The following is a 72,089-nucleotide window of genomic DNA, read 5'->3' on the forward strand; positions in this document are numbered from 1 at the left end:
CGAATAGACCAAGTTATGTTTGAAATTGCACAAAAAAGTGAAAAGCTCGTCCATGGAGAGAGTTGAGCAATTCGAAAGCATCAATGTGGACCGTTGTACTCTATTTAGTGTTCTTTGAAGTCTAACCTGCTAGTTTAACCATCGTGCAACGTTTCGTAAGGTAAAGATGCGAATAGACCAAGTTATTTTTGAAATTCCACAAAAACGTGAAAAGCTCGTCTCTGGAGAGAGTTGACTAATTCCAAAGCATCAATGTGGACCTTTGTACTCTATTTAGTGTTCTTAGAAGTCTAACTTGCTAGTTTAGCCTTCGTGCAACGTTTCGTAAGGTGAAGATGCGAATAGACCAAGTTATGTTTGAAATTGCACAAAAACGTGAAAAGCTCATATATGGTGAGAGTTGAGCAATTCCAAATCATCAATGTGGAACGTTGTACTCCATTTACTGTTCTTAGAAGTCTAACTTGCTAGTTTAGCCGTCGTGCAAGGTTTCATTATTTGAAGATGCGAATAGACCAAGATATGTTTGAAATACGTCTAAAACGTGAAAAGCTTGTCTGTGGAGAACGTTGAGCAATTCCAAAGCATCAATGTGGACCGTTGTACTCTATTTAGTGTTCTTTGAAGTCTAACCTACTAGTTTAGCCATCGTGTAACGTTTCGTAAGGTAAAGATGCGAATAGACCAAGTTATGTTTGAAATTCCTCAAAAACGTGAAAAGCTCATCTATGGAGAGAGTTGAGCAATTCCAAAGCATCAATGTGGACCATTGTACTCTATTTATTGTTTTTAGAAGTCTAACTTACTAGTTTAGCCTTTGTGCAACGTTTCGTGAGGTAAAGATACGAATAGACCAAGTTATGTTTGAAATTACACAAAAAGTAAAAAGCTCGTCTATTGAGAAAGAGTTGAGCAATTCCAAAGCGTCAATGTGGACTGTTGTACTCTATTTAGTATTGTTAGAAGTCTAACTTGCTAGTTTAGCCTTCGTGCAACATTTCGTAAGGTAAAGATGCCAATAGACCAACTTATGTTTGAAATTCCACAAAAACGTGAAAAGCTCGTCCATGGAGAGAGTTGAGCAATTCCAAAGCATCAATGTGGACCATTGTACTCTATTTATTGTTCTTAGAAGTCTCACTTACTAGTTTAGCCTTTGTGCAACGTTTCGTGAGGTAAAGATACGAATAGACCAAGTTATGTTTGAAATTACACAAAAACGTAAAAAGCTCGTCTATAGAGAAAGAGTTGAGCAATTCCAAAGCGTCAATGTGGACTGTTGTACTCTATTTAGAATTCTTAGAAGTCTAACTTGCTAGTTTAGCCTTCGTGCAACATTTCGTAAGGTAAAGATGCCAATAGACCAACTTATGTTTGAAATTCCACAAAAACGTGAAAAGCTCGTCCATGGAGAGAGTTGAGCAATTCGAAAGCATCAATGTGGACCATTGTACTCTATTTAGTGTTCTTAGAAGTCTCACTTACTAGTTTAGCCTTCGCGCAACGTTTCGTAAGGTAAAGATGCGAATAGACCAAGTTATGTTTGAAATTGCACAAAAAAGTGAAAAGCTCGTCCATGGAGAGAGTTGAGCTATTCGAAAGCATCAATGTGGACCGTTGTACTCTATTTATTGTTCTTAGAAGTCTAACTTACTAGTTTAGCCTTTGTGCAACGTTTCATGAGGTAAAGATACGAATAGAGCAAGTTATGTTTGAAATTACACAAAAAGTAAAAAGCTCGTCTATTGAGAAAGAGTTGAGCAATTCCAAAGCGTCAATGTGGACTGTTGTACTCTATTTAGTATTGTTAGAAGTCTAACTTGCTAGTTTAGCCTTCGTGCAACATTTCGTAAGGTAAAGATGCCAATAGACCAACTTATGTTTGAAATTCCACAAAAACGTGAAAAGCTCGTCCATGGAGAGAGTTGAGCAATTCCAAAGCATCAATGTGGACCATTGTACTCTATTTATTTTTCTTAGAAGTCTCACTTACTAGTTTAGCCTTTGTGCAACGTTTCGTGAGGTAAAGATACGAATAGACCAAGTTATGTTTGAAATTACACAAAAACGTAAAAAGCTCGTCTATAGAGAAAGAGTTGAGCAATTCCAAAGCGTCAATGTGGACTGTTGTACTCTATTTAGAATTCTTAGAAGTCTAACTTGCTAGTTTAGCCTTCGTGCAACATTTCGTAAGGTAAAGATGCCAATAGACCAACTTATGTTTGAAATTCCACAAAAACGTGAAAAGCTCGTCCATGGAGAGAGTTGAGCAATTCGAAAGCATCAATGTGGACCATTGTACTCTATTTAGTGTTCTTAGAAGTCTCACTTACTAGTTTAGCCTTCGCGCAACGTTTCGTAAGGTAAAGATGCGAATAGACCAAGTTATGTTTGAAATTGCACAAAAAAGTGAAAAGCTCGTCCATGGAGAGAGTTGAGCAATTCGAAAGCATCAATGTGGACCGTTGTACTCTATTTATTGTTCTTAGAAGTCTAACTTACTAGTTTAGCCTTTGTGCAACGTTTCATGAGGTAAAGATACGAATAGAGCAAGTTATGTTTGAAATTGCGCAAAAACGTGAAAAGCTCGTATATGGAGAGTGTTGAGCAATTCTAAAGAATCAATGTGGACCGTTGTACTCTATTTAGAATTCTTAGAAGTCTAACTTGCTAGTTTAGCCTTCATGCAACGTTTCGTAAGGTAAAGATGCCAATAGACCAAGTTATGTTTGAAATTCCACAAAAACGTGAAAAGCTCGTCCATGGAGAGAGTTGAGAAATTCCAAAGCATAAATGTGGACCATTGTACTCTATTTATTGTTCTTAGAAGTCTAACTTCCTAGTTTAGCCTTTGTGCAACGTTTCGTGAGGTAAGGATACGAATAGACCTAGTTATGTTTGAAATTACACAAAAACGTAAAAAGCTCGTTTGTAGAGAGAGTTGAGCAATTCCAAAGCGTCAACGTGAACCGTTGTACTCTATTTAGTATTGTTAGAAGTCTAACTCGCTAGTTTAGCCTTCGTGCAAGGTTTCATAAATTAAAGATGCGAATAGACCCATGTTTTGTTTGAAATTGCACTAAAACGTGAAAAGCTTGTTTTTGGAGAGAGTTGAGCAATTCCAAGGCATCAATGTGGACCATTGTACTCTATTTAGTGTTCTTTGAAGTCTAACCTGCTAGTTTAGCCATCGTGCAATGTTTCGTAAGGTAAAGATGCGAATAGACCAACTTATGTTTGAAATTCCACAAAAAGTGAAAAGCTCGTCTCTGGAGAGAGTTGAGTAATTCCAAAGCATCAATGTGGACCATTGTACTCTATTTATTGTTCTTAGAAGTCTAAGTTGCTTGTTTAGCCTTCCTGCAAGGTTTCATAAGTTAAAGATGCGAATAGACCATGTTTTGTTTGAAATTACACTAAAACGTGAAAAGCTTGTTTTTGGAGAGAGTTGAGCAATTCCAAAGCATCAATGTGGACCATTGTACTCTATTTAGTGTTCTTTGAAGTCTAACCAGCTAGTTTAGCCATCGTGCAATGTTTCGTAAGGTAAAGATGCGAATACACCGAGTTATGTTTGAAATTCCACAAAAACGTGAAAAGCTCGTCTCTGGAGAGAGTTGAGTAATTCCAAAGCATCAATGTGGACCATTGTACCCTATTTATTGTTCTTAGAAGTCTAACTTACTAGTTTAGCCTTTGTGCAACATTTCGTGAGGTAAAGATACGAATAGACCAAGTTATGTTTAAAATTACAGAAAAACGTAAAAAGCTCGTCTCTGGAGAGAGTTGAGCAATTCCAAAGCATCAATGTGGACCGTTGTACTCTATTTATTGTTTTTAGAAGTCTCACTTGCTAGTTTAGCCTTCGAGCAACGTTTCGTAAGGTAAAGATGCCAATAGACCAGGTTATTTTTGAAATTCCGTAAAAACATGAAAAGCTCGTCCATAGAGAGAGTTGAGCAATTCCAAAGCATCAATGTGGACCATTGTACTCTATTTATTGTTCTTAGAAGTCTAACTTACTAGTTTAGCCTTTGTGCAACGTTTCGTGAGGTAAAGATACGAATAGACCAAGTTATGTTTGGAATTACACAAAAACGTAAAAAGCTCGTTTGTAGAGGGAGTTGAGCAATTGCAAAGCGTCAATGTGAACCGTTGTACTCTATTTAGTATTGTTAGAAGTCTAAATCGCTAGTTTAGCCTTCGTGCAAGGTTTCATTTATTAAAGATGCGAATAGACCATGTTTTGTTTGAAATTGCACAAAAACGTGAAAAGCTTGTTTTTGGAGAGAGTTGAGCAATTCCAAAGCATCAATGTGGACCGTTGTACTCTATTTAGTGTTCTTAGATGTCTAACTTGCTAGTTTAGCCTTCGCACATCGTTTCCTAAGGTAAAGATGCGAATAGACCAAGTTATGTTTCATATTGCATTAAAACGTGACAAGCTCATCTATGGAGAGAGTTCAGCAATTCCAAAGCATCAATGTGGACCGTTGTACTCTATTTAGTGTTCTTTGAAGTCTAACCTGCTAGTTTAGCCATCGTGCAACATTTCGCAAGGTAAAGATGCGAGTAGACCAAATTATGTTTGAAATTCCACAAAAACGTGAAAAGCTCATCTATGGAGAGAGTTGAGCAATTCCAAAGCATCAATGTGGACCATTGTACTCTATTTATTGTTCTTAGAAGTCTAACTAACTAGTTTAGCCTTTGCGCAACATTTCGTGAGGTAAAGATATGAATAGACCAAGTTACGTTTGAAATTCCACAAAAAGGTCCAAAGCTCGTCTATGGAGAGACTTGAGCAATTTCAAAGCATCAATGTGGACCGTTGTACTCTATTTACTGTTGTTAGAAGTCTAACTTAGCAGTTTAGCCTTTCTGTAACGTTTCGTACGGTAAAGATACGAATAGACCAAGTTATGTTTGAAATTCCACAAAAACTTCCAAAGCTCGTCTATGGAGAGAGTTGAGCAATTCCAAAGCATCAATGTGGACCGTTGTACTCTATTTAGTGTTCTTAGATGTCTAACTTGCTAGTTTAGCCTTCGCACATCGTTTCCTAAGGTAAAGATGCGAATAGACCAAGTTATGTTTCATATTGCATTAAAACGTGACAAGCTCATCTATGGAGAGAGTTCAGCAATTCCAAAGCATCAATGTGGACCGTTGTACTCTATTTAGTGTTCTTTGAAGTCTAACCTGCTAGTTTAGCCATCGTGCAACATTTCGCAAGGTAAAGATGCGAGTAGACCAAATTATGTTTGAAATTCCACAAAAACGTGAAAAGCTCATCTATGGAGAGAGTTGAGCAATTCCAAAGCATCAATGTGGACCATTGTACTCTATTTATTGTTCTTAGAAGTCTAACTAACTAGTTTAGCCTTTGCGCAACATTTCGTGAGGTAAAGATATGAATAGACCAAGTTACGTTTGAAATTCCACAAAAAGGTCCAAAGCTCGTCTATGGAGAGACTTGAGCAATTTCAAAGCATCAATGTGGACCGTTGTACTCTATTTACTGTTGTTAGAAGTCTAACTTAGCAGTTTAGCCTTTCTGTAACGTTTCGTACGGTAAAGATACGAATAGACCAAGTTATGTTTGAAATTCCACAAAAACTTCCAAAGCTCGTCTATGGAGAGACTTGAGCAATTCCAAAGCATCAATGTGGACCGTTGTACTTTATTTATTGTTGTTAGAAGTCTAACTTACTAGTTTAGCCTTTCTGTAACGTTTCGAGCGGTAAAGATACGAATAGACCAAGTTCAGTTTGAAATTGCACAAAAACGTAAAACGCTCATTTGTAGAGAGACTTGAGCAATTCCAAAGCATCAATGTGTACCGTTGTACTCTATTTTGTATTCTTAGAAGTCTAACTTGCTAGTTTAGCCTTCGCGCAACGTTTCGTAAGGTAAAGATGCGAATAGACCAAGTTATGTTTGAAATTGCACAAAAAAGTGAAAAGCTCGTCCATGGAGAGAGTTGAGCAATTCGAAAGCATCAATGTGGACCGTTGTACTCTATTTAGTGTTCTTTGAAGTCTAACCTGCTAGTTTAACCATCGTGCAACGTTTCGTAAGGTAAAGATGCGAATAGACCAAGTTATTTTTGAAATTCCACAAAAACGTGAAAAGCTCGTCTCTGGAGAGAGTTGACTAATTCCAAAGCATCAATGTGGACCTTTGTACTCTATTTAGTGTTCTTAGAAGTCTAACTTGCTAGTTTAGCCTTCGTGCAACGTTTCGTAAGGTGAAGATGCGAATAGACCAAGTTATGTTTGAAATTGCACAAAAACGTGAAAAGCTCATATATGGTGAGAGTTGAGCAATTCCAAATCATCAATGTGGAACGTTGTACTCCATTTACTGTTCTTAGAAGTCTAACTTGCTAGTTTAGCCGTCGTGCAAGGTTTCATTATTTGAAGATGCGAATAGACCAAGATATGTTTGAAATACGTCTAAAACGTGAAAAGCTTGTCTGTGGAGAACGTTGAGCAATTCCAAAGCATCAATGTGGACCGTTGTACTCTATTTAGTGTTCTTTGAAGTCTAACCTACTAGTTTAGCCATCGTGTAACGTTTCGTAAGGTAAAGATGCGAATAGACCAAGTTATGTTTGAAATTCCTCAAAAACGTGAAAAGCTCATCTATGGAGAGAGTTGAGCAATTCCAAAGCATCAATGTGGACCATTGTACTCTATTTATTGTTTTTAGAAGTCTAACTTACTAGTTTAGCCTTTGTGCAACGTTTCGTGAGGTAAAGATACGAATAGACCAAGTTATGTTTGAAATTACACAAAAAGTAAAAAGCTCGTCTATTGAGAAAGAGTTGAGCAATTCCAAAGCGTCAATGTGGACTGTTGTACTCTATTTAGTATTGTTAGAAGTCTAACTTGCTAGTTTAGCCTTCGTGCAACATTTCGTAAGGTAAAGATGCCAATAGACCAACTTATGTTTGAAATTCCACAAAAACGTGAAAAGCTCGTCCATGGAGAGAGTTGAGCAATTCCAAAGCATCAATGTGGACCATTGTACTCTATTTATTGTTCTTAGAAGTCTCACTTACTAGTTTAGCCTTTGTGCAACGTTTCGTGAGGTAAAGATACGAATAGACCAAGTTATGTTTGAAATTACACAAAAACGTAAAAAGCTCGTCTATAGAGAAAGAGTTGAGCAATTCCAAAGCGTCAATGTGGACTGTTGTACTCTATTTAGAATTCTTAGAAGTCTAACTTGCTAGTTTAGCCTTCGTGCAACATTTCGTAAGGTAAAGATGCCAATAGACCAACTTATGTTTGAAATTCCACAAAAACGTGAAAAGCTCGTCCATGGAGAGAGTTGAGCAATTCGAAAGCATCAATGTGGACCATTGTACTCTATTTAGTGTTCTTAGAAGTCTCACTTACTAGTTTAGCCTTCGCGCAACGTTTCGTAAGGTAAAGATGCGAATAGACCAAGTTATGTTTGAAATTGCACAAAAAAGTGAAAAGCTCGTCCATGGAGAGAGTTGAGCTATTCGAAAGCATCAATGTGGACCGTTGTACTCTATTTATTGTTCTTAGAAGTCTAACTTACTAGTTTAGCCTTTGTGCAACGTTTCATGAGGTAAAGATACGAATAGAGCAAGTTATGTTTGAAATTGCGCAAAAACGTGAAAAGCTCGTATATGGAGAGTGTTGAGCAATTCTAAAGAATCAATGTGGACCGTTGTACTCTATTTAGAATTCTTAGAAGTCTAACTTGCTAGTTTAGCCTTCATGCAACGTTTCGTAAGGTAAAGATGCCAATAGACCAAGTTATGTTTGAAATTCCACAAAAACGTGAAAAGCTCGTCCATGGAGAGAGTTGAGAAATTCCAAAGCATAAATGTGGACCATTGTACTCTATTTATTGTTCTTAGAAGTCTAACTTCCTAGTTTAGCCTTTGTGCAACGTTTCGTGAGGTAAGGATACGAATAGACCTAGTTATGTTTGAAATTACACAAAAACGTAAAAAGCTCGTTTGTAGAGAGAGTTGAGCAATTCCAAAGCGTCAACGTGAACCGTTGTACTCTATTTAGTATTGTTAGAAGTCTAACTCGCTAGTTTAGCCTTCGTGCAAGGTTTCATAAATTAAAGATGCGAATAGACCCATGTTTTGTTTGAAATTGCACTAAAACGTGAAAAGCTTGTTTTTGGAGAGAGTTGAGCAATTCCAAGGCATCAATGTGGACCATTGTACTCTATTTAGTGTTCTTTGAAGTCTAACCTGCTAGTTTAGCCATCGTGCAATGTTTCGTAAGGTAAAGATGCGAATAGACCAACTTATGTTTGAAATTCCACAAAAAGTGAAAAGCTCGTCTCTGGAGAGAGTTGAGTAATTCCAAAGCATCAATGTGGACCATTGTACTCTATTTATTGTTCTTAGAAGTCTAAGTTGCTTGTTTAGCCTTCCTGCAAGGTTTCATAAGTTAAAGATGCGAATAGACCATGTTTTGTTTGAAATTACACTAAAACGTGAAAAGCTTGTTTTTGGAGAGAGTTGAGCAATTCCAAAGCATCAATGTGGACCATTGTACTCTATTTAGTGTTCTTTGAAGTCTAACCAGCTAGTTTAGCCATCGTGCAATGTTTCGTAAGGTAAAGATGCGAATACACCGAGTTATGTTTGAAATTCCACAAAAACGTGAAAAGCTCGTCTCTGGAGAGAGTTGAGTAATTCCAAAGCATCAATGTGGACCATTGTACCCTATTTATTGTTCTTAGAAGTCTAACTTACTAGTTTAGCCTTTGTGCAACATTTCGTGAGGTAAAGATACGAATAGACCAAGTTATGTTTAAAATTACAGAAAAACGTAAAAAGCTCGTCTCTGGAGAGAGTTGAGCAATTCCAAAGCATCAATGTGGACCGTTGTACTCTATTTATTGTTTTTAGAAGTCTCACTTGCTAGTTTAGCCTTCGAGCAACGTTTCGTAAGGTAAAGATGCCAATAGACCAGGTTATTTTTGAAATTCCGTAAAAACATGAAAAGCTCGTCCATAGAGAGAGTTGAGCAATTCCAAAGCATCAATGTGGACCATTGTACTCTATTTATTGTTCTTAGAAGTCTAACTTACTAGTTTAGCCTTTGTGCAACGTTTCGTGAGGTAAAGATACGAATAGACCAAGTTATGTTTGGAATTACACAAAAACGTAAAAAGCTCGTTTGTAGAGGGAGTTGAGCAATTGCAAAGCGTCAATGTGAACCGTTGTACTCTATTTAGTATTGTTAGAAGTCTAAATCGCTAGTTTAGCCTTCGTGCAAGGTTTCATTTATTAAAGATGCGAATAGACCATGTTTTGTTTGAAATTGCACAAAAACGTGAAAAGCTTGTTTTTGGAGAGAGTTGAGCAATTCCAAAGCATCAATGTGGACCGTTGTACTCTATTTAGTGTTCTTAGATGTCTAACTTGCTAGTTTAGCCTTCGCACATCGTTTCCTAAGGTAAAGATGCGAATAGACCAAGTTATGTTTCATATTGCATTAAAACGTGACAAGCTCATCTATGGAGAGAGTTCAGCAATTCCAAAGCATCAATGTGGACCGTTGTACTCTATTTAGTGTTCTTTGAAGTCTAACCTGCTAGTTTAGCCATCGTGCAACATTTCGCAAGGTAAAGATGCGAGTAGACCAAATTATGTTTGAAATTCCACAAAAACGTGAAAAGCTCATCTATGGAGAGAGTTGAGCAATTCCAAAGCATCAATGTGGACCATTGTACTCTATTTATTGTTCTTAGAAGTCTAACTAACTAGTTTAGCCTTTGCGCAACATTTCGTGAGGTAAAGATATGAATAGACCAAGTTACGTTTGAAATTCCACAAAAAGGTCCAAAGCTCGTCTATGGAGAGACTTGAGCAATTTCAAAGCATCAATGTGGACCGTTGTACTCTATTTACTGTTGTTAGAAGTCTAACTTAGCAGTTTAGCCTTTCTGTAACGTTTCGTACGGTAAAGATACGAATAGACCAAGTTATGTTTGAAATTCCACAAAAACTTCCAAAGCTCGTCTATGGAGAGACTTGAGCAATTCCAAAGCATCAATGTGGACCGTTGTACTTTATTTATTGTTGTTAGAAGTCTAACTTACTAGTTTAGCCTTTCTGTAACGTTTCGAGCGGTAAAGATACGAATAGACCAAGTTCAGTTTGAAATTGCACAAAAACGTAAAACGCTCATTTGTAGAGAGACTTGAGCAATTCCAAAGCATCAATGTGTACCGTTGTACTCTATTTTGTATTCTTAGAAGTCTAACTTGCTAGTTTAGCCTTCGCGCAACGTTTCGTAAGGTAAAGATGCGAATAGACCAAGTTATGTTTGAAATTGCACAAAAAAGTGAAAAGCTCGTCCATGGAGAGAGTTGAGCAATTCGAAAGCATCAATGTGGACCGTTGTACTCTATTTAGTGTTCTTTGAAGTCTAACCTGCTAGTTTAACCATCGTGCAACGTTTCGTAAGGTAAAGATGCGAATAGACCAAGTTATTTTTGAAATTCCACAAAAACGTGAAAAGCTCGTCTCTGGAGAGAGTTGACTAATTCCAAAGCATCAATGTGGACCTTTGTACTCTATTTAGTGTTCTTAGAAGTCTAACTTGCTAGTTTAGCCTTCGTGCAACGTTTCGTAAGGTGAAGATGCGAATAGACCAAGTTATGTTTGAAATTGCACAAAAACGTGAAAAGCTCATATATGGTGAGAGTTGAGCAATTCCAAATCATCAATGTGGAACGTTGTACTCCATTTACTGTTCTTAGAAGTCTAACTTGCTAGTTTAGCCGTCGTGCAAGGTTTCATTATTTGAAGATGCGAATAGACCAAGATATGTTTGAAATACGTCTAAAACGTGAAAAGCTTGTCTGTGGAGAACGTTGAGCAATTCCAAAGCATCAATGTGGACCGTTGTACTCTATTTAGTGTTCTTTGAAGTCTAACCTACTAGTTTAGCCATCGTGTAACGTTTCGTAAGGTAAAGATGCGAATAGACCAAGTTATGTTTGAAATTCCTCAAAAACGTGAAAAGCTCATCTATGGAGAGAGTTGAGCAATTCCAAAGCATCAATGTGGACCATTGTACTCTATTTATTGTTTTTAGAAGTCTAACTTACTAGTTTAGCCTTTGTGCAACGTTTCGTGAGGTAAAGATACGAATAGACCAAGTTATGTTTGAAATTACACAAAAAGTAAAAAGCTCGTCTATTGAGAAAGAGTTGAGCAATTCCAAAGCGTCAATGTGGACTGTTGTACTCTATTTAGTATTGTTAGAAGTCTAACTTGCTAGTTTAGCCTTCGTGCAACATTTCGTAAGGTAAAGATGCCAATAGACCAACTTATGTTTGAAATTCCACAAAAACGTGAAAAGCTCGTCCATGGAGAGAGTTGAGCAATTCCAAAGCATCAATGTGGACCATTGTACTCTATTTATTGTTCTTAGAAGTCTCACTTACTAGTTTAGCCTTTGTGCAACGTTTCGTGAGGTAAAGATACGAATAGACCAAGTTATGTTTGAAATTACACAAAAACGTAAAAAGCTCGTCTATAGAGAAAGAGTTGAGCAATTCCAAAGCGTCAATGTGGACTGTTGTACTCTATTTAGAATTCTTAGAAGTCTAACTTGCTAGTTTAGCCTTCGTGCAACATTTCGTAAGGTAAAGATGCCAATAGACCAACTTATGTTTGAAATTCCACAAAAACGTGAAAAGCTCGTCCATGGAGAGAGTTGAGCAATTCCAAAGCATCAATGTGGACCATTGTACTCTATTTAGTGTTCTTAGAAGTCTCACTTACTAGTTTAGCCTTCGCGCAACGTTTCGTAAGGTAAAGATGCGAATAGACCAAGTTATGTTTGAAATTGCACAAAAAAGTGAAAAGCTCGTCCATGGAGAGAGTTGAGCAATTCGAAAGCATCAATGTGGACCGTTGTACTCTATTTATTGTTCTTAGAAGTCTAACTTACTAGTTTAGCCTTTGTGCAACGTTTCATGAGGTAAAGATACGAATAGAGCAAGTTATGTTTGAAATTGCGCAAAAACGTGAAAAGCTCGTATATGGAGAGTGTTGAGCAATTCTAAAGAATCAATGTGGACCGTTGTACTCTATTTAGAATTCTTAGAAGTCTAACTTGCTAGTTTAGCCTTCATGCAACGTTTCGTAAGGTAAAGATGCCAATAGACCAAGTTATGTTTGAAATTCCACAAAAACGTGAAAAGCTCGTCCATGGAGAGAGTTGAGAAATTCCAAAGCATAAATGTGGACCATTGTACTCTATTTATTGTTCTTAGAAGTCTAACTTCCTAGTTTAGCCTTTGTGCAACGTTTCGTGAGGTAAGGATACGAATAGACCTAGTTATGTTTGAAATTACACAAAAACGTAAAAAGCTCGTTTGTAGAGAGAGTTGAGCAATTCCAAAGCGTCAACGTGAACCGTTGTACTCTATTTAGTATTGTTAGAAGTCTAACTCGCTAGTTTAGCCTTCGTGCAAGGTTTCATAAATTAAAGATGCGAATAGACCCATGTTTTGTTTGAAATTGCACTAAAACGTGAAAAGCTTGTTTTTGGAGAGAGTTGAGCAATTCCAAGGCATCAATGTGGACCATTGTACTCTATTTAGTGTTCTTTGAAGTCTAACCTGCTAGTTTAGCCATCGTGCAATGTTTCGTAAGGTAAAGATGCGAATAGACCAACTTATGTTTGAAATTCCACAAAAAGTGAAAAGCTCGTCTCTGGAGAGAGTTGAGTAATTCCAAAGCATCAATGTGGACCATTGTACTCTATTTATTGTTCTTAGAAGTCTAAGTTGCTTGTTTAGCCTTCCTGCAAGGTTTCATAAGTTAAAGATGCGAATAGACCATGTTTTGTTTGAAATTACACTAAAACGTGAAAAGCTTGTTTTTGGAGAGAGTTGAGCAATTCCAAAGCATCAATGTGGACCATTGTACTCTATTTAGTGTTCTTTGAAGTCTAACCAGCTAGTTTAGCCATCGTGCAATGTTTCGTAAGGTAAAGATGCGAATACACCGAGTTATGTTTGAAATTCCACAAAAACGTGAAAAGCTCGTCTCTGGAGAGAGTTGAGTAATTCCAAAGCATCAATGTGGACCATTGTACCCTATTTATTGTTCTTAGAAGTCTAACTTACTAGTTTAGCCTTTGTGCAACATTTCGTGAGGTAAAGATACGAATAGACCAAGTTATGTTTAAAATTACAGAAAAACGTAAAAAGCTCGTCTCTGGAGAGAGTTGAGCAATTCCAAAGCATCAATGTGGACCGTTGTACTCTATTTATTGTTTTTAGAAGTCTCACTTGCTAGTTTAGCCTTCGAGCAACGTTTCGTAAGGTAAAGATGCCAATAGACCAGGTTATTTTTGAAATTCCGTAAAAACATGAAAAGCTCGTCCATAGAGAGAGTTGAGCAATTCCAAAGCATCAATGTGGACCATTGTACTCTATTTATTGTTCTTAGAAGTCTAACTTACTAGTTTAGCCTTTGTGCAACGTTTCGTGAGGTAAAGATACGAATAGACCAAGTTATGTTTGGAATTACACAAAAACGTAAAAAGCTCGTTTGTAGAGGGAGTTGAGCAATTGCAAAGCGTCAATGTGAACCGTTGTACTCTATTTAGTATTGTTAGAAGTCTAAATCGCTAGTTTAGCCTTCGTGCAAGGTTTCATTTATTAAAGATGCGAATAGACCATGTTTTGTTTGAAATTGCACAAAAACGTGAAAAGCTTGTTTTTGGAGAGAGTTGAGCAATTCCAAAGCATCAATGTGGACCGTTGTACTCTATTTAGTGTTCTTAGATGTCTAACTTGCTAGTTTAGCCTTCGCACATCGTTTCCTAAGGTAAAGATGCGAATAGACCAAGTTATGTTTCATATTGCATTAAAACGTGACAAGCTCATCTATGGAGAGAGTTCAGCAATTCCAAAGCATCAATGTGGACCGTTGTACTCTATTTAGTGTTCTTTGAAGTCTAACCTGCTAGTTTAGCCATCGTGCAACATTTCGCAAGGTAAAGATGCGAGTAGACCAAATTATGTTTGAAATTCCACAAAAACGTGAAAAGCTCATCTATGGAGAGAGTTGAGCAAATGCAAAGCATCAATGTGGACCATTGTACTCTATTTATTGTTCTTAGAAGTCTAACTAACTAGTTTAGCCTTTGCGCAACATTTCGTGAGGTAAAGATATGAATAGACCAAGTTACGTTTGAAATTCCACAAAAAGGTCCAAAGCTCGTCTATGGAGAGACTTGAGCAATTTCAAAGCATCAATGTGGACCGTTGTACTCTATTTACTGTTGTTAGAAGTCTAACTTAGCAGTTTAGCCTTTCTGTAACGTTTCGTACGGTAAAGATACGAATAGACCAAGTTATGTTTGAAATTCCACAAAAACTTCCAAAGCTCGTCTATGGAGAGACTTGAGCAATTCCAAAGCATCAATGTGGACCGTTGTACTTTATTTATTGTTGTTAGAAGTCTAACTTACTAGTTTAGCCTTTCTGTAACGTTTCGAGCGGTAAAGATACGAATAGACCAAGTTCAGTTTGAAATTGCACAAAAACGTAAAACGCTCATTTGTAGAGAGACTTGAGCAATTCCAAAGCATCAATGTGTACCGTTGTACTCTATTTTGTATTCTTAGAAGTCTAACTTGCTAGTTTAGCCTTCGCGCAACGTTTCGTAAGGTAAAGATGCGAATAGACCAAGTTATGTTTGAAATTGCACAAAAAAGTGAAAAGCTCGTCCATGGAGAGAGTTGAGCAATTCGAAAGCATCAATGTGGACCGTTGTACTCTATTTAGTGTTCTTTGAAGTCTAACCTGCTAGTTTAACCATCGTGCAACGTTTCGTAAGGTAAAGATGCGAATAGACCAAGTTATTTTTGAAATTCCACAAAAACGTGAAAAGCTCGTCTCTGGAGAGAGTTGACTAATTCCAAAGCATCAATGTGGACCTTTGTACTCTATTTAGTGTTCTTAGAAGTCTAACTTGCTAGTTTAGCCTTCGTGCAACGTTTCGTAAGGTGAAGATGCGAATAGACCAAGTTATGTTTGAAATTGCACAAAAACGTGAAAAGCTCATATATGGTGAGAGTTGAGCAATTCCAAATCATCAATGTGGAACGTTGTACTCCATTTACTGTTCTTAGAAGTCTAACTTGCTAGTTTAGCCGTCGTGCAAGGTTTCATTATTTGAAGATGCGAATAGACCAAGATATGTTTGAAATACGTCTAAAACGTGAAAAGCTTGTCTGTGGAGAACGTTGAGCAATTCCAAAGCATCAATGTGGACCGTTGTACTCTATTTAGTGTTCTTTGAAGTCTAACCTACTAGTTTAGCCATCGTGTAACGTTTCGTAAGGTAAAGATGCGAATAGACCAAGTTATGTTTGAAATTCCTCAAAAACGTGAAAAGCTCATCTATGGAGAGAGTTGAGCAATTCCAAAGCATCAATGTGGACCATTGTACTCTATTTATTGTTTTTAGAAGTCTAACTTACTAGTTTAGCCTTTGTGCAACGTTTCGTGAGGTAAAGATACGAATAGACCAAGTTATGTTTGGAATTACACAAAAACGTAAAAGGCTCGTTTGTAGAGGGAGTTGAGCAATTGCAAAGCGTCAATGTGAACCGTTGTACTCTATTTAGTATTGTTAGAAGTCTAAATCGCTAGTTTAGCCTTCGTACAAGGTTTCATTTATTAAAGATGCGAATAAACCATGTTTTGTTTGAAATTGCACAAAAACGTGAAAAGCTTGTTTTTGGAGAGAGTTGAGCAATTCCAAAGCATCAATGTGGACAAATGTGGACCGTTGTACTCTATTTAGTGTTCTTAGATGTCTAACTTGCTAGTTTAGCCTTCGCACATCGTTTCCTAAGGTAAAGATGCGAATAGACCAAGTTATGTTTCATATTGCACTAAAACGTGACATGCTCATCTATGGAGAGAGTTCAGCAATTCCAAAGCATCAATGTGGACCGTTGTACTCTATTTAGTGTTCTTAGAAGTCTAACCTGCTCCTTTAGCCTTCGCGCAACGTTTCGTATGGTAAAGATGCGAATAGACCAAGTTATGTTTGAAATTGCACTAAAACGTGACATGCTCATCTATGGAGAGAGTTGAGCAATTCCAAAGCATCAATGTGGACCGTTGTACTCTGTTTAGAGTTCTTTGAAGTCTAACCTGCTAGTTTAGCCATCGTGCAACGTTTCGCAAGGTAAAGATGCGAATAGACAAAATTATGTTTGAAAATCCAAATAAAAGTGAAAAGCTCATCTATGGAGAGAGTTGAGCAATTCCAAAGCATCAATGTGGACCATTGTACTCTATTTATTGTTCTTAGAAGTCTAACTTACTAGTTTAGCCTTTCTGCAACGTTTCGTGAGGTAAAGATACGAATAGAGCAAGTTATGTTTGAAATTGCACAAAAACGTGAAAAGCTCGTATATGGAGAGTGTTGAGCAATTCCAAAGAATCAATGTGCACCGTTGTACTCTATTTAGAATTCTTAGAAGTCTAACTTGCTAGTTTAGCCTTCGTGCAACGTTTCGTAAGGTAAAGATGCCAATAGACCAAGTTATGTTTGAAATTCCTCAAAAACGTGAAAAGCTCGTCGATGATGAGAGTTGAGCAATTTCAAAGCATCAATGTGGACCATTGTACTCTATTTATTGTTCTTAGAAGTCTAACTTACTAGTTTAGCCTTTGTGCAACGTTTCGTGAGGTAAAGATACGAATAGACCAAGTTATGTTTGAAATTACACAAAAACGTAAAAAGCTCGTCTGTAGAGAGAGAGTTGAGCAATTCCAAAGCATCAATGTGGACTGTTGTACTCTATTTAGTATTGTTAGAAGTCTAACTTGCTAGTTTAGCCTTCGTGCAACGTTTCGTAAGGTAAAGATGCCAATAGACCAACTTATGTTTAAAATTCCACGAAAACGTGAAAAGCTCGTCCATGGAGAGAGTTGAGCAATTCCAAAGCATCAATGTGGACCATTGTACTCTATTTATTGTTCTTGGAAGTCTCACTTACTAGTTTAGCCTCTGTGCAACATTTCGTGAGGTAAAGATACGAATAGACCAAGTTATGTTTGAAATTACACAAAAACGTAAAAAGCTCGACTGTAGAGAGAGTTGAGCAATTCCAAAGCGTCAATGTGGACTGTTGTACTCTATTTAGTATTGTTAGAAGTCTAACTTGCTAGTTTAGCCTTCGTGCAAGGTTTCATAAGTTAAAGATGCGCATAGACCATGTTTTGTTTGAAATTGCACTAAAACGTGAAAAGCTTGTTTTTGGAGAGAGTTGAGCAATTCCAAGGCATCAATGTGGACCATTGTACTCTATTTAGTGTTCTTTGAAGTCTAACCTGCTAGTTTAGCCATCGTGCAACGTGTCTTAAAGTAAAGATGCGAATAGACCAACTTATGTTTGAAATTCCACAAAAACGTGAAAACTCCGTCTCTGGAGAGAGTTGAGTAATTCCAAAGCATCAATGTGGACCATTGTACTCTATTTATTGTACTTAGAAGTCTAACTTACTAGTTTAGCCTTTGTGCAACGTTTCATGAGGTAAAGATAGGAATAGAGCAAGTTATGTTTGAAATTGCGCAAAAACGTGAAAAGCTCGTATATGGAGAGTGTTGAGCAATTCTAAAGAATCAATGTGGACCGTTGTACTTTATTTAGAATTCTTAGAAGTCTAACTTGCTAGTTTAGCCTTCATGCAACGTTTCGTAAGGTAAAGATGCCAATAGACCAAGTTATGTTTGAAATTCCACAAAAACGTGAAAAGCTCGTCCATGGAGAGAGTTGAGAAATTCCAAAGCATCAATGTGGACCATTGTACTCTATTTATTGTTCTTAGAAGTCTAACTTACTAGTTTAGCCTTTGTGCAACGTTTCGTGAGGTAAAGATACGAATAGACCTAGTAATCTTTGAAATTACACAAAAAAGTAAAAAGCTCGTTTGTAGAGAGAGTTGAGCAATTCCGAAGCGTCAACGCGAACCGTTGTACTCTATTTAGTATTGTTAGAAGTCTAACTCGCTAGTTTAGCCTTCGTGCAAGGTTTCCTAAATTAAAGATGCGAATAGACCATGTTTTGTTTGAAATTGCACTAAAACGTGAAAAGCATGTTTTTGGAGAGAGTTGAGCAATTCCAAAGCATCAATGTGGACCGTTGTACTCTATTTAGTGTTCTTAGATGTCTAACTTGCTAGTTTAGCCTTCGCGCAACGTTTCCTAAGGTAAAGATGCGAATAGACCAAGTTATGTTTCATATTGCACTAAAACGTGACATGCTCATCTATGGACAGAGTTCAGCAACTCCAAAGCATCAATGTGGACCGTTGTACTCTATTTGGTGTTCTTAGAAGTCCAACCTGCTCGTTTATCCTTCGCGCAACGTTTCGTAAGGTAAAGATGCGAATAGACCCAGTTATGTTTGAAATTGCACTAAAACGTGACATGCTCATCTATGGAGAGAGTTGAGCAATTCCAAAGCATCAATGTGGACCGTTGTACTCTATTTAGTGTTCTTTGAAGTCTAACCTGCTAGTTTAGCCATCGTGCAACGTTTCGCAAGGTAAAGATGCGAATAGACCAAATTATGTTTGAAATTCCACAAAAACGTAAAAAGCTCATCTATGGAGAGAGTTGAGCAATTCCAAAGCATCAATGCGGACCATTGTACTCTATTTATTGTTCTTAGAAGTCTAACTAACTAGTTTAGCCTTTACGCAATATTTCGTGAGATAAAGATACGAATAGACCAAGTTACGTTTGAAATTCCACAAAAACGTCCAAAGCTCGTCTATGGAGAGACTTGAGATATTTCAAAGCATCAATGTGGACCGTTGTACTATATTTACTGTTGTTAGAAGCCTAACTTAGCAGTTTAGCCTTTCTGTAACGTTTCGTGCGGTAAAGATACGAATAGACCAAGTTATGTTTGAAATTCCACAAAAACTTCCAAAGCTCGTCTATGGAGAGACTTGAGCAATTCCAAAGCATCAATGTGGACCGTTGTACTCTATTTATTGTTGTTAGAAGTCTAACTTACTAGTTTAGCCTTTCTGTAACGTTTCGTGCGATAAAGATACGAATAGACCAAGTTCAGTTTGAAATTACACAAAAACGTAAAACGCTCATTTGTAGAGAGAGTTGAGCAATTCCAAAGCATCTATGTGTACCATTGTACTCTATTTTGTATTCTTAGAAGTCTAACTTGCTAGTTTAGCCTTCGCGCAACGTTTCGTAAGGTAAAGATGCGAATAGACCATGTTATTTTTGAAATTGCACAAAAAAGTGAAAAGCTCGTCCATGGAGAGAGTTGAGCAATTCGAAAGCATCAATGTGGACCATTGTACTCTATTTAGTGTTCTTTGAAGTCTAACCTGCTAGTTTAACCATCGTGCAACGTTTCGTAAGGTAAAGATGCGAATAGACCACGTTATTTTTGAAATTCCACAAAAACGTGAAAAGCTCGTCTCTGGAGAGAGTTGAGTAATTCCAAAGCATCAATGTGGACCGTTGTATTCTATTTAGTGTTCTTAGAAGTCTAACTTGCTAGTTTAGCCTTCGTGCAACGTTTCGTAAGGTAAAGATACGAATAGACCAAGTTATGTTTGAAATTCCACAAAAACGTGAAAAGCTCATCTATGGAGAGAGTTGAGCAATTCCAAAGCATCAATGTGGACCGTTGTACTCTATTTAGTGTTCTTTGAAGTCTAACCTGCTAGTTTAGCCATCGTGCAACGTTTCGCAAGGTAAAGATGCGAATAGACCAAATTATGTTTGAAATTCCACAAAAACGTAAAAAGCTCATCTATGGAGAGAGTTGAGCAATTCCAAAGCAACAATGCGGACCATTGTACTCTATTTATTGTTCTTAGAAGTCTAACTAACTAGTTTAGCCTTTACGCAAAATTTCGTGAGATAAAGATACGAATAGACCAAGTTACGTTTGAAATTCCACAAAAATGTCCAAAGCTCGTCTATGGAGAGACTTGAGATATTTCAAAGCATCAATGTGGACCGTTGTACTATATTTACTGTTGTTAGAAGTCTAACTTAGCAGTTTAGCCTTTCTGTAACGTTTCGTGCGGTAAAGATACGAATAGACCAAGTTATGTTTGAAATTCCACAACAACTTCCAAAGCTCGTCTATGGAGAGACTTGAGCAATTCCAAAGCATCAATGTGGACCGTTGTACTCTATTTATTGTTGTTAGAAGTCTAACTTACTAGTTTAGCCTTTCTGTAACGTTTCGTGCGATAAAGATACGAATAGACCAAGTTCAGTTTGAAATTACACAAAAACGTAAAACGCTCATTTGTAGAGAGAGTTGAGCAATTCCAAAGCATCTATGTGTACCATTGTACTCTATTTTGTATTCTTAGAAGTCTAACTTGCTAGTTTAGCCTTCGCGCAACGTTTCGTAAGGTAAAGATGCGAATAGACCATGTTATTTTTGAAATTGCACAAAAAAGTGAAAAGCTCGTCCATGGAGAGAGTTGAGCAATTCGAAAGCATCAATGTGGACCATTGTACTCTATTTAGTGTTCTTTGAAGTCTAACCTGCTAGTTTAACCATCGTGCAACGTTTCGTAAGGTAAAGATGCGAATAGACCACGTTATTTTTGAAATTCCACAAAAACGTGAAAAGCTCGTCTCTGGAGAGAGTTGAGTAATTCCAAAGCATCAATGTGGACCGTTGTACTCTATTTAGTGTTCTTAGAAGTCTAACTTGCTAGTTTAGCCTTCGTGCAACGTTTCGTAAGGTAAAGATACGAATAGACCAAGTTATGTTTGAAATTCCACAAAAACGTGAAAAGCTCATCTATGGAGAGAGTTGAGCAATTCCAAAGCATCAATGTGGACCGTTGTACTTTATTTAGTGTTCTTTGAAGTCTAACTTGCTAGTTTAGCCATCGTGCAACGTTTCGCAAGGTAAAGATGCGAATAGACCAAATTATGTTTGAAATTCCACAAAAACGTGAAAAGCTCATCTATGGAGAGAGTTGAGCAATTCCAAAGCATCAATGTGGACGATTGTACTCTGTTTATTGTTCTTAGAAGTCTAACTAACTAGTTTAGTCTTTGCGCAACATTTCGTGAGGTAAAGGTACGAATAGACCAAGTTACGTTTGAAATTCCACAAAAACGTCCAAAGCTCGTCTATGGAGAGACTTGGGCAATTTCAAAGCATCAATGTGGACCGTTGTACTCTATTTACTGTTGTTAGAAGTCTAACTTAGCAGTTTAGCCTTTCTGTAACGTTTCGTGCGGTAAAGATACGAATAGACCAAGTTATGTTTGAAATTCCACAAAAACGTCCAAAGCTCGTCTATGGAGAGACTTGAGCAATTCCAAAGCATCAATGTGGACCGTTGTACTCTATTTATTGTTGTTAGAAGTCTAACTTACTTGTTTAGCCTTTGTGTAACGTTTCGTGCGGTAAAGATACGAATAGACCAAGTTCAGTTTGAAATTGCACAAAAACGTAAAACGCTCATTTGTAGAGAGAGTTGAGCAATTCCAAAGCATCAATGTGTACCGTTGTACTCTATTTTGTATTCTTAGAAGTGTAACTTGCTAGTTTAGCCTTCGCGCCACGTTTCGTAAGGTAAAGATGCGAATAGACCAAGTTATTTTTGAAATTCCACAAAAACGTGAAAAGCTCGTCTCTGGAGAGAGTTGAGTAATTCCAAAGCATCAATGTGGACCGTTGTACTCTATTTAGTGTTCTTTGAAGTCTAACCTGCTAGTTTAACCATCGTGCAATGTTTCGTAAGGTAAAGATGCGAATAGACCAAGTTATTTTTGAAATTCCATAAAAACGTGAAGAGCTCGTCTCTGGAGAGAGTTGAGTAATTCCAAAGCATCAATGTGGACCGTTGTACTCTATTTAGTGTTCTTAGAAGTCTAACTTGCTAGTTTAGCCTTCGTGCAACGTTTCGTAAGGTGAAGATGCGAATAGACCATGTTATCTTTGAAATTGCACAAAAACGTGAAAAGCTCATATATGGTGAGAGTTGAGCAATTCCAAATCATCAATGTGGAACTTTGTACTCCATTTACTATTCTTAGAAGTCTAACTTGCTAGTTTAGCCGTCGTGCAAGGTTTCATTATTTGAAGATGCGAATAGACCAAGTTATGTTTGAAATACGTCTAAAACGTTAAAAGCTCGTCTGTGGAGAACGTTGAGCAATTCCAAAGCATCAATGTTGACCGTTGTACTCTATATAGTGTTCTTAGATGTCTAACATGCTAGTTTAGCCTTCGTGCAACGTTTTTTAAGGTAAAGATGCGAATAGACCAAGTTATGTTTGAAATTGCACTAAAACGTGACATGCTCATCTATGGAGAGAGTTGAGCAATTCCAAAGCATCAATGTGGACCGTTGTACTCTATTTAGTGTTCTTTGAAGTCTAACCTGCTAGTTTAGCTATCGTGCAACGTTTCGTAAGGTAAAGATGCGAATAGACAAAATTATGTTTGAAATTCCAAATAAAAGTGACAAGCTCATCTATGGAGAGAGTTGAGCAATTCCAAAGCATCAATGTGGACCATTGTACTCTATTTATTGTTCTTAGAAGTCTAACTTACTAGTTTAGCCTTTCTGTAACGTTTCGTGCGGTAAAGATACGAATAGACCAAGTTCTGTTTGAAATTGCACAAAAACGTAGAAAACCTCGTCTGTAGAGAGAGTTGAGCAATTCCAAAGCATCAATGTGTACCTTTGTACTCGATTTTGTATTCTTAGAAGTCTAACTTGCTAGTTTAGCCTTCGTGCAAGGTTTCATAAATTAAAGATTCGAATAGACCAAGTTACGTTTGAAATTGCATTAAAATGTGAAAAGCTCGGCTGTGGAGAGAGTTGAGCAATTCCAAAGCATCAATGTGGACCGTTGTACTCTATTTATTATTCTTAGAAGTCTAACTTACTAGTTTAGCCTTTGTGCAACGTTTCGTGAGGTAAAGATACGAATAGAGCAAGTTATGTTTGAAATTGCACAAAAACGTGAGAAACTCGTATATGGAGAGTGTTGAGCAATTCCAAGGAATCAATGTGGACCGTTGTACTCTATTTAGAATTCTTAGAAGTCTAACTTGCTAGTTTAGCCTTCGTGCAACGTTTCGTAAGGTAAAGATGCCAATAGACCAAGTTATGTTTGAAATTCCACAAAAAAGTGAAAAGCTCGTCCATGGAGAGAGTTGAGAAATTCCAAAGCATCAATGTGGACCATTGTACTCTATTTATTGTTCTTAGAAGTCTAACTTACTAGTTTAGCCTTTGTGCAACGTTTCGTGAGGTAAAGATACGAATAGACCAAGTTATGTTTGAAATTACACAAAAACGTAAAAAGCTCGTCTGTAGAGAGAGAGTTGAGCAATTCCAAAGCATCAATGTGGACTGTTGTACTCTATTTAGTATTGTTAGAAGTCTAACTTGCTAGTTTAGCCTTCGTGCAACGTTTCGTAAGGTAAAGATGCCAATAGACCAACTTATGTTTGAAATTCCACAAAAACGTGAAAAGCTCGTCCATGGAGAGAGTTGAGCAATTCCAAAGCATCAATGTGGACCATTGTACTCTATTTATTGTTCTTAGAAGTCTCACTTACTAGTTTAGCCTTTGTGCAACGTTTCGGGCGGTAAAGATATGAATAGACCAAGTTATGTTTGAAATTACACAAAAACGTAAAAAGCTCGTCTGTAGAGAGAGTTGAGCAATTCCAAGGCGTCAATGTGGACTGTTGTACTCTATTTAGTATTGTTAGAAGTCTAACTTGCTAGTTTAGCCTTCGTGCAAGGTTTCATAAGTTAAAGATGCGCATAGACCATGTTTTGTTTGAAATTGCACTAAAACGTGAAAAGCTTGTTTTTGGAGAGAGTTGAGCAATTCCAAGGCATCAATGTGGACCATTGTACTCTATTTAATGTTCTTTGAAGTCTAACCTGCTAGTTTAGCCATCGTGCAACGTTTCGTAAGGTAAAGATGTGAATAGACCAACTTATGTTTGAAATTCCACAAAAACGTGAAAAGTTCGTCTCTGGAGAGAGTTGAGTAATTCCAATGCATCAATGTGGACCATTGTACTCTATTTATTGTTCTTAGAAGTCTAACTTACTAGTTAGCCTTTGTGCAACGTTTCATGAGGTAAAGATACGAATAGAGCAAGTTATGTTTGAAATTGCGCAAAAACGTGAAAAGCTCGTATATGGAGAGTGTTGAGCAATTCTAAAGAATCAATGTGGACCGTTGTACTCTATTTAGAATTCTTTGAAGTCTAACTTGCTAGTTTAGCCTTCATGCAACGTTTCGTAAGGTAAAGATGCTAATAGGCCAAGTTATGTTTGAAATTCCACAAAAACGTGAAAAGCTCGTCCATGGAGAGAGTTGAGAAATTCCAAAGCATCAATGTGGACCATTGTACTCTATTTATTATTCTTAGAAGTCTAACTTACTAGTTTAGCCTTTGTGCAACGTTTCGTGAGGTAAAGATACGAATAGACCTAGTTATGTTTGAAATTACACAAAAACGTAAAAAGCTCGTTTGTAGAGAGAGTTTAGCAATTCCAAAGCGTCAACGTGAACCGTTGTACTCTATTTAGTATTGTTAGAAGTCTAACTCGCTAGTTTAGCCTTCGTGCAAGGTTTCATAAATTAAAGATGCGAATAGACCATGTTTTGTTTCAAATTGCACTAAAATGTGAAAAGCTCGTCTGTGGATAGAGTTGAGCAATTCCAAAGCATCAATGTGGACCGTTGTACTCTATTTGGTGTTCTTAGATGTCTAGCTTGCTAGTTTAGTGTTCGCGCAACGTTTCGTAAGGTAAAGATGCGAATAGACCAAGTTATGTTTCATATTGCACTAAAACGTGACATGCTCATCTATGGAGAGAGTTCAGCAACTCCAAAGCATCAATGTGGACCGTTGTACTCTATTTGGTGTTCTTAGAAGTCCAACCTGCTCGTTTATCCTTCGCGCAATGTTTCGTAAGGTAAAGATGCGAATAGACCCAGTTATGTTTGAAATTGTACTAAAACGTGACAAGCTCATCTATGGAGAGAGTTGAGCAATTCCAAAGCATCAATGTGGACCGTTGTACTCTATTTAGTGTTCTTTGAAGTCTAAACTGCTAGTTTAGCCATCGTGCAACGTTTCGCAAGGTAAAGATGCGAATAGACCAAATTATGTTTGAAATTCCACAACAAGTGAAAAGCTCTTCTATGGAGAGAGGTGAGCAATTCCAAAGCATCAATGTGGACCGTTGTACTCTATTTAGTGTTCTTTGAAGTCTAAACTGCTAGTTTAGCCATCGTGCAACGTTTCGCAAGGTAAAGATGTGAATAGACCAAATTATGTTTGAAATTCCACAACAAGTGAAAAGCTCTTCTATGGAGAGAGGTGAGCAATTCCAAAGCATCAATGTGGACCATTGTACTCTATTTATTGTTCTTAGAAGTCTAACTTACTAGTTTAGCCTTTGTGCAACGTTTCGTGAGGTAAAGGTACGAATAGACCATGTTATGTTTGAAATTACACAAAAACGTAAAAAGCTCATTTGTAGAGAGAGTTGAGCAATTCCAAAGCATCAATGTGAACCGTGGTACTCTATTTAGTATTGTTAGATGTCTAACTCGCTAGTTTAGCCTTCGTGCAAGGTTTCATAAATTAAAGATGCGAATAGACCATGTTTTGTTTGAAATTGCACTAAAACGTGAAAAGCTTGTTTTTGGAGAGAGTTGAGGAATTCCAAAGCATCAATGTGGACCGTTGTACTCTATTTAGTGTTCTTAGATGTCAAACTTGCTAGTTTAGCCTTCACGCAACGTTTCCTAAGGTAAGGATGCGAATAGACCAAGTTATATTTCATATTGCACAAAAACGTGACATGCTCAGCTACGGAGAGTTCAACAATTCCAAAGCATCAATGTGGACCGTTGTACTCTATTTAGTGTTCTTAGAAGTCTAACCTGCTCGTTTAGCCTTAGTGCAATGTTTCGTAAGGTAAAGATGCGAATAGACCAAGTTATGTTTGAAATTCCACAAAAACGTGAAAAGCTCATCTATGGAGAGAGTTGAGCAATTCCAAAGCATCAATGTGGACCGTTGTAGTCTATTTAGTGTTCTTTGAAGTCTAACCCGTTAGTTTAGCCATCGTGCAACGTTTCGCAAGGTAAAGATGCGAATAGACCAAATTATGTTTGAAATTCCACAAAAACGTGAAAAGCTCTTCTATGGAGAGAGGTGAGCAATTCCACAGCATCAATGTGGACCATTGTACTCTATTTATTGTTCTTAGAAGTCTAACTTACTAGTTTAGCCTTTGTGCAACGTTTCGTGAGGTAAAGGTACGAATAGACCATGTTATGTTTGAAATTACACAAAAACGTAAAAAGCTCATTTGTAGAGAGAGTTGAGCAATTCCAAAGCGTCAATGTGAACCGTGGTACTCTATTTAGTATTGTTAGAAGTCTAACTCGCTAGTTTAGCCTTCGTGCAAGGTTTCATAAATTAAAGATGCGAATAGACCATGTTTTGTTTCAAATTACACTAAAACGTGAAAAGCTTGTTTTTGGAGAGAGTTGAGCAATTCCAAAGCATGAATGTGGACCGTTGTACTCTATTTAGTGTTCTTAGATGTCTAACTTGCTAGTTTATTCTTCACGCAACGTTTCCTAAGGTAAGGATGCGAATAGACCAAGTTATATTTCATATTGCACTAAAACGTGACATGCTCAGCTACGGAGAGTTCAACAATTCCAAAGCATCAATGTGGACCGTTGTACTCTATTTGGTGTTCTTAGAAGTCTAACCTGCTCGTTTAGCCTTCGTGCAATGTTTCGTAAGGTAAAGATGCGAATAGACCAAGTTATGTTTGAAATTCCACAAAAACGTGAAAAGCTCATCTATGGAGAGAGTTGAGCAATTCCAAAGCATCAATGTGGACCGTTGTACTCTATTTAGTGTTCTTTGAAGTCTAACCCGTTAGTTTAGCCATCGTGCAACGTTTCGCAAGGTAAAGATGCGAATAGACCAAATTATGTTTGAAATTCCACAAAAACGTGAAAAGCTCATCTATGGAGAGAGTTGAGCAATTCCAAAGCATCAATGTGGACCATTGTACTCTATTTATTTTTCTTAGAAGTCTAACTAACTAGTTTAGCCTTTGCGCAACATTTTGTGAGGTAAAGATACGAATAGACCAAGTTACGTTTGAAATTCTACAAAAACGTCCAAAAGCTCATCTATGGAGAGACTTGAGCAATTTCAAAGCATTAATGTGGACCGTTGTACTCTATGTACTGTTGTTATAAGTCTAACTTAGCAGTTTAGCCTTTCTGTAACGTTTCGTGCGGTAAAGATACGAATAGACCAAGTTATGTTTGAAATTCCACAAAAACGTCCAAAGCTCGTCTATGGAGAGACTTGAGCAATTCCAAAGCATCAATGTGGACCGTTGTACTCTATTTATTGTTGTTAGAAGTCTAACTTACTAGTTTAGCCTTTCTATAACGTTTCGTGCGGTAAAGATACGAATAGACCAAGATCAGTTTGAAATTACACAAAAACATAAAACGCTCATTTGTAGAGAGAGTTGAGCAATTCCAAAGCATCAATGTGTACCGTTGTACTCTATTTTGTATTCTTAGTAGTCTAACTTGCTAGTTTAGCCTTCGCGCAACGTTTCGTAAGGTAAAGATGCGAATAGACCAAGTTATGTTTGAAATTGCACAAAAACGTGAAAAGCTCGTCCATGGAGAGAGTTGGGCAATTCGAAAACATCAATGTGGACCGTTGTACTCTATTTATTATTCTTAGAAGTCTAACTTACTAGTTTAGCCTTTGTGCAACGTTTCGTGAGGTAAAGATACGAATAGAGCAAGTTATGTTTGAAATTGCACAAAAACGTGAGAAACTCGTATATGGAGAGTGTTGAGCAATTCCAAGGAATCAATGTGGACCGTTGTACTCTATTTAGAATTCTTAGAAGTCTAACTTGCTAGTTTAGCCTTCGTGCAACGTTTCGTAAGGTAAAGATGCCAATAGACCAAGTTATGTTTGAAATTCCACAAAAAAGTGAAAAGCTCGTCCATGGAGAGAGTTGAGAAATTCCAAAGCATCAATGTGGACCATTGTACTCTATTTATTGTTCTTAGAAGTCTAACTTACTAGTTTAGCCTTTGTGCAACGTTTCGTGAGGTAAAGATACGAATAGACCAAGTTATGTTTGAAATTACACAAAAACGTAAAAAGCTCGTCTGTAGAGAGAGAGTTGAGCAATTCCAAAGCATCAATGTGGACTGTTGTACTCTATTTAGTATTGTTAGAAGTCTAACTTGCTAGTTTAGCCTTCGTGCAACGTTTCGTAAGGTAAAGATGCCAATAGACCAACTTATGTTTGAAATTCCACAAAAACGTGAAAAGCTCGTCCATGGAGAGAGTTGAGCAATTCCAAAGCATCAATGTGGACCATTGTACTCTATTTATTGTTCTTAGAAGTCTCACTTACTAGTTTAGCCTTTGTGCAACGTTTCGGGCGGTAAAGATATGAATAGACCAAGTTATGTTTGAAATTACACAAAAACGTAAAAAGCTCGTCTGTAGAGAGAGTTGAGCAATTCCAAGGCGTCAATGTGGACTGTTGTACTCTATTTAGTATTGTTAGAAGTCTAACTTGCTAGTTTAGCCTTCGTGCAAGGTTTCATAAGTTAAAGATGCGCATAGACCATGTTTTGTTTGAAATTGCACTAAAACGTGAAAAGCTTGTTTTTGGAGAGAGTTGAGCAATTCCAAGGCATCAATGTGGACCATTGTACTCTATTTAATGTTCTTTGAAGTCTAACCTGCTAGTTTAGCCATCGTGCAACGTTTCGTAAGGTAAAGATGTGAATAGACCAACTTATGTTTGAAATTCCACAAAAACGTGAAAAGTTCGTCTCTGGAGAGAGTTGAGTAATTCCAATGCATCAATGTGGACCATTGTACTCTATTTATTGTTCTTAGAAGTCTAACTTACTAGTTAGCCTTTGTGCAACGTTTCATGAGGTAAAGATACGAATAGAGCAAGTTATGTTTGAAATTGCGCAAAAACGTGAAAAGCTCGTATATGGAGAGTGTTGAGCAATTCTAAAGAATCAATGTGGACCGTTGTACTCTATTTAGAATTCTTTGAAGTCTAACTTGCTAGTTTAGCCTTCATGCAACGTTTCGTAAGGTAAAGATGCTAATAGGCCAAGTTATGTTTGAAATTCCACAAAAACGTGAAAAGCTCGTCCATGGAGAGAGTTGAGAAATTCCAAAGCATCAATGTGGACCATTGTACTCTATTTATTATTCTTAGAAGTCTAACTTACTAGTTTAGCCTTTGTGCAACGTTTCGTGAGGTAAAGATACGAATAGACCTAGTTATGTTTGAAATTACACAAAAACGTAAAAAGCTCGTTTGTAGAGAGAGTTTAGCAATTCCAAAGCGTCAACGTGAACCGTTGTACTCTATTTAGTATTGTTAGAAGTCTAACTCGCTAGTTTAGCCTTCGTGCAAGGTTTCATAAATTAAAGATGCGAATAGACCATGTTTTGTTTCAAATTGCACTAAAATGTGAAAAGCTCGTCTGTGGATAGAGTTGAGCAATTCCAAAGCATCAATGTGGACCGTTGTACTCTATTTGGTGTTCTTAGATGTCTAGCTTGCTAGTTTAGTGTTCGCGCAACGTTTCGTAAGGTAAAGATGCGAATAGACCAAGTTATGTTTCATATTGCACTAAAACGTGACATGCTCATCTATGGAGAGAGTTCAGCAACTCCAAAGCATCAATGTGGACCGTTGTACTCTATTTGGTGTTCTTAGAAGTCCAACCTGCTCGTTTATCCTTCGCGCAATGTTTCGTAAGGTAAAGATGCGAATAGACCCAGTTATGTTTGAAATTGTACTAAAACGTGACAAGCTCATCTATGGAGAGAGTTGAGCAATTCCAAAGCATCAATGTGGACCGTTGTACTCTATTTAGTGTTCTTTGAAGTCTAAACTGCTAGTTTAGCCATCGTGCAACGTTTCGCAAGGTAAAGATGCGAATAGACCAAATTATGTTTGAAATTCCACAACAAGTGAAAAGCTCTTCTATGGAGAGAGGTGAGCAATTCCAAAGCATCAATGTGGACCGTTGTACTCTATTTAGTGTTCTTTGAAGTCTAAACTGCTAGTTTAGCCATCGTGCAACGTTTCGCAAGGTAAAGATGTGAATAGACCAAATTATGTTTGAAATTCCACAACAAGTGAAAAGCTCTTCTATGGAGAGAGGTGAGCAATTCCAAAGCATCAATGTGGACCATTGTACTCTATTTATTGTTCTTAGAAGTCTAACTTACTAGTTTAGCCTTTGTGCAACGTTTCGTGAGGTAAAGGTACGAATAGACCATGTTATGTTTGAAATTACACAAAAACGTAAAAAGCTCATTTGTAGAGAGAGTTGAGCAATTCCAAAGCATCAATGTGAACCGTGGTACTCTATTTAGTATTGTTAGATGTCTAACTCGCTAGTTTAGCCTTCGTGCAAGGTTTCATAAATTAAAGATGCGAATAGACCATGTTTTGTTTGAAATTGCACTAAAACGTGAAAAGCTTGTTTTTGGAGAGAGTTGAGGAATTCCAAAGCATCAATGTGGACCGTTGTACTCTATTTAGTGTTCTTAGATGTCAAACTTGCTAGTTTAGCCTTCACGCAACGTTTCCTAAGGTAAGGATGCGAATAGACCAAGTTATATTTCATATTGCACAAAAACGTGACATGCTCAGCTACGGAGAGTTCAACAATTCCAAAGCATCAATGTGGACCGTTGTACTCTATTTAGTGTTCTTAGAAGTCTAACCTGCTCGTTTAGCCTTAGTGCAATGTTTCGTAAGGTAAAGATGCGAATAGACCAAGTTATGTTTGAAATTCCACAAAAACGTGAAAAGCTCATCTATGGAGAGAGTTGAGCAATTCCAAAGCATCAATGTGGACCGTTGTAGTCTATTTAGTGTTCTTTGAAGTCTAACCCGTTAGTTTAGCCATCGTGCAACGTTTCGCAAGGTAAAGATGCGAATAGACCAAATTATGTTTGAAATTCCACAAAAACGTGAAAAGCTCTTCTATGGAGAGAGGTGAGCAATTCCACAGCATCAATGTGGACCATTGTACTCTATTTATTGTTCTTAGAAGTCTAACTTACTAGTTTAGCCTTTGTGCAACGTTTCGTGAGGTAAAGGTACGAATAGACCATGTTATGTTTGAAATTACACAAAAACGTAAAAAGCTCATTTGTAGAGAGAGTTGAGCAATTCCAAAGCGTCAATGTGAACCGTGGTACTCTATTTAGTATTGTTAGAAGTCTAACTCGCTAGTTTAGCCTTCGTGCAAGGTTTCATAAATTAAAGATGCGAATAGACCATGTTTTGTTTCAAATTACACTAAAACGTGAAAAGCTTGTTTTTGGAGAGAGTTGAGCAATTCCAAAGCATGAATGTGGACCGTTGTACTCTATTTAGTGTTCTTAGATGTCTAACTTGCTAGTTTATTCTTCACGCAACGTTTCCTAAGGTAAGGATGCGAATAGACCAAGTTATATTTCATATTGCACTAAAACGTGACATGCTCAGCTACGGAGAGTTCAACAATTCCAAAGCATCAATGTGGACCGTTGTACTCTATTTGGTGTTCTTAGAAGTCTAACCTGCTCGTTTAGCCTTCGTGCAATGTTTCGTAAGGTAAAGATGCGAATAGACCAAGTTATGTTTGAAATTCCACAAAAACGTGAAAAGCTCATCTATGGAGAGAGTTGAGCAATTCCAAAGCATCAATGTGGACCGTTGTACTCTATTTAGTGTTCTTTGAAGTCTAACCCGTTAGTTTAGCCATCGTGCAACGTTTCGCAAGGTAAAGATGCGAATAGACCAAATTATGTTTGAAATTCCACAAAAACGTGAAAAGCTCATCTATGGAGAGAGTTGAGCAATTCCAAAGCATCAATGTGGACCATTGTACTCTATTTATTTTTCTTAGAAGTCTAACTAACTAGTTTAGCCTTTGCGCAACATTTTGTGAGGTAAAGATACGAATAGACCAAGTTACGTTTGAAATTCTACAAAAACGTCCAAAAGCTCATCTATGGAGAGACTTGAGCAATTTCAAAGCATTAATGTGGACCGTTGTACTCTATGTACTGTTGTTATAAGTCTAACTTAGCAGTTTAGCCTTTCTGTAACGTTTCGTGCGGTAAAGATACGAATAGACCAAGTTATGTTTGAAATTCCACAAAAACGTCCAAAGCTCGTCTATGGAGAGACTTGAGCAATTCCAAAGCATCAATGTGGACCGTTGTACTCTATTTATTGTTGTTAGAAGTCTAACTTACTAGTTTAGCCTTTCTATAACGTTTCGTGCGGTAAAGATACGAATAGACCAAGATCAGTTTGAAATTACACAAAAACATAAAACGCTCATTTGTAGAGAGAGTTGAGCAATTCCAAAGCATCAATGTGTACCGTTGTACTCTATTTTGTATTCTTAGTAGTCTAACTTGCTAGTTTAGCCTTCGCGCAACGTTTCGTAAGGTAAAGATGCGAATAGACCAAGTTATGTTTGAAATTGCACAAAAACGTGAAAAGCTCGTCCATGGAGAGAGTTGGGCAATTCGAAAACATCAATGTGGACCGTTGTACTCTATTTAGTGTTCTTTGAAGTCTAACCTGCTAGTTTAGCCATCGTGCAACGTTTCGTAAGGTAAAGATGCGAATAGACCAAGTTATTTTTGAAATTCCACAAAAACGTGAAAAGCTCGTCTCTGGAGAGAGTTGAGTAATTCCAAAGCATCAATGTGGACCGTTGTACTCTATTTAGTGTTCTTAGAAGTCTAACTTGCTAGTTTAGCCTTCGTGCAACGTTTCGTAAGGTGAAGATGCGAATAGACCATGTTATGTTTGAAATTGCACAAAAACGTGAAAAGCTCATATATGGTGAGAGTTGAGCAATTCCAAATCATCAATGTGGAACGTTGTACTCCATTTACTATTCTTAGAAGTCTAACTTGCTAGTTTGGCCGTCGTGCAAGGTTTCATTATTTGAAGATGCGAATAGACCAAGTTATGTTTGAAATACATCTAAAACCTGAAAAGCTCGTCTGTGGAGAACGTTGAGCAATTCCAAAGCATCAATGTGGACCGTTGTACTCTATTTAGTGTTCTTAGATGTCTAACATGCTAGTTTAGCCTTCGTGCAACGTTTCCTAAGGTAAAGATGTGAATAGACCAAGTTATGTTTGAAATTGCACTAAAACGTGACATGCTCATCTATGGAGAGAGTTGAGCAATTCCAAAGCATCAATGTGGACCGTTGTACTCTATTTAGTGTTCTTTGAAGTCTAACCTGCTAGTTTAGCCATCGTGCAACGTTTCGTAAGATAAAGATGCGCAATTCCTCAGAAACGTGAAAAACTCATCTATGGAGAGAGTTAAGCAATTCCAAAGCATCAATGTGGACCATTGTACTCTATTTATTGTTCTTAGAAGTCTAACTTACTAGTTTAGCCTATGTGCAACATTTCATGAGGTCAAGATACGAATAGACCAAGTTATGCTTGAAATTCCACAAAAACGTCCAAAGCTCGTCTATGGAGAGACTTGAGCAATTCCAATGCATCAATGTGGACCGTTGTACTCTATTTATTGTTGTTAGAAGTCTAACTTACTAGTTTAGCCTTTCTGCAATGTTTCGTGCGGTAAAGATACGAATAGACCAAGTTCTGTTTAAAATTGCATAAAAACGTAAAAAGCTCGTCTGTAGAGAGAGTTGAGCAATTCCAAAGCATCAATGTGGACTGTTGTACTCTATTTATCGTTGTTAGAAGCCTAACTTACTAGTTTAGCCTTTCTGCAATGTTTCGTGCGGTAAAGATACGAATAAACCAAGTTTTGTTTGAAATTGCACAAAAACGTAAAAAGCTTGTCTGTAGAGAGAGTTGAGCAATTCCAAAGCATCAATGTGTACCGTTGTACTCAATTTTGTATTCTTAGAAGTCTAACTTGCTAGTTTAGCCTTCGTGCAAGGTTTCCTAAATTAAAGATGCGAATAGACCAAGTTACGTTTGAAATTGCACTAAAATGTGAAAAGCTCGTCTGTGGATAGAGTTGAGCAATTCCAAAGCATCAATGTGGACCGTTGTACTCTATTTGGTGTTCTTAGATGTCTGACTTGCTAGTTTAGCCTTCGCGCAACGTTTCGTAAGGTAAAGATGTGACTAGACCAAGTTATGTTTGAAATTGCACAAAAACGTTAAAAGCTCGTATATGGAGAGAGTTGAGCAATTCCAAAGACTCAATCTGGACCGTTGTACTCTATTTAGTATTTTTAGAAGTCTAACTTGCTAGTTTCGCCTTCATGCAATGTTTCGTAAGGTAAAGATGCCAATAGACCAAGTTATGTTTGAAATTCCATAAAAACGTCAAAGGCTCGTCTATGGAGAGAGTTGAGCAATTCCAAAGCATCAATGTGGACCGTTGTACTCTATTTATTGTTCTTAGAAGTCTAACTCGCTAGTTTAGCCTTCGTGCAACGTTTCGTAAGGTAAAAATGCCAATAGACCAAGTTATGTTTGAAATTCCACAAAAACGTGAAAAGCTCGTCTATGGAGAGAGTTGAGCAATTCCAAAGCATCAATGTGGACCATTGTACTCTATTTATTGTTCTTAGAAGTCTAACTTACTAGTTTAGCCTTTGTGCAACGTTTCGTGAGGTAAAGATACAAATAGACCAAATTATGTTTGAAATTACACAAAAATGTAAAAAGCTCGTTTGTAGAGAGAGTTGAGCAATTTCGAAGTGTCAATGTGAACCGTTGAACTCTATTTAGTATTGTTAGAAGTCTAACTCGCTAGTTTAGCCTTCGTGCAAGGTTTCATAAATTAAAGATGCGAATAGACCATGTTTTGTTTGAAATTGCACTAAAACGTGAAAAGCTTGTTTTTGGAGAGAGTTGAGCAATTCCCAAGCATCAATGTGGACCGTTGTGCTCTATTTAGTGTTCTTAGATGTCTAACTTGCTAGTTTAGCCTTCGCGCAACGTTTCCTAAGGTAAAGATGCGAATAGACCAAGTTATGTTTCATATTGCACTAAAACGTGACATGCTCATCTATGGAGAGAGTTCAGCAATTCCAAAGCATCAATGTGGACCGTTGTACTCTATTTAGTATTCTTAGAAGTCTAACTTGCTAGTTTAGGCTTCGTGCAATGTTTCATAAGGTGAAGATGCGAATCGACTAAGTTATGTTTGAAATTGCACAAAAACGTGAAAAGCTCATATATGGTGAGAGTTGAGCAATTTCAAATCGTCAATGTGGACCGTTGTACTCCATTTACTATTCTTAGAAGTCTAACTTGCCAGTTTAGCCTTCGTGCAAGGTTTCATTAGGTAAAAATGCCAATAGACCAAGTTATGTTTGAAATTCCACAAAAACGTGAAAAGCTCGTCTGTCGAGAGACTTGAGCGATTCCAAATCATCAATATGGACCGTTGTGCTCTATCTATTTTTGTTAGAAGTCTAACTTACTAGTTTAGCCTTTTTGCAACGTTTCGTGCAGTAAAGATACGAATAGACCAAGTTCTGTTTCAAATTCCACAAAAACGTAAAAACCTTGTTTGTAGAGAGAGTTGAGCAATTCCAAAGCATCAATGTGGACCGTTGTACTCTATTTATTGTTGTTAGAAGTCTAACTTACTAGTTTAGCCTTTCTGCAATGTTTCGTGCGGTAAAGATACGAATAGACGAAGTTCTGTCTGAAATTGCACAAAAACGTAAAAAGCTTGTCTGTAGAGAGAGTTGAGCAATTCCAAAGCATCAATGTGTACCGTTGTACTCAATTTTGTATTCATAGAAGTCTAACTTGCTAGTTTAGCCTTCGTTCAAGGTTTTGTAAATCAAAGATGTGAATAAACGAAGTTACATTTGAAATTGCACCAAAATGTGAAAAGCTCGTCTGTGGAGAGAGCTGAGCAATTCCAAAGCATCAACGTGGACCGGTGTACTCTATTTAGTGTTCTTAGATGTCTAACTTGCTAGTTTAGCCTTCGCGCAACGTTTCGTAAGGTAAAGATGTGACTAGACCAAGTTATGTTTGAAATTTCACAGAAACGTGAAAAGCTCGTATATGGAGAGAGTTGAGCAATTCCAAAGAATCAATCTGGACCGTTGTACTCTATTTAGTATTCTTAGAAGTCTAACTTGCTAGTTTAGCCTTCATGCAATGATTCGTATGGTAAAGATGCCAATAGACCAAGTTATTTTTGAAATTCCACAAAAACGTGAAAAGCTCGTCTCTGGAGAGAGTTGAGTAATTCCAAAGCATCAATGTGGACCGTTGTACTCTATTTAGTGTTCTTAGAAGTCTAATTTGCTAGTTTAGCCTTCGTGCAACGTTTCGTAAGGTGAAGATGCGAATAGACCATGTTATGTTTGAAATTGCACAAAAACGTGAAAAGCTCATATATGGTGAGAGTTGAGCAATTCCAAATCATCAATGTGGAACGTTGTACTCCATTTACTATTCTTAGAAGTCTAACTTGCTAGTTTGGCCGTCGTGCAAGGTTTCATTATTTGAAGATGCGAATAGACCAAGTTATGTTTGAAATACGTCTAAAACCTGAAAAGCTCGTCTGTGGAGAACGTTGAGCAATTCCAAAGCATCAATGTGGACCGTTGTACTCTATTTAGTGTTCTTAGATGTCTAACATGCTAGTTTAGCCTTCGTGCAACGTTTCCTAAGGTAAAGATGTGAATAGACCAAGTTATGTTTGAAATTGCACTAAAACGTGACATGCTCATCTATGGAGAGAGTTGAGCAATTCCAAAGCATCAATGTGGACCGTTGTACTCTATTTAGTGTTCTTTGATGTCTAACCTGCTAGTTTAGCCATCGTGCAACGTTTCGTAAGATAAAGATGCGCAATTCCTCAGAAACGTGAAAAACTCATCTATGGAGAGAGTTAAGCAATTCCAAAGCATCAATGTGGACCATTGTACTCTATTTATTGTTCTTAGAAGTCTAACTTACTAGTTTAGCCTATGTGCAACATTTCATGAGGTCAAGATACGAGTAGACCAAGTTATGCTTGAAATTCCACAAAAACGTCCAAAGCTCGTCTATGGAGAGACTTGAGCAATTCCAATGCATCAATGTGGACCGTTGTACTCTATTTATTGTTGTTAGAAGTCTAACTTACTAGTTTAGCCTTTCTGCAATGTTTCGTGCGGTAAAGATACGAATAGACCAAGTTCTGTTTAAAATTGCATAAAAACGTAAAAAGCTCGTCTGTAGAGAGAGTTGAGCAATTCCAAAGCATCAATGTGGACTGTTGTACTCTATTTATCGTTGTTAGAAGCCTAACTTACTAGTTTAGCCTTTCTGCAATGTTTCGTGCGGTAAAGATACGAATAAACCAAGTTTTGTTTGAAATTGCACAAAAACGTAAAAAGCTTGTCTGTAGAGAGAGTTGAGCAATTCCAAAGCATCAATGTGTACCGTTGTACTCAATTTTGTATTCTTAGAAGTCTAACTTGCTAGTTTAGCCTTCGTGCAAGGTTTCCTAAATTAAAGATGCGAATAGACCAAGTTACGTTTGAAATTGCACTAAAATGTGAAAAGCTCGTCTGTGGATAGAGTTGAGCAATTCCAAAGCATCAATGTGGACCGTTGTACTCTATTTGGTGTTCTTAGATGTCTGACTTGCTAATTTAGCCTTCGCGCAACGTTTCGTAAGGTAAAGATGTGACTAGACCAAGTTATGTTTGAAATTGCACAAAAACGTTAAAAGCTCGTATATGGAGAGAGTTGAGCAATTCCAAAGACTCAATCTGGACCGTTGTACTCTATTTAGTATTTTTAGAAGTCTAACTTGCTAGTTTCGCCTTCATGCAATGTTTCGTAAGGTAAAGATGCCAATAGACCAAGTTATGTTTGAAATTCCATAAAAACGTCAAAGGCTCGTCTATGGAGAGAGTTGAGCAATTCCAAAGCATCAATGTGGACCGTTGTACTCTATTTATTGTTCTTAGAAGTCTAACTCGCTAGTTTAGCCTTCGTGCAACGTTTCGTAAGGTAAAAATGCCAATAGACCAAGTTATGTTTGAAATTCCACAAAAACGTGAAAAGCTCGTCTATGGAGAGAGTTGAGCAATTCCAAAGCATCAATGTGGACCATTGTACTCTATTTATTGTTCTTAGAAGTCTAACTTACTAGTTTAGCCTTTGTGCAACGTTTCGTGAGGTAAAGATACAAATAGACCAAATTATGTTTGAAATTACACAAAAATGTAAAAAGCTCGTTTGTAGAGAGAGTTGAGCAATTTCGAAGTGTCAATGTGAACCGTTGAACTCTATTTAGTATTGTTAGAAGTCTAACTCGCTAGTTTAGCCTTCGTGCAAGGTTTCATAAATTAAAGATGCGAATAGACCATGTTTTGTTTGAAATTGCACTAAAACGTGAAAAGCTTGTTTTTGGAGAGAGTTGAGCAATTCCCAAGCATCAATGTGGACCGTTGTGCTCTATTTAGTGTTCTTAGATGTCTAACTTGCTAGTTTAGCCTTCGCGCAACGTTTCCTAAGGTAAAGATGCGAATAGACCAAGTTATGTTTCATATTGCACTAAAACGTGACATGCTCATCTATGGAGAGAGTTCAGCAATTCCAAAGCATCAATGTGGACCGTTGTACTCTATTTAGTATTCTTAGAAGTCTAACTTGCTAGTTTAGGCTTCGTGCAATGTTTCGTAAGGTGAAGATGCGAATCGACTAAGTTATGTTTGAAATTGCACAAAAACGTGAAAAGCTCATATATGGTGAGAGTTGAGCAATTTCAAATCGTCAATGTGGACCGTTGTACTCCATTTACTATTCTTAGAAGTCTAACTTGCCAGTTTAGCCTTCGTGCAAGGTTTCATTAGGTAAAAATGCCAATAGACCAAGTTATGTTTGAAATTCCACAAAAACGTGAAAAGCTCGTCTGTCGAGAGACTTGAGCGATTCCAAATCATCAATATGGACCGTTGTGCTCTATCTATTTTTGTTAGAAGTCTAACTTACTAGTTTAGCCTTTTTGCAACGTTTCGTGCAGAAAAGATACGAATAGACCAAGTTCTGTTTCAAATTCCACAAAAACGTAAAAACCTTGTTTGTAGAGAGAGTTGAGCAATTCCAAAGCATCAATGTGGACCGTTGTACTCTATTTATTGTTGTTAGAAGTCTAACTTACTAGTTTAGCCTTTCTGCAATGTTTCGTGCGGTAAAGATACGAATAGACGAAGTTCTGTCTGAAATTGCACAAAAACGTAAAAAGCTTGTCTGTAGAGAGAGTTGAGCAATTCCAAAGCATCAATGTGTACCGTTGTACTCAATTTTGTATTCATAGAAGTCTAACTTGCTAGTTTAGCCTTCGTTCAAGGTTTTGTAAATCAAAGATGTGAATAAACGAAGTTACATTTGAAATTGCACCAAAATGTGAAAAGCTCGTCTGTGGAGAGAGCTGAGCAATTCCAAAGCATCAACGTGGACCGGTGTACTCTATTTAGTGTTCTTAGATGTCTAACTTGCTAGTTTAGCCTTCGCGCAACGTTTCGTAAGGTAAAGATGTGACTAGACCAAGTTATGTTTGAAATTTCACAGAAACGTGAAAAGCTCGTATATGGAGAGAGTTGAGCAATTCCAAAGAATCAATCTGGACCGTTGTACTCTATTTAGTATTCTTAGAAGTCTAACTTGCTAGTTTAGCCTTCATGCAATGATTCGTATGGTAAAGATGCCAATAGACCAAGTTATTTTTGAAATTCCACAAAAACGTGAAAAGCTCGTCTCTGGAGAGAGTTGAGTAATTCCAAAGCATCAATGTGGACCGTTGTACTCTATTTAGTGTTCTTAGAAGTCTAATTTGCTAGTTTAGCCTTCGTGCAACGTTTCGTAAGGTGAAGATGCGAATAGACCATGTTATGTTTGAAATTGCACAAAAACGTGAAAAGCTCATATATGGTGAGAGTTGAGCAATTCCAAATCATCAATGTGGAACGTTGTACTCCATTTACTATTCTTAGAAGTCTAACTTGCTAGTTTGGCCGTCGTGCAAGGTTTCATTATTTGAAGATGCGAATAGACCAAGTTATGTTTGAAATACGTCAAAAACCTGAAAAGCTCGTCTGTGGAGAACGTTGAGCAATTCCAAAGCATCAATGTGGACCGTTGTACTCTATTTAGTGTTCTTAGATGTCTAACATGCTAGTTTAGCCTTCGTGCAACGTTTCCTAAGGTAAAGATGTGAATAGACCAAGTTATGTTTGAAATTGCAATAAAACGTGACATGCTCATCTATGGAGAGAGTTGAGCAATTCCAAAGCATCAATGTGGACCGTTGTACTCTATTTAGTGTTCTTTGAAGTCTAACCTGCTAGTTTAGCCATCGTGCAACGTTTCGTAAGATAAAGATGCGCAATTCCTCAGAAACGTGAAAAGCTCATCTATGGAGAGAGTTAAGCAATTCCAAAGCATCAATGTGGACCATTGTACTCTATTTATTGTTCTTAGAAGTCTAACTTACTAGTTTAGCCTTTGTGCAACATTTCATGAGGTCAAGATACGAATAGACCAAGTTATGATTGAAATTCCACAAAAACGTCCAAAGCTCGTCTATGGAGAGACTTGAGCAATTCCAATGCATCAATGTGGACCGTTGTACTCTATTTATTGTTGTTAGAAGTCTAACTTACTAGTTTAGCCTTTCTGCAATGTTTCGTGCGGTAAAGATACGAATAGACCAAGTTCTGTTTAAAATTGCATAAAAACGTAAAAAGCTCGTCTGTAGAGAGAGTTGAGCAATTCCAAAGCATCAATGTGGACTGTTGTACTCTATTTATCGTTGTTAGAAGCCTAACTTACTAGTTTAGCCTTTCCGCAATGTTTCGTGCGGTAAAGATACGAATAAACCAAGTTTTGTTTGAAATTGCACAAAAACGTAAAAAGCTCGTCTGTAGAGAGAGTTGAGCAATTCCAAAGCATCAATGTGTACCGTTGTACTCAATTTTGTATTCTTAGAAGTCTAACTTGCTAGTTTAGCCTTCGTGCAAGGTTTCCTAAATTAAAGATGCGAATAGACCAAGTTACGTTTGAAATTGCACTAAAATGTGAAAAGCTCGTCTGTGGATAGAGTTGAGCAATTCCAAAGCATCAATGTGGACCGTTGTACTCTATTTGGTGTTCTTAGATGTCTGACTTGCTAGTTTAGCCTTCGCGCAACGTTTCGTAAGGTAAAGATGTGACTAGACCAAGTTATGTTTGAAATTGCACAAAAACGTTAAAAGCTCGTATATGGAGAGAGTTGAGCAATTCCAAAGACTCAATCTGGACCGTTGTACTCTATTTAGTATTGTTAGAAGTCTAACTTGCTAGTTTCGCCTTCATGCAATGTTTCGTAAGGTAAAGATGCCAATAGACCAAGTTATGTTTGAAATTCCATAAAAACGTCAAAGGCTCGTCTATGGAGAGAGTTGAGCAATTCCAAAGCATCAATGTGGACCGTTGTACTCTATTTATTGTTCTTAGAAGTCTAACTCGCTAGTTTAGCCTTCGTGCAACGTTTCGTAAGGTAAAAATGCCAATAGACCAAGTTATGTTTGAAATTCCACAAAAACGTGAAAAGCTCGTCTATGGAGAGAGTTGAGCAATTCCAAAGCATCAATGTGGACCATTGTACTCTATTTATTGTTCTTAGAAGTCTAACTTACTAGTTTAGCCTTTGTGCAACGTTTCGTAAGGTAAAGATACAAATAGACCAAATTATGTTTGAAATTACACAAAAATGTAAAAAGCTCGTTTGTAGAGAGAGTTGAGCAATTTCGAAGTGTCAATGTGAACCGTTGAACTCTATTTAGTATTGTTAGAAGTCTAACTCGCTAGTTTAGCCTTCGTGCAATGTTTCATAAATTAAAGATGCGAATAGACCATGTTTTGTTTGAAATTGCACTAAAACGTGAAAAGCTTGTTTTTGGAGAGAGTTGAGCAATTCCCAAGTATCAATGTGGACCGTTGTGCTCTATTTAGTGTTCTTAGATGTCTAACTTGCTAGTTTAGCCTTCGCGCAACGTTTCCTAAGGTAAAGATGCGAATAGACCAAGTTATGTTTCATATTGCACTAAAACGTGACATGCTCATCTATGGAGAGAGTTGAGCAATTCCAAAGCATCAATGTGGACCGTTGTACTCTATTTAGTATTCTTAGAAGTCTAACTTGCTAGTTTAGGCTTCGTGCAACGTTTCGTAAGGCGAAGATGCGTATCGACTAAGTTATGTTTGAAATTGCACAAAAACGTGAAAAGCTCATATATGGTGAGAGTTGAGCAATTTCAAATCGTCAATGTGGACCGTTGTACTCCATTTACTATTCTTAGAAGTCTAACTTGCCAGTTTAGCCTTCGTGCAAGGTTTCATTATTTAAAGATGCGAATAGACCAAGTTATGTTTGAAATTGCACTAAAACGTGAAAAGCTCGTCTGTGGAGAAGGTTGAGCAATTCCAAAGCATCAATGTGGACCGTTGTACTCTATTTAGTGTTCTTAGATGTCTAACTTGCTAGTTTAGCCTTCGTGCAACGTTTCCTAAGGTAAAGATGGGAATAGACCAAGTTATGTTTGAAATTGCACTAAAATGTGACATGCTCATCTATGGAGAGAGTTGAGCAATTCCAAAGCATCAATGTGGACCGTTGTACTCTATTTAGTGTTCTTTGAAGTCTAACCTGCTAGTTTTGCCATCGTGCAACGTTTCGTAAGGTAAAGATGCGAATAGAGCATGTTATGTCTGAAATTCCATAAAAACGTGAAAAGCTCATCTATGGAGAGAGTTGAGCAATTCCAAAGCATCAATGTGGACCATCGTACTCTATTTATTGTTCTTAGAAGTCTAACTTACTAGTTTAGCCTTTGTGCAACATTTTGTGAGGTAAAGATTCGAATAGACCAAGTTATGTTTGAAATTCCACAAAAACGTCCAAAGCTCGTCTGTGGAGAGACTTGAGCAATTCCAAATCATCAATATGGACCGTTGTGCTCTATCTATTTTTGTTAGAAGTCTAACTTACTAGTTTAGCCTTTTTGCAACGTTTCGTGCAGTAAAGATACGAATAGACCAAGTTCTGTTTCAAATTCCACAAAAACGTAAAAACCTTGTCTGTAGAGAGAGTTGAGCAATTCCAAAGCATCAATGTGGACCGTTGTACTCTATTTATTGTTGTTAGAAGTCTAACTTGCTAGTTTAGCCTTTCTGCAATGTTTCGTGCGGTAAAGATACGAATAGACGAAGTTCTGTGTGAAATTGCACAAAAACGTAAAAAGCTTGTCTGTAGAGAGAGTTGAGCAATTCCAAAGCATCAATGTGTACCGTTGTACTCAATTTTGTATTCATAGAAGTCTAACTTGCTAGTTTAGCCTTCGTTCAAGGTTTTGTAAATCAAAGATGTGAATAAACGAAGTTACATTTGAAATTGCACCAAAATGTGAAAAGCTCGTCTGTGGAGAGAGTTGACGATTCCAAAGCATCAACGTGGACCGGTGTACTCTATTTAGTGTTCTTAGATGTCTAACTTGCTAGTTTAGCCTTCGCGCAACGTTTCGTAAGGTAAAGATGTGACTAGACCAAGTTATGTTTGAAATTTCACAGAAACGTGAAAAGCTCGTATATGGAGAGAGTTGAGCAATTCCAAAGAATCAATCTGGACCGTTGTACTCTATTTAGTATTCTTAGAAGTCTAACTTGCTAGTTTAGCCTTCATGCAATGATTCGTATGGTAAAGATGCCAATAGACCAAGTTATGTTTGAAATTCCACAAAAAGGTCAAAAGCTCGTCTATGGAGAGAGTTGAGCAATTCCAAAGCATCAATGTGGACCATTGTACTCTATTTATTGTTCTTAGAAGTCTGACTTACTTGTTTAGCATTTGTGCAACGTTTCGTGAGGTAAAGATACGAATAGAACAAGTTATGTTTCAAATTACACAAAAACGTGAAAAGGTCGCCTCTGGAGAGAGTTGAGCAATTCCAAAGCATCAATGTGGACCGTTTTACTCTATGTATTGTTCTTAGAAGTGTAACTTACTAGTTTAGCCTTTGTGCAACATTTCGTGAGGTAAAGATTCGAATAGACCAAGTTATGTTTGAAATTCCACAAAAACGTCCCAAGCTCGTCTATGGAGAGACTTGAGCAATTCCAAATCATCAATGTGGACCGTTATACTCTATTTATTGTTGTTACAAGTCTAACTTACTAGTATAGCCTTTCTGCAACGTTTCGTGCAGTAAAGATACGAATAGACCAAGTTCTGTTTGAAATTCCACAAAAACGTAAAAAGGTCGTCTGTAGAGAGAGTTGAGCAATTCCAAAGCATCAATGTGGACCGTTGTACTCTATTTTGTATTCGTAGAAGTCTAACTTGCTAGTTTAGCCTTCTTTCAAGGTTTCGAAAATTAAAGATGCGAATAGACCAAGTTACGTTTGAAATTGTACCAAAATGTGAAAAGCTCGTCTGTGGAGAGAGTTGAGCAATTCCAAAGCATCGATGTGGACCGTTGTACTCTATTTAGTGTTCTTACACGTCTAACTTGCTAGTTTAGCCTTCGCGCAACGTCTCGTAAGGTAAAGATGTGACTAGACCAAGTTATGTTTGAAATTTCATAAAAACGTGAAAAGCTCGTATATGGAGAGAGTTGAGCAATTCCAAAGAATCAATCTGGACCGTTGTACTCTATTTAGTATTCTTAGAAGTCTAACTTGCTAGTTTAGCCTTCATGCAATGATTCGTAAGGTAAAGATGCCAATAGACCAAGTTATGTTTGAAATTCCGCAAAAAGGTCAAAAGCTCGTCTATGGAGAGAGTTGAGTAATTCCAAAGCATCAATGTGGACCATTGTACTCTATTTATTGTTCTTAGAAGTCTGACTTACTAGTTTAGCCTTTGTAAAACGTTTCGTGAGGTAAAGATACGAATAGAACAAGTTATGTTTTAAATTACACAAAAACGTGAAAAGCTTGTCTATGGAGAGAGTTGAGCAATTCCAAAGCATCAATGTGGACCGTTGTACTCTATTTATTGTTCGTAGAACTCTAACTTGCTAGTTTAGCCATCGTGCAACGTTTCGTATGGTAAAGATGCCAATAGACCAAGTTATGTTTGAAATTCCGCATAAACGTGATAGGCTCGTCCATGGAGAGAGTTGAGCAATTCCAAAGCATCAATGTGGACCATTGTACTCTATTTATTGTTCTTAGAAGTGTAACTTACTAGTTTAGCCTTTGTGCAACGTTTCGTGAGGTAAAGATACGAATAGACCAAGTTATGTTTGAAATTACACAAAAACGTAAAAAGCTCATTTGTAGAGGGAGTTGAGCAATTCCAAAGCATGAATGTGGACCGTTGTACTCTATTTATTGTTCTTAGAAGTCTAACATACAAGTTTAGCCTTTGTGCAGCGTTTGGTGATGTAAAGATACGAATAGAGCAAGTTATGTTTGAAATTACACAAAAACGTAAAAAGCTCGTCTGTAGAGAGAGTTGAGCAATTTCAAAGCGTCAATGTGGACTGTTGTAGTCTATTGAGCAATTCCAAAGCATCAATGTGGACCGTTGTACTCTATTTAGTGGTCTGAGAAGTCTAACCTGCTAGTGTAGCCTTCGCGCAATGTGTCGTAAGGTAAAGATGCGAATATACCAAGTTATGTTTGAAATTCCACAAAAACGTGAAAAGCTCGTCTATGGAGAGAGTTGAGCAATTCCAAAGCATCAATGTGTACCGTTGTACTCTATTTTGTATTCTCAGAAGTCTAACTTGCTAGTTTAGCCTTTGCGCAACGTTTCGTAAGATAAAGATGCCAACAGACCAAGTTATGTTTGAAATTCCACAAAAACGAGAAAAGCTCGCCTATGGAGAGAGTTGAACAATTCCAAAGCATCAATGTGGACCATTGTACTCTATTTATTGTTCTTAGAAGCCTAACTTACTAGTTTGCCTTTGTGCATCATTTCGTGAGGTAAAGATACGAATAGACCAAGTTATGTTTGAAATTACACAAAAACGTAAAAAGCTCGTCTGTAGAGAGAGTTTACCAATTCCAAAGCATCAATGTGTACCGTTGTACTCTATTTTGTATTCTCAGAAATCTAACTTGCTAGTTTAGCCTTCGCGTAACGTTTCATAAGGTAAAGATGCCAATAGACCAAGTTATGTTTGGAATTCCACAAAAACGTGAAAAGCTCGTCTATGGAGAGAGTTGAGCAATTCGAAAGCATTAATATGGACCATTGTACTCTATTTATTGTTCTTAGAAGTCTAACTTACTTGTTTAGCCTTTGTGCAACATTTCGTGAGGTAAAGATACGAATAGACCAAGTTATGTTTGAAATTCCACAACAACGTCCAAAGCTCGTCTATGGAGAGACTTGAGCAATTCCAAAGCATCAATGTGGACCGTTGTACTCTATTTATTATTCTTAGAAGTCTAACTTACTAGTTTAGCCTTTGTGCAACGTTTCGTGAGGTAAAGATACGAATAGACCAAGTTATGTTTGAAGTTACACAAAAACGTAAAAAGCTTGTCTGTAGAGAGAGTTGTGCAATTTCCAAAGCATCAATGTGTACCGTTGTACTCTATTTTGTATTCTTAGAAGTCCAACTTGCTAGTCTAGCCTTCGTGCAAGGTTTCGTAAATTAAAGATGTGAATAGACCAAGTTACGTTTGAAATTGCTCTAAAATGTGAAAAGCTCGGCTGTGGAGAGAGTTGAGCAATTCCAACCGTTGTACTCTATTTATTGTTCTTAGAAGTCTAACTTACTAGTTTAGCCTTTGTGCAACATTTCTTGAGGTAAAGATACGAAAAGACCAAGTTATGTTTGAAATTACACAAAAACGGAAAAAGCTCGTCTGTCGAGAGAGTTGAGCCATCGTGCAACGTTTCGTCAGGTAAAGATGCGAATAGACCAAGTTAGGTTTGAAATTCAACAAAAACGTGAAAAGCTCATCTCTGGAGAGTGTTGAGCAATTCCAAAGAATCAATGTGGACCGTTGTACTCTATTTAGTATTCTTAGAAGTCTAACATGCTAGTTTAGCCTTCATGCAACGTTTCGCAAGGTAAAGATGCCAATAGACCAAGTTATGTTTGAAATTCCACAAAAACGTGAAAAGCGCGTATATGGAGAGAGTTGAGCAATTCCAAAGCATCAATATGGACCATTGTACTCTATTTATATTTCTTAGAAGTCTAACTTACTAGTTTAGCCTTTGTGCATCATTTCGTGAGGTAAAGAAACGAATAGACCAAGTTATGTTTGAAATTACACAAAAACATAAAAAGCTCGTCTGTAGAGATAGTTGAGCAATTCCAAAGCATCAATTTGTACCGTTGTACTCTGTTTTGTATTCTTAGAATTCTAACTTGCTAGTTTAGCCTTCGTGCAACGTTTTGTAAGGTAAAGATGCCAATAGACCAAGTTATGTTTGAAATTCCATAAAAACGTGAAAAGCGCATCTACGGAGAGAGTTGAGCAATTCCAAAGCATCAATGTGGACCATTGTACTCTGTTTATTGTTCTTCGAAGTCTAACTTACTAGCTTAGCCTTTGTGCAACATTTCTTGAGGTAAAGATACGAATAGACCAAGTTATGTTTGAAATTCCACAAAAACGTGAAAGGCTCATCTATGGAGAGACTTGAGCAATTCCAAAGCATCAATGTGGACCGTTGTACTCTATTTTGTATTTTTAGAAGTCTAACTTGCTAGCTTAGCCTTCGTGCAACGTTTCGTGACGTAAAGATACGAATAGACCAAGTTATGTTTGAAATTACACAAAAACGTAAAAAGCTCGTCTGTAGAGAGAGTTGAGCAATTCCAAAGCGTCAATGTGGATCGTTGTACTCTATTTAGTATTGTTAGAAGTCTAACTTGCTAGTTTAGCCTTCGTGCAAGGTTTCATAAGTTAAAGATGCGAATAGAGCAAGTTATGTTTGAAATTACAGAAAAACGTAAAAAGCTCGTCTGTAGAGAGAGTTGAGCAATTCCAAAGCATCAATGTGCACCGTTGTACTCTATTTTGTATTCTCAGAAGTCTAACTTGCTAGTTTAGCCTTCGCGCAACGTTTCGTAAGGTAAAGATGCCAACAGACCAAGTTATGTTTGAAATTCCACAAAAACGTGAAAAGCCCGTCTATAGAGAGAGTTGAGCAATTCCAAAGCATCAATGTGGACCATTGTACTCTATTTATTGTTCTTAGAAGTCTAACTTACTAGTTTAGCCTTTGTGCATCATTTCGTGAGGTAAAGATACGAATAGACCAAGTTACGTTTGAAATTACACAAAAACGTAAAAAGCTCGTCTGTAGAGAGAGTTGAGCAATTCCAAAGCATCAATGTGTACAGTTGTACTCTATTTTGTATTCTCAGAAGTCTAATTTGCTAGTTTAGCCTTCGCACAACGTTTCGTAAGGAAAAGATTCCAACAGACCAAGTTATGTTTGAAATTCCAGAAAAACGTGAAAAGCTCGTCTATGAAGAGAGTTGAGAAATTTCAAAGCATCAATGTGGACCATTGTACTCTATTTATTGTTCTTAGAAGTCTAACTTACTAGTTTAGCCTTTGTGCAACGTTTCGTGAGGTAAAGATACGAATAGACCAAGTTATGTTTGAAATTACACAAAAAGTAAAAAGCTCGTCTATAGAGATAGTTGAGCAATTCCAAAGCATCAATGTGTACCGTTGTACTCTATTTTGTATTCTTAGAAGTCTAACTTGCTAATTTAGCCTTCGTGCAACGTTTTGTAAGGTAAAGATGCCAATAGACCAAGTTATGTTTGAAATTCCACAAAAACGTGAAAAGCTCATCTATGGAGAGAGTTGAGCAATTCCAAAGCATCAGTGTGGACCATTGTACTCTATTTATTGTTCTTAGAAGTCTAACTTACTAGTTTAGCCTTTGTGCATCATTTCGTGAGGAAAAGATACGAATAGACCAAGTTATGTTTGAAATTACACAAAAACGTAAAAAGCTCGTCTGTGGAGAGAGTTGAGCCATCGTGCAACGTTTCGTAAGGTAAAGATGCGAATAGACCAAGTGATGTTTGAAATTCCGCAAAAACGTGAAAAGCTCATCTCTGGAGAGTGTTGAGCAATTCCAAAGAATCAATGTGGACCGTTGTACTCTATTTAGTATTCTTAGAAGTCTAACTTGCTAGTTTAGCCTTCATGCAACGTTTCGCAAGGTAAAGATGCCAATTGACCAAGTTATGTTTGAAATTCCACAAAAACGTGAAAAGCTCGTCTATGGAGAGAGTTGAGCAATTCCAAAGCATCAATGTGTACCGTTGTACTCTATTTTGTATTCTCAGAAGTCTAACTTGCTAGTTTAGCCTTTGCGCAACGTTTCGTAAGATAAAGATGCCAACAGACCAAGTTATGTTTGAAATTCCACAAAAACGAGAAAAGCTCGCCTATGGAGAGAGTTGAACAATTCCAAAGCATCAATGTGGACCATTGTACTCTATTTATTGTTCTTAGAAGCCTAACTTACTAGTTTAGCCTTTGTGCATCATTTCGTGAGGTAAAGATACGAATAGACCAAGTTATGTTTGAAATTACACAAAAACGTAAAAAGCTCGTCTGTAGAGAGAGTTTACCAATTCCAAAGCATCAATGTGTACCGTTGTACTCTATTTTGTATTCTCAGAAATCTAACTTGCTAGTTTAGCCTTCGCGTAACGTTTCATAAGGTAAAGATGCCAATAGACCAAGTTATGTTTGGAATTCCACAAAAACGTGAAAAGCTCGTCTATGGAGAGAGTTGAGCAATTCGAAAGCATTAATATTTACCATTGTACTCTATTTATTGTTCTTAGAAGTCTAACTTACTTGTTTAGCCTTTGTGCAACATTTCGTGAGGTAAAGATACGAATAGACCAAGTTATGTTTGAAATTCCACAACAACGTCCAAAGCTCGTCTATGGAGAGACTTGAGCAATTCCAAAGCATCAATGTGGACCGTTGTACTCTATTTATTATTCTTAGAAGTCTAACTTACTAGTTTAGCCTTTGTGCAACGTTTCGTGAGGTAAAGATACGAATAGACCAAGTTATGTTTGAAGTTACACAAAAAGTAAAAAGCTTGTCTGTAGAGAGAGTTGTGCAATTTCCAAAGCATCAATGTGTACCGTTGTACTCTATTTTGTATTCTTAGAAGTCCAACTTGCTAGTCTAGCCTTCGTGCAAGGTTTCGTAAATTAAAGATGTGAATGGACCAAGTTACGTTTGAAATTGCTCTAAAATGTGAAAAGCTCGGCTGTGGAGAGAGTTGAGCAATTCCAACCGTTGTACTCTATTTATTGTTCTTAGAAGTCTAACTTACTAGTTTAGCCTTTGTGCAACATTTCTTGAGGTAAAGATACGAAAAGACCAAGTTATGTTTGAAATTACACAAAAACGGAAAAAGCTCGTCTGTCGAGAGAGTTGAGCCATCGTGCAACGTTTCGTCAGGTAAAGATGCGAATAGACCAAGTTAGGTTTGAAATTCAACAAAAACGTGAAAAGCTCATCTCTGGAGAGTGTTGAGCAATTCCAAAGAATCAATGTGGACCGTTGTACTCTATTTAGTATTCTTAGAAGTCTAACATGCTAGTTTAGCCTTCATGCAACGTTTCGCAAGGTAAAGATGCCAATAGACCAAGTTATGTTTGAAATTCCACAAAAACGTGAAAAGCGCGTATATGGAGAGAGTTGAGCAATTCCAAAGCATCAATGTGGACCATTGTACTCTATTTATATTTCTTAGAAGTCTAACTTACTAGTTTAGCCTTTGTGCATCATTTCGTGAGGTAAAGAAACGAATAGACCAAGTTATGTTTGAAATTACACAAAAACATAAAAAGCTCGTCTGTAGAGATAGTTGAGCAATTCCAAAGCATCAATTTGTACCGTTGTACTCTGTTTTGTATTCTTAGAATTCTAACTTGCTAGTTTAGCCTTCGTGCAACGTTTTGTAAGGTAAAGATGCCAATAGACCAAGTTATGTTTGAAATTCCATAAAAACGTGAAAAGCGCATCTACGGAGAGAGTTGAGCAATTCCAAAGCATCAATGTGGACCATTGTACTCTGTTTATTGTTCTTCGAAGTCTAACTTACTAGTTTAGCCTTTGTGCAACATTTCTTGAGGTAAATATACGAATAGACCAAGTTATGTTTGAAATTCCACAAAAACGTGAAAGGCTCATCTATGGAGAGACTTGAGCAATTCCAAAGCATCAATGTGGACCGTTGTACTCTATTTTGTATTTTTAGAAGTCTAACTTGCTAGTTTAGCCTTCGTGCAACGTTTCGTGACGTAAAGATACGAATAGACCAAGTTATGTTTGAAATTACACAAAAACGTAAAAAGCTCGTCTGTAGAGAGAGTTGAGCAATTCCAAAGCGTCAATGTGGATCGTTGTACTCTATTTAGTATTGTTAGAAGTCTAACTTGCTAGTTTAGCCTTCGTGCAAGGTTTCATAAGTTAAAGATGCGAATAGAGCAAGTTATGTTTGAAATTACAGAAAAACGTAAAAAGCTCGTCTGTAGAGAGAGTTGAGCAATTCCAAAGCATCAATGTGCACCGTTGTACTCTATTTTGTATTCTCAGAAGTCTAACTTGCTAGTTTAGCCTTCGCGCAACGTTTCGTAAGGTAAAGATGCCAACAGACCAAGTTATGTTTGAAATTCCACAAAAACGTGAAAAGCCCGTCTATAGAGAGAGTTGAGCAATTCCAAAGCATCAATGTGGACCATTGTACTCTATTTATTGTTCTTAGAAGTCTAACTTACTAGTTTAGCCTTTGTGCATCATTTCGTGAGGTAAAGATACGAATAGACCAAGTTACGTTTGAAATTACACAAAAACGTAAAAAGCTCGTCTGTAGAGAGAGTTGAGCAATTCCAAAGCATCAATGTGTACAGTTGTACTCTATTTTGTATTCTCAGAAGTCTAATTTGCTAGTTTAGCCTTCGCACAACGTTTCGTAAGGAAAAGATTCCAACAGACCAAGTTATGTTTGAAATTCCAGAAAAACGTGAAAAGCTCGTCTATGAAGAGAGTTGAGAAATTTCAAAGCATCAATGTGGACCATTGTACTCTATTTATTGTTCTTAGAAGTCTAACTTACTAGTTTAGCCTTTGTGCAACGTTTCGTGAGGTAAAGATACGAATAGACCAAGTTATGTTTGAAATTACACAAAAACGTAAAAAGCTCGTCTATAGAGATAGTTGAGCAATTCCAAAGCATCAATGTGTACCGTTGTACTCTATTTTGTATTCTTAGAAGTCTAACTTGCTAATTTAGCCTTCGTGCAACGTTTTGTAAGGTAAAGATGCCAATAGACCAAGTTATGTTTGAAATTCCACAAAAACGTGAAAAGCTCATCTATGGAGAGAGTTGAGCAATTCCAAAGCATCAGTGTGGACCATTGTACTCTATTTATTGTTCTTAGAAGTCTAACTTACTAGTTTAGCCTTTGTGCATCATTTCGTGAGGAAAAGATACGAATAGACCAAGTTATGTTTGAAATTACACAAAAACGTAAAAAGCTCGTCTGTGGAGAGAGTTGAGCCATCGTGCAACGTTTCGTAAGGTAAAGATGCGAATAGACCAAGTGATGTTTGAAATTCCGCAAAAACGTGAAAAGCTCATCTCTGGAGAGTGTTGAGCAATTCCAAAGAATCAATGTGGACCGTTGTACTCTATTTAGTATTCTTAGAAGTCTAACTTGCTAGTTTAGCCTTCATGCAACGTTTCGCAAGGTAAAGATGCCAATTGACCAAGTTATGTTTGAAATTCCACAAAAACGTGAAAAGCTCGTCTATGGAGAGAGTTGAGCAATTCCAAAGCATCAATGTGTACCGTTGTACTCTATTTTGTATTCTCAGAAGTCTAACTTGCTAGTTTAGCCTTTGCGCAACGTTTCGTAAGATAAAGATGCCAACAGACCAAGTTATGTTTGAAATTCCACAAAAACGAGAAAAGCTCGCCTATGGAGAGAGTTGAACAATTCCAAAGCATCAATGTGGACCATTGTACTCTATTTATTGTTCTTAGAAGCCTAACTTACTAGTTTAGCCTTTGTGCATCATTTCGTGAGGTAAAGATACGAATAGACCAAGTTATGTTTGAAATTACACAAAAACGTAAAAAGCTCGTCTGTAGAGAGAGTTTACCAATTCCAAAGCATCAATGTGTACCGTTGTACTCTATTTTGTATTCTCAGAAATCTAACTTGCTAGTTTAGCCTTCGCGTAACGTTTCATAAGGTAAAGATGCCAATAGACCAAGTTATGTTTGGAATTCCACAAAAACGTGAAAAGCTCGTCTATGGAGAGAGTTGAGCAATTCGAAAGCATTAATATTTACCATTGTACTCTATTTATTGTTCTTAGAAGTCTAACTTACTTGTTTAGCCTTTGTGCAACATTTCGTGAGGTAAAGATACGAATAGACCAAGTTATGTTTGAAATTCCACAACAACGTCCAAAGCTCGTCTATGGAGAGACTTGAGCAATTCCAAAGCATCAATGTGGACCGTTGTACTCTATTTATTATTCTTAGAAGTCTAACTTACTAGTTTAGCCTTTGTGCAACGTTTCGTGAGGTAAAGATACGAATAGACCAAGTTATGTTTGAAGTTACACAAAAAGTAAAAAGCTTGTCTGTAGAGAGAGTTGTGCAATTTCCAAAGCATCAATGTGTACCGTTGTACTCTATTTTGTATTCTTAGAAGTCCAACTTGCTAGTCTAGCCTTCGTGCAAGGTTTCGTAAATTAAAGATGTGAATGGACCAAGTTACGTTTGAAATTGCTCTAAAATGTGAAAAGCTCGGCTGTGGAGAGAGTTGAGCAATTCCAACCGTTGTACTCTATTTATTGTTCTTAGAAGTCTAACTTACTAGTTTAGCCTTTGTGCAACATTTCTTGAGGTAAAGATACGAAAAGACCAAGTTATGTTTGAAATTACACAAAAACGGAAAAAGCTCGTCTGTCGAGAGAGTTGAGCCATCGTGCAACGTTTCGTCAGGTAAAGATGCGAATAGACCAAGTTAGGTTTGAAATTCAACAAAAACGTGAAAAGCTCATCTCTGGAGAGTGTTGAGCAATTCCAAAGAATCAATGTGGACCGTTGTACTCTATTTAGTATTCTTAGAAGTCTAACATGCTAGTTTAGCCTTCATGCAACGTTTCGCAAGGTAAAGATGCCAATAGACCAAGTTATGTTTGAAATTCCACAAAAACGTGAAAAGCGCGTATATGGAGAGAGTTGAGCAATTCCAAAGCATCAATGTGGACCATTGTACTCTATTTATATTTCTTAGAAGTCTAACTTACTAGTTTAGCCTTTGTGCATCATTTCGTGAGGTAAAGAAACGAATAGACCAAGTTATGTTTGAAATTACACAAAAACATAAAAAGCTCGTCTGTAGAGATAGTTGAGCAATTCCAAAGCATCAATTTGTACCGTTGTACTCTGTTTTGTATTCTTAGAATTCTAACTTGCTAGTTTAGCCTTCGTGCAACGTTTTGTAAGGTAAAGATGCCAATAGACCAAGTTATGTTTGAAATTCCATAAAAACGTGAAAAGCGCATCTACGGAGAGAGTTGAGCAATTCCAAAGCATCAATGTGGACCATTGTACTCTGTTTATTGTTCTTCGAAGTCTAACTTACTAGTTTAGCCTTTGTGCAACATTTCTTGAGGTAAATATACGAATAGACCAAGTTATGTTTGAAATTCCACAAAAACGTGAAAGGCTCATCTATGGAGAGACTTGAGCAATTCCAAAGCATCAATGTGGACCGTTGTACTCTATTTTGTATTTTTAGAAGTCTAACTTGCTAGTTTAGCCTTCGTGCAACGTTTCGTGACGTAAAGATACGAATAGACCAAGTTATGTTTGAAATTACACAAAAACGTAAAAAGCTCGTCTGTAGAGAGAGTTGAGCAATTCCAAAGCGTCAATGTGGATCGTTGTACTCTATTTAGTATTGTTAGAAGTCTAACTTGCTAGTTTAGCCTTCGTGCAAGGTTTCATAAGTTAAAGATGCGAATAGAGCAAGTTATGTTTGAAATTACAGAAAAACGTAAAAAGCTCGTCTGTAGAGAGAGTTGAGCAATTCCAAAGCATCAATGTGCACCGTTGTACTCTATTTTGTATTCTCAGAAGTCTAACTTGCTAGTTTAGCCTTCGCGCAACGTTTCGTAAGGTAAAGATGCCAACAGACCAAGTTATGTTTGAAATTCCACAAAAACGTGAAAAGCCCGTCTATAGAGAGAGTTGAGCAATTCCAAAGCATCAATGTGGACCATTGTACTCTATTTATTGTTCTTAGAAGTCTAACTTACTAGTTTAGCCTTTGTGCATCATTTCGTGAGGTAAAGATACGAATAGACCAAGTTACGTTTGAAATTACACAAAAACGTAAAAAGCTCGTCTGTAGAGAGAGTTGAGCAATTCCAAAGCATCAATGTGTACTGTTGTACTCTATTTTGTATTCTCAGAAGTCTAATTTGCTAGTTTAGCCTTCGCACAACGTTTCGTAAGGAAAAGATTCCAACAGACCAAGTTATGTTTGAAATTCCAGAAAAACGTGAGAAGCTCGTCTATGAAGAGAGTTGAGCAATTTCAAAGCATCAATGTGGACCATTGTACTCTATTTATTGTTCTTAGAAGTCTAACTTACTAGTTTAGCCTTTGTGCAACGTTTCGTGAGGTAAAGATACGAATAGACCAAGTTATGTTTGAAATTACACAAAAACGTAAAAAGCTCGTCTATAGAGATAGTTGAGCAATTCCAAAGCATCAATGTGTACCGTTGTACTCTATTTTGTATTCTTAGAAGTCTAACTTGGTAGTTTAGCCTTCGTGCAACGTTTTGTAAGGTAAAGATGCCAATAGACCAAGTTATGTTTGAAATTCCACAAAAACGTGAAAAGCTCATCTATGGAGAGAGTTGAGCAATTCCAAAGCATCAGTGTGGACCATTGTACTCTATTTATTGTTCTTAGAAGTCTAACTTACTAGTTTAGCCTTTGTGCATCATTTCGTGAGGAAAAGATACGAATAGACCAAGTTATGTTTGAAATTACACAAAAACGTAAAAAGCTCGTCTGTGGAGAGAGTTGAGCCATCGTGCAACGTTTCGTAAGGTAAAGATGCGAATAGACCAAGTGATGTTTGAAATTCCGCAAAAACGTGAAAAGCTCATCTCTGGAGAGTGTTGAGCAATTCCAAAGAATCAATGTGGACCGTTGTACTCTATTTAGTATTCTTAGAAGTCTAACTTGCTAGTTTAGCCTTCATGCAACGTTTCGCAAGGTAAAGATGCCGATAGACCAAGTTATGTTTGAAATTCCACAAAAACGTGAAAAGCTCGTCTATGGAGAGAGTTGAGCAATTCCAAAGCATCAATGTGTACCGTTGTACTCTATTTTGTATTCTCAGAAGTCTAACTTGCTAGTTTAGCCTTTGCGCAACGTTTCGTAAGATAAAGATGCCAACAGACCAAGTTATGTTTGAAATTCCACAAAAACGAGAAAAGCTCGCCTATGGAGAGAGTTGAACAATTCCAAAGCATCAATGTGGACCATTGTACTCTATTTATTGTTCTTAGAAGCCTAACTTACTAGTTTAGCCTTTGTGCATCATTTCGTGAGGTAAAGATACGAATAGACCAAGTTATGTTTGAAATTACACAAAAACGTAAAAAGCTCGTCTGTAGAGAGAGTTTACCAATTCCAAAGCATCAATGTGTACCGTTGTACTCTATTTTGTATTCTCAGAAATCTAACTTGCTAGTTTAGCCTTCGCGTAACGTTTCATAAGGTAAAGATGCCAATAGACCAAGTTATGTTTGGAATTCCACAAAAACGTGAAAAGCTCGTCTATGGAGAGAGTTGAGCAATTCGAAAGCATTAATATGGACCATTGTACTCTATTTATTGTTCTTAGAAGTCTAACTTACTTGTTTAGCCTTTGTGCAACATTTCGTGAGGTAAAGATACGAATAGACCAAGTTATGTTTGAAATTCCACAACAACGTCCAAAGCTCGTCTATGGAGAGACTTGAGCAATTCCAAAGCATCAATGTGGACCGTTGTACTCTATTTATTATTCTTAGAAGTCTAACTTACTAGTTTAGCCTTTGTGCAACGTTTCGTGAGGTAAAGATACGAATAGACCAAGTTATGTTTGAAGTTACACAAAAACGTAAAAAGCTTGTCTGTAGAGAGAGTTGTGCAATTTCCAAAGCATCAATGTGTACCGTTGTACTCTATTTTGTATTCTTAGAAGTCCAACTTGGTAGTCTAGCCTTCGTGCAAGGTTTCGTAAATTAAAGATGCGAATAGGCCAAGTTACGTTTGAAATTGCTCTAAAATGTGAAAAGCTCGGCTGTGGAGAGAGTTGAGCAATTCCAACCGTTGTACTCTATTTATTGTTCTTAGAAGTCTAACTTACTAGTTTAGCCTTTGTGCAACATTTCTTGAGGTAAAGATACGAAAAGACCAAGTTATGTTTGAAATTACACAAAAACGGAAAAAGCTCGTCTGTCGAGAGAGTTGAGCCATCGTGCAACGTTTCGTCAGGTAAAGATGCGAATAGACCAAGTTAGGTTTGAAATTCAACAAAAACGTGAAAAGCTCATCTCTGGAGAGTGTTGAGCAATTCCAAAGAATCAATGTGGACCGTTGTACTCTATTTAGTATTCTTAGAAGTCTAACATGCTAGTTTAGCCTTCATGCAACGTTTCGCAAGGTAAAGATGCAAATAGACCAAGTTATGTTTGAAATTCCACAAAAACGTGAAAAGCGCGTATATGGAGAGAGTTGAGCAATTCCAAAGCATCAATGTGGACCATTGTACTCTATTTATATTTCTTAGAAGTCTAACTTACTAGTTTAGCCTTTGTGCATCATTTCGTGAGGTAAAGAAACGAATAGACCAAGTTATGTTTGAAATTACACAAAAACATAAAAAGCTCGTCTGTAGAGATAGTTGAGCAATTCCAAAGCATCAATTTGTACCGTTGTACTCTGTTTTGTATTCTTAGAATTCTAACTTGCTAGTTTAGCCTTCGTGCAACGTTTTGTAAGGTAAAGATGCCAATAGACCAAGTTATGTTTGAAATTCCATAAAAACGTGAAAAGCGCATCTACGGAGAGAGTTGAGCAATTCCAAAGCATCAATGTGGACCATTGTACTCTGTTTATTGTTCTTCGAAGTCTAACTTACTAGTTTAGCCTTTGTGCAACATTTCTTGAGGTAAAGATACGAATAGACCAAGTTATGTTTGAAATTCCACAAAAACGTGAAAGGCTCATCTATGGAGAGAGTTGAGCAATTCCAAAGCGTCAATGTGGATCGTTGTACTCTATTTAGTATTGTTAGAAGTCTAACTTGCTAGTTTAGCCTTCGTGCAAGGTTTCATAAGTTAAAGATGCGAATAGAGCAAGTTATGTTTGAAATTACAGAAAAACGTAAAAAGCTCGCCTGTAGAGAGAGTTGAGCAATTCCAAAGCATCAATGTGCACCGTTGTACTCTATTTTGTATTCTCAGAAGTCTAACTTGCTAGTTTAGCCTTCGCGCAACGTTTCGTAAGGTAAAGATGCCAACAGACCAAGTTATGTTTGAAATTCCACAAAAACGTGAAAAGCCCGTCTATAGAGAGAGTTGAGCAATTCCAAAGCATCAATGTGGACCATTGTACTCTATTTATTGTTCTTAGAAGTCTAACTTACTAGTTTAGCCTTTGTGCATCATTTCGTGAGGTAAAGATACGAATAGACCAAGTTACGTTTGAAATTACACAAAAACGTAAAAAGCTCGTCTGTAGAGAGAGTTGAGCAATTCCAAAGCATCAATGTGTACTGTTGTACTCTATTTTGTATTCTCAGAAGTCTAATTTGCTAGTTTAGCCTTCGCACAACGTTTCGTAAGGAAAAGATTCCAACAGACCAAGTTATGTTTGAAATTCCAGAAAAACGTGAGAAGCTCGTCTATGAAGAGAGTTGAGCAATTTCAAAGCATCAATGTGGACCATTGTACTCTATTTATTGTTCTTAGAAGTCTAACTTACTAGTTTAGCCTTTGTGCAACGTTTCGTGAGGTAAAGATACGAATAGACCAAGTTATGTTTGAAATTACACAAAAACGTAAAAAGCTCGCCTGTAGAGATAGTTGAGCAATTCCAAAGCATCAATGTGTACCGTTGTACTCTATTTTGTATTCTTAGAAGTCAAACTTGCTAGTTTAGCCTTCGTGCAACGTTTTGTAAGGTAAAGATGCCAATAGACCAAGTTATGTTTGAAATTCCACAAAAACGTGAAAAGCTCATCTATGGAGAGAGTTGAGCAATTCCAAAGCATCAGTGTGGACCATTGTACTCTATTTATTGTTCTTAGAAGTCTAACTTACTAGTTTAGCCTTTGTGCATCATTTCGTGAGGAAAAGATACGAATAGACCAAGTTATGTTTGAAATTACACAAAAACGTAAAAAGCTCGTCTGTGGAGAGAGTTGAGCCATCGTGCAACGTTTCTTAAGGTAAAGATGCGAATAGACCAAGTGATGTTTGAAATTCCGCAAAAACGTGAAAAGCTCATCTCTGGAGAGTGTTGACCAATTCCAAAGAATCAATGTGGACCGTTGTACTCTATTTAGTATTCTTAGAAGTCTAACTTGCTAGTTTAGCCTTCATGCAACGTTTCGCAAGGTAAAGATGCCAATAGACCAAGTTATGTTTGAAATTCCACAAAAACGTGAAACGCTCGTCCATGGAGAGAGTTGAGCAATTCCAAAGCATCATTGTGGACCATTGTACTCTATTAATATTTCTTAGAAGTCTAACTTACTAGTTTAGCCTTTGTGCATCATTTCGTGAGGTAAAGATATGAATTGACCAAGTTATGTTTGAAATTAAACAAAAACATAAAAAGCTCGTCAGTAGAGATATTTGAGCAATTCCAAAGCATCAATTTGTACCATTGTACTCTATTTTGTATTCTCAGAAGTCTAACTTGCTAGTTTAGCCTTCGCGCAACGTTTTGTAAGGTAAAGGTGCCAACAGACCAAATTATGTTTGAAATTCCACAAAAACGTGAAAAGCTCGTCTATGGAGAGAGTTGAGCAATTCCAAAGCATCAATGTGGACCATTGTACTCTATTTATTGTTCTTAGAAGTCTAACTTACTAGTTTAGCCTTTGTGCATCATTTCGTGAGGTAAAGATACGAATAGACCAAGTTATGTTTGAAATTACACAAAAACGTAAAAAGGCTTGTCTGTGGAGAGAGTTGAGAATTTCCAAAGCATTAATCTGTACCGTTGTACTCTATTTTGTATTCTCAGAAGTCTAACTTGCTAGTTAGCCTTTGCGCAACGTTTCGTAAGGTAAAGATGCCAACAGACCAAGTTATGTTTGAAATTCCACAAAAACGTGAAAAGCTCGTCTATGGAGAGAGTTGAGCAATTCCAAAGCATCAATGTGGACCATTGTACTCTATTTATTGTTCTTAGAAGTCTAACTTACTAGTTTAGCCTTTGTGCAACATTTCTTGAGGTAAAGATACGAATAGACCAAGTTATGTTTGAAATTCCAGAAAAACGTGAAAGGCTCGTCTATGGAGAGACTTGAGCAATTCCAAAGCATCAATGTGGACCGTTGTACTCTATTTTGTATTCTTAGAAGTCTAACTTGCTAGTTTCGCCTTCGTGCAACGTTTCGTGAGGTAAAGATACGAATAGACCAAGTTATGTTTGAAATTACACAAAAACGTAAAAAGCTCGTCTGTAGAGAGAGTTGAGCAATTCCAAAGCGTCAATGTGGATCGTTGTACTCTATTTAGTATTGTTAGAAGTCTAACTTGCTAGTTTAGCCTTCGTGCAAGGTTTCATAAGTTAAAGATGCGAATAGAGCAAGTTATGTTTGAAATTACAGAAAAACGTAAAAAGCTCGTCTGTAGAGAGAGTTGAGCAATTCCAAAGCATCAATGTGCACCGTTGTACTCTATTTTGTATTCTCAGAAGTCTAACTTGCTAGTTTAGCCTTCGCGTAACGTTTCGTAAGGTAAAGATGCCAACAGACCAAGTTATGTTTGAAATTCCACAAAAACGTGAAAAGCCCGTCTATGGAGAGAGTTGAGCAATTCCAAAGCATCAATGTGGACCATTGTACTCTATTTATTATTCTTGGAAGTCTAACTTACTAGTTTAGCCTTTGTGCATCATTTCGTGAGGTAAAGATACGAATAGACCAAGTTATGTTTGAAATTACACAAAAACGTAAAAAGCTCGTCTGTAGAGAGAGTTGAGAAATTCCAAAGCATTAATCTGTACCGTTGTACTCTATTTTGTATTCTCAGAAGTCTAACTTGCTAGTTTAGCCTTTGCGTAACGTTTCGTAAGGTAAAGATGCCAACAAACCAAATTATGTTTGAAATTCCACAAAAACGTGAAAAGCTCGTCTATGGAGAGAGTTGAGCAATTCCAAAGCATCAATGTGGACCATTGTACTCTATTTATTGTTCTTAGAAGTCTAACTTACTAGTTTAGCCTTTGTGCAACATTTCTTGAGGTAAAGATACGAATAGACCAAGTTATGTTTGAAATTCCAGAAAAACGTGAAAGGCTCGTCTGTGGAGAGACTTGAGCAATTCCAAAGCATCAATGTGGACCGTTGTACTCTATTTTGTATTCTTAGAAGTCTAACTTGCTAGTTTCGCCTTCGTGCAACGTTTCGTGAGGTAAAGATACGAATAGACCAAGTTATGTTTGAAATTACAGAAAAACGTAAAAAGCTCGTCTGTAGAGAGAGTTGAGCAATTCCAAAGCGTCAATGTGGATCGTTGTACTCTATTTAGTATTGTTAGAAGTCTAACTTGCTAGTTTAGCCTTCGTGCAAGGTTTCATAAGTTAAAGATGCGAATAGAGCAAGTTATGTTTGAAATTACACAAAAACGTAAAAAGCTCGTCTGTAGAGAGAGTTGAGCAATTCCAAAGCATCAATGTGTACCGTTGTACTCTATTTTGTATTCTTAAAAGTATAACTTGCTAGTTTAGCCTTCGCGCAACGTTTCGTAAGGTAAAGATGCCAACATACCAAGTTATGTTTGAAATTCCACAAAAACGTGAAAAACTCGTCTATGGAGAGAGTTGAGCAATTCGAAAGCATCAATGTGGGCCATTGTACTCTATTTATTGTTCTTAGAAGTCTAACTTACTAGTTTAGCTTTTGTGCAACATTTCGCGAGGTAAAGATACGAATAGACCAAGTTATGTTTGAAATTCCACGACAACGTCCATAGCTAGTCTATGGAGAGAGTTGAGCAATTCCAAAGCATCGATGTGGACCGTTGTACTCTATTTATTGTTCTTAGAAGTCTAGCTTCCTAGTTTAGCCTTTGTGCAACGTTTCGTGAGGTAAAGATACGAATAGACCAAGTTATGTTTGAAGTTACACAAAAACGTAAAAAGCTCGTCTGTGGAGAGAGTTGAGCAATTCCAAAGCGTCAATGTGGACCGTTGTACTCTATTTAGTATTGTTAGAAGTCTAACTTGCTAGTTTAGCTTTCGTGCAATGTTTCGTAAGGTAAAAATGTCAATAGAGCAAGTTATGTTTGATATTCCACCAAAAGGGGAAAAACTTGTCTATGGAGAGAGTTGAGCAATTCCAAAGCATCATTGTGGACCATTGTACTCTATTTATTGTTCTTAGATGTCTAACTTACTAGTTTAGCTTTTGTGCAACATTTCTTGAGGTAAAGATACGAATAGACCAAGTTATGTTTGAAATTCCACGACAACGTCCAAAGGTAGTCTATGGAGAGACTTGAGCAATTCCAATGCATCAATGTGGACCGTTGTACTCTATTTATTATTCTTAGAAGTCTAACTTACTAGTTTAGCCTTTGTGCAACGTTTCGTTAGGTAAAGATACGAATACACCAAGTTGTGTTTGAAGTTACACAAAAACGTAAAAAGCTCGTCTGTAGAGAGAGTTCAGCAATTTCCAAAGCATCAATGTGTACCGTTGTACTCTACTTTGTATTCTTAGAAGTCCAACTTGCTAGTTTAGCCTTCGTGCAAGGTTTCGTAAATTAAAGATGCGAATAGACCAAGTTACGTTTGAGATTGCACTAAAATGTGAAAAGCTCGGCTGTGGAGAGGGTTGAGCAATTCCAAAACATCAATGTTGACCGTTGTACTCTATTTATTGTTCTTAGAAGTCTAACTTATTAGTTTAGCCTTTGTGCAACGTTTCATGAGGTAAATATACGAATAGACCAAGTTATTTTTGAAATTATACAAAAACGTGAAAAGCTCATCCATGGAGAGAGTTGAGCAATTCCAAAGCATCAATGTGGACCATTGTACTCTATTTATATTTCTTAGAAGTCTAACTTACTAGTTTAGCCTTTTTGCATCATTTCGTGAGGCAAAGGTACGAATAGACCAAGTTATGTTTGAAATTACACAAAAAGGTAAAACACTCGCCTCGAGAGATAGTTGAGCAATTCCAAAGCATCAATGTGTGCCGTTGTACTCTATTTTGTATTCTTAGAAGTCTAACTTGCTAGTTTTGCCTTCGTGCAACTTTTTTAAGGTAAAGATGCCAATAGACCAAGTTATGTTTGAAATTCCAGAAAAATGTGAAAAGCTCGTCTATGGAGAGAGTTAAGCAATTCCAAAGCATCAATGTGGACCATTGTACTCTATTTATTGTTCTTAGAAGTCTAACTCACTAGTTTAGCCTTTGTGCAACAGTTCTTGAGGTAAAGATACGAATAGACCAAGTTATGTTTGAAATTCCACAAAAACGTGAAAGGCTCGTCTATGGAGAGACTTGAGCAATTCCGAAGCATCAATGTTGACCGTTGTACTCTATTTTGTATTCTTAGAAGTCTAACTTGCTAGTTTAGGCTTCGTGCAACGTTTCGTGAGGTAAAGATACGAATAGACCAAATTATGTTTGAAATTAAACAAAAACGTTAAAAGCTCGTTTGTAGAGAGAGTTGAGCAATTCCAAAGCGTTAATGTGGATCGTTGTACTCTATTTAGTATTGTTAGAAGTCTAACTTGCTAGTTTAGCCTTCGTGCAAGGTTCATAAGTTAAAGATGCGAATAGACCAAGTTATGTTTGAAATTACACAAAAATGTAAAAAGCTCGTCTGTAGAGAGAGTTGAGCAATTCCAAAGCGTCAATGTTGATCGTTGTACTCTATTTAGTATTGTTAGAAGTCTAAGTTGCTAGTTTAGCCTTCGTGCAAGGTTTCATCAGTTAAAGATGCGAATAGACCAAGTTATGTTCGAAGTTACACAAAAACGTAAAAAGCTCGTCTGTAGAGAGAGTTGAGCAATTCCAAAGCATCAATGTGTACCGTTGTACTCTATTTTGTATTCTTAGAAGTCTAACTTGCTAGTTTAGCCTTCGCGCAACGTTTCGTAAGGTAAAGATGCCAACAGACCAAGTTATGTTTGAAATTGCACAAAAACGTGAAAAGCTCGTCTATGGAGAGAGTTGAGCAATTCCAAAGCATCAATGTGGGCCATTGTACTCTATTTATTGTTCTTAGAAGTCTAACTTTCTAGTTTAGCCTTTGTGCAACATTTCGTGAGGTAAAGATACGAATAGACCAAGTTATGTTTGAAATTCCACGACAACGTCCAAGGTTAGTTTATGGAGAGACTTGAGCAATTGCAATGCATCAATATGGACCGTTGTACTCTATTTATTATTCTTAGAAGTCTAACTTACTAGTTTAGCCTTTGTGCAACGTTTCATGAGGTAAAGATACGAATAGACCAAGTTGTGTTTGAAGTTACAAAAAAACGTAAAAAGCTCGTCTGTAGAGAGAGTTGAGCAATTTCCAAAGCATCAATGTGTACCGTTGTACTCTACTTTGTATTCTTAGAAGTCCAACTTGCTAGTTTAGCCTTCGTGCAAGGTTTCGTAAATTAAAGATGCGAATAGACCAAGTTACGTTCGAGATTGCACTAAAATGTGAAAAGCTCGGCTGTGGAGAGAGTTGAGCAATTCCAAAACATCAATGTAGACCGTTGTACTCTATTTATTGTTCTTAGAAGTCTAACTTACTAGTTTAGCCTTTGAGCAACGTTTCGTGAGGTAAAGATACGAATAGACCAAGTTACGTTTGAAATTATACAAAAACGTAAAAAGCTCGTCTGTAGAGAGAGTTGAGCCATCGTGCAACGTTTCGTAAGGTAAAGATGCGAATAGACCAAGTTATGTTTGAAATTCCACAAAAACGTGAAAAGCTCGTCTCTGGAGAGTGTTGAGCAATTCCAAAGAATCAATGTGGACCGTTGTACTCTATTTAGTATTCTTAGAAGTCTAACTTGCTAGTTTAGCCTTCGTGCAACGTTTCGCAAGGTAAAGTTGCCAATAGACCAAGTTATGTTTGAAATTCCACAAAAACGTGAAAAGCTCATCCATGGAGAGAGTTGAGCAATTCCAAAGCATCAATGTGGACCATTGTACTCTATTTATATTTCTTAGAAGTCTAACTTACTAGTTTAGCCTTTGTGCATCATTTCGTGAGGCAAAGATACGAATAGACCAAGTTATGTTTGAAATTACACAAAAAGGTAAAATACTCACCTGTAGAGATAGTTGAGCAATTCCGAAGCATCAATGTGTGCCGTTGTACTCTATTTTGTATTCTTAGAAGTCTAACTTGCTAGTTTTGCCTTCGTGCAACGTTTTTTAAGGTAAAGATGCCAATAGACCAAGTTATGTTTGAAATTCCACAAAAACGTGAAAAGCTCGTCTATGGAGAGAGCTAAGCAATTCCAAAGCATCAATGTGGACCATTGTACTCTATTTATTGTTCTTAGAAGTCTAACTTACTAGTTTATCCTTTGTGCAACAGTTCTTGAGGTAAAAATACGAATAGACCAAGTTATGTTTGAAATTCCACAAAAACGTGAAAGGCTTGTCTATGGAGAGACTTGAGCAATTCCGAAGCATCAATGTGGACCGTTGTACTCTATTTTGTATTATTAGAAGTCTAACTTGCTAGTTTAGCCTGCGTGCAACGTTTCGTGAGATAAAGATACGAGTAGACCAAATTATGTTTGAAATTACACAAAAACGTAAAAAGCTCGTCTGTAGAGAGAGTTGAGCAATTTCAAAGCGTCAATGGGGATGGTTGTACTCTATTTAGTATTGTTAGAAGTCTAACTTGCTAGTTTAGCCTTCGTGCAAGGTTTCATCTGTTAAAGATGCGAATAGACCAAGTTATGTTTGAAATTACACAAAAAGTAAAAATCTCGTCTGTAGAGAGAGTTGAGCAATTTCAAAGCATCAAAGTGTACCGTTGTACTCTATTTTGTATTCTTAGAAGTCTAACTTGCTAGTGTAACCTTCGCACAACGTTTTGTAAGGTAAAGATGCCAACAGACCAAGTTATGTTTGAAATTCCACAAAAACGTGAAAAGCTCGTCTATGGAGAGAGTTGAGCAATTCCAAAGCATCAATGTGGGCCATTGTACTCTATTTATTGTTCTTAGAAGTCTAACTTACTAGTTTAGCCTTTGTGCAACATTTCGTGAGGTAAAGATACGAATAGACCAAGTTATGTTTGAAATTCCACGACAACGTCCATAGCTAGTCTATGGAGAGACTTGAGCAATTCCAAAGCATCAATGTGGACCTTTGTACTCTATTTATTGTTCTTAGAAGTCTAACTTCCTATTTTAGCCCTTGTGCAATGTTTCGTGAGGTAAAGATACGAATAGACCAAGTTATGTTTGAAGTTACACAAAAACGTAAAAAGCTCGTCTGTAGAGGGAGTTGAGCAATTCCAAAGCACTAATGTGCACCGTTGTACTCTATTTAGTATTGTTAGAAGTCTAACTTGCTAGTTTAGCCTTCGCGCAACGTTTCGTATGGTAAAAATGCCAGTAGACCAAGTTATGTTTGAAATTCCACAAAAAGGGGAAAAACTTGTCTATGGAGAGAGTTGAACAATTCCAAAGCATCAATGTGGACCATTGTACTCTATTTATTGTTCTTAGATGTTTAACTTACTAGTTTAGCCTTTGTGCAACATTTCGTGAGGTAAAGTTACGAATAGACCAAGTTATGTTTGAAATTCCACGACAACATCCAAAGGTAGTCTATGGAGAGACTTGAGCAATTCCAATGCATCAATGTGGACCGTTGTACTCTATTTATTGTTCTTAGAAGTCTAACTTACTAGTTTAGCCTTTGTGCAACGTTTCGTGAGGTAAAGATACGAATAGACCAAGTTGTGTTTGAAGTTACACAAAAACGTAAAAAGCTCGTCTGTAGAGAGAGTTGAGCAATTTCCAAAGCATCAATGTGTACCGTTGTACTCTATTTTGTATTCTTAGAAGTCCAACTTGCTAGTTTAGCCTTCGTGCAAAGTTTCGTAAATTATTGATGCGAATAGACCAAGTTACGTTTGAAATTGCACTAAAATGTTAAAAGCTCGGCTGTGGAGAGAGTTGAGCAAATCCAAATCAGCAATGTAGACCGTTGTACTCTATTTATTGTTCTTAGAAGTCTAACTTACTAGTTTAGCCTTTGTGCAACGTTTCGTGAGGTAAAGATACGAATAGACCAAGTTATGTTTGAAATTACACAAAAACGTAAAAAGCTCGTCTGTAGAGAGAATTGAGCCATCGTGCAACGTTTCGTAAGGTAAAGATGCGAATAGACCAAGTTATGTTTGAAATTCCACAAAAACGTGAAAAGCTCGTCTGTAGAGAGAGTTGAGCCATCGTGCAACGTTTCGTAAGGTAAAGATGCGAATAGACCAAGTTATGTTTGAAATTCCACAAAAACATGAAAAGCTCATCTATCGAGAGAGCTAAGCAATTCCAAAGCATCAATGTGGACCATTGTACTCTATTTATTGTTCTTAGAAGTCTAACTTACTAGTTTAGCCTTTGTGCAACAGTTCTTGAGGTAAAGATACGAATAGACCAAGTTATGTTTGAAATTCCACAAAAATGTGAAAGGCTCGTCTATGGAGAGACTTGAGCAATTCCGAAGCATCAATGTGGACCGTTGTACTCTATTTTGTATTCTTAGAAGTCTAACTTGCTAGTTTAGCCTTCGCGCAGCGTTTCGTAGGGTAAAGATGCCAACAGACCAAGTTATGTTTGAAATTCCACAAAAACGAGAAAAGCTCTTCTATGGAGAGAGTTGAGCAATTCCAAAGCATTAATGTGGACCGTTGTACTCTATTTTGTATTCTTAGAAGTCTAACTTGCTAGTTTAGCCTTCGTGGAACGTTTCGTGAGGTAAAGATACGAATAGACCACGTTATGTTTGGAATTACACAAAAACGTAAAAAGCTCGTCTGTAGAGAGAGTTGAGCAATTCCAAAGCGTCAATGTGGATCGTTGTACTCTATTTAGTATTGTTAAAGTCTAACTTGCTAGTTTAGCCTTCGTGCAAGGTTTCATCAGTTAAAGATGCGAATAGACCAAGTTATGTTTGAAATGACACAAAAACGTAAAAAGCTCGTCTGTAAAGAGAGTTGAGCAATTCCAAAGCATCAATGTGTACCGTTGTACTCTATTTTGTATTCCTAGAAGTCTAACTAGCTAGTTTAGCCTTCGCGCAACGTTTCGTAAGGTAAAGATGCCAACAGACCAAGTTATGTTTGAAATTCCACAAAAACGTGAAAAGCTCGTCTATGGAGAGAGTTGAGCAATTCCAAAGCATCGATGTGGGCCATTGTACTCTATTTATTGTTCTTAGAAGTCTAACTTACTAGTTTAGCCTTTGTGCAACATTTCGTGAGGTAAAGATACGAATAGACCAAGTTATGTTTGAAATTCCACGACAACGTCCATAGCTAGTCTATGGAGAGACTTGAGCAATTCCAATGCATCAATGTGGACCTTTGTACTCTATTTATTGTTCTTAGAAGTCTAACTTCCTATTTTAGCCCTTGTGCAATGTTTCGTGAGGTAAAGATACGAATAGACCAAGTTATGTTTGAAGTTACACAAAAACGTAAAAAGCTCGTCTGTAGAGGGAGTTGAGCAATTCCAAAGCACTAATGTGCACCGTTGTACTCTATTTAGTATTGTTAGAAGTCTAACTTGCTAGTTTAGCCTTCGCGCAACGTTTCGTATGGTAAAAATGCCAGTAGACCAAGTTATGTTTGAAATTCCACAAAAAGGGGAAAAACTTGTCTATGGAGAGAGTTGAACAATTCCAAAGCATCAATGTGGACCATTGTACTCTATTTATTGTTCTTAGATGTTTAACTTACTAGTTTAGCCTTTGTGCAACATTTCGTGAGGTAAAGTTACGAATAGACCAAGTTATGTTTGAAATTCCACGACAACATCCAAAGGTAGTCTATGGAGAGACTTGAGCAATTCCAATGCATCAATGTGGACCGTTGTACTCTATTTATTGTTCTTAGAAGTCTAACTTACTAGTTTAGCCTTTGTGCAACGTTTCGTGAGGTAAAGATACGAATAGACCAAGTTGTGTTTGAAGTTACACAAAAACGTAAAAAGCTCGTCTGTAGAGAGAGTTGAGCAATTTCCAAAGCATCAATGTGTACCGTTGTACTCTATTTTGTATTCTTAGAAGTCCAACTTGCTAGTTTAGCCTTCGTGCAAAGTTTCGTAAATTATTGATGCGAATAGACCAAGTTACGTTTGAAATTGCACTAAAATGTTAAAAGCTCGGCTGTGGAGAGAGTTGAGCAAATCCAAATCAGCAATGTAGACCGTTGTACTCTATTTATTGTTCTTAGAAGTCTAACTTACTAGTTTAGCCTTTGTGCAACGTTTCGTGAGGTAAAGATACGAATAGACCAAGTTATGTTTGAAATTACACAAAAACGTAAAAAGCTCGTCTGTAGAGAGAATTGAGCCATCGTGCAACGTTTCGTAAGGTAAAGATGCGAATAGACCAAGTTATGTTTGAAATTCCACAAAAACGTGAAAAGCTCGTCTGTAGAGAGAGTTGAGCCATCGTGCAACGTTTCGTAAGGTAAAGATGCGAATAGACCAAGTTATGTTTGAAATTCCACAAAAACATGAAAAGCTCATCTATCGAGAGAGCTAAGCAATTCCAAAGCATCAATGTGGACCATTGTACTCTATTTATTGTTCTTAGAAGTCTAACTTACTAGTTTAGCCTTTGTGCAACAGTTCTTGAGGTAAAGATACGAATAGACCAAGTTATGTTTGAAATTCCACAAAAATGTGAAAGGCTCGTCTATGGAGAGACTTGAGCAATTCCGAAGCATCAATGTGGACCGTTGTACTCTATTTTGTATTCTTAGAAGTCTAACTTGCTAGTTTAGCCTTCGCGCAGCGTTTCGTAGGGTAAAGATGCCAACAGACCAAGTTATGTTTGAAATTCCACAAAAACGAGAAAAGCTCTTCTATGGAGAGAGTTGAGCAATTCCAAAGCATTAATGTGGACCGTTGTACTCTATTTTGTATTCTTAGAAGTCTAACTTGCTAGTTTAGCCTTCGTGGAACGTTTCGTGAGGTAAAGATACGAATAGACCACGTTATGTTTGGAATTACACAAAAACGTAAAAAGCTCGTCTGTAGAGAGAGTTGAGCAATTCCAAAGCGTCAATATGGATCGTTGTACTCTATTTAGTATTGTTAGAAGTCTAACTTGCTAGTTTAGCCTTCGTGCAAGGTTTCATCAGTTAAAGATGCGAATAGACCAAGTTATGTTTGAAATGACACAAAAACGTAAAAAGCTCGTCTGTAAAGAGAGTTGAGCAATTCCAAAGCATCAATGTGTACCGTTGTACTCTATTTTGTATTCCTAGAAGTCTAACTAGCTAGTTTAGCCTTCGCGCAACGTTTCGTAAGGTAAAGATGCCAACAGACCAAGTTATGTTTGAAATTCCACAAAAACGTGAAAAGCTCGTCTATGGAGAGAGTTGAGCAATTCCAAAGCATCGATGTGGGCCATTGTACTCTATTTATTGTTCTTAGAAGTCTAACTTACTAGTTTAGCCTTTGTGCAACATTTCGTGAGGTAAAGATACGAATAGACCAAGTTATGTTTGAAATTCCACGACAACGTCCATAGCTAGTCTATGGAGAGACTTGAGCAATTCCAATGCATCAATGTGGACCTTTGTACTCTATTTATTGTTCTTAGAAGTCTAACTTCCTATTTTAGCCTTTGTGCAACGTTTCGTGAGGTAAAGATACGAATAGACGAAGTTATGTTTGAAGTTACACAAAAACGTAAAATACTCGTCTGTAGAGAGAGTTGAGCAATTCCAAAGCATTAATGTGCACCGTTGTACTCTATTTAGTATTGTTAGAAGTCTAACTTGCTAGTTTAGCCTTCGTGTAACGTTTCGTAAGGTAAAAATGCCAGTAGACCAAGTTATGTTTGAAATTCCACAAAAAGGGGAAAAACTTGTCTATTGAGATGTGAACAATTCCAGAGCATCAATGTGGACCATTGTACTCTATTTATTGTTCTTAGATGTCTAACTTACTAGTTTAGCCTTTGTGCAACATTTCGTGAGGTAAAGATACGAATAGACCAAGTTATGTTTGAAATTCCACGACAACGTCCAAAGGTAGTCTATGGAGAGACTTGAGCAATTCCAATGCATCAATGTGGACCGTTGTACTCTATTTATTATTCTTAGAAGTCTAACTTACTAGTTTAGCCTTTGTGCAACGTTTCGTGAGGTAAAGATACGAATAGACCAAGTTGTGTTTGAAGTTACACAAAAACGTAAAAAGCTCGTCTGTAGAGAGAGTTGAGCAATTTCCAAAGCATCAATGTGTACCGTTGTACTCCATTTTGTATTCTTAGAAGTCCAACTTGCTAGTTTAGCCTTCGTGCAAGGTTTCGTAAATTAAAGATGCGAATAGACCAAGTTACGTTTGAAATTGCACTAAAATGTTAAAAGCTCTGCTGTGGAGAGAGTT

The sequence above is a fragment of the Tripterygium wilfordii genome, chromosome 1 (genome assembly GCF_013401445.1).
Source record: "Tripterygium wilfordii isolate XIE 37 chromosome 1, ASM1340144v1, whole genome shotgun sequence".
NCBI lineage: Eukaryota > Viridiplantae > Streptophyta > Magnoliopsida > Celastrales > Celastraceae > Tripterygium > Tripterygium wilfordii.